This window comes from Eulemur rufifrons, chromosome 7, assembly GCF_041146395.1.
Source record: "Eulemur rufifrons isolate Redbay chromosome 7, OSU_ERuf_1, whole genome shotgun sequence".
NCBI lineage: Eukaryota > Metazoa > Chordata > Mammalia > Primates > Lemuridae > Eulemur > Eulemur rufifrons.
In genome coordinates this window covers 204,216,437-204,288,525 of record NC_090989.1, presented here as the reverse complement: position 1 = coordinate 204,288,525, position 72,089 = coordinate 204,216,437, and the positions used below count along the sequence as shown (strand labels likewise).

At 43.5% G+C, this 72,089-nt stretch overlaps 1 pseudogene; it reads left to right on the top strand.

Annotated features, from left to right (window-relative positions):
- Positions 1–31,668: 31,668 nt before the first annotated feature.
- LOC138387145 (large ribosomal subunit protein eL33 pseudogene) lies at positions 31,669–32,007 on the top strand (annotated as a pseudogene).
- Positions 32,008–72,089: the final 40,082 nt, after the last annotated feature.

Here is a 72,089-nt window from a genome sequence, read left to right as displayed (position 1 = left end):
AGCCTGGACCTTTGTGACAGCAGTGAGCTTGAGTCCCAGTTGGTCACAAATCCTTAATTTTAAAGAAGCTCCGACGCCCCAGGAGATACCCACACTGGTCAGTATGGGAACATGGCCTAGAATATCATTGCTGGCAATACTGTGTTGTGTGCAGAATGGGTCAAAGTACATAGAATAAGGCCTACTGCCTAGGAAAGAGAGAAAAGAGGGTTTTGTTTGTTTTGTGCTGATGCTGTTAGTTTAATTTTATCTAAGAAACTGACAGAGGAACGGAGGCCCCTTTGCGATTATCGGCCAAGTAAGCAGTGAGGTCTTCAGGGCTCCTCACCTTCTACATTGCTTGAGTAAAGTCCACATAGAAGGACTATATATAAGTTATAGGAGTTCCTCATTTATTTTGGAAATTAACCCCTTGTCAGAGATGGAATTTGCATATATTTTCTCCCATTCTCTAGGTTGCCTTTTTACTTTGTTGATCATTTTCTTCGCTGTGCAAAAGCTTTATAGGTTAATGCAATTCCACTTCTCTATTTCTCCTGTTGTGTGTGGGTTATTTTTAACATTAAAGAAGGTATAGAAATTCATTGAAAGTTTCTCAGGGATGAAAAGGAGGGGATAAACATTGCATCCCAACAAAAACTTCATTTTTGGATCTTCTCCTATCACCCCAAGATTCTACTTATATATAGTGGCCCCAAATATTTTTTTTTTGTTTTGTTTTCGAGACAGAGTCTTGCTTTGTTGCCTGGGCTAGAGTGAGTGCCGTGGCATCAGCCTAGTTCACAGCAACCTCAAACTCCTGGGCTTAAGCGAGCCTACTGCCTCAGCCTCCCGTGTAGCTGGGACTACAGGCATGTGCCACCATGCCCGGCTAATTTTTTTCTATATATATTTTAGTAAGATAATTTCTTTCTAGTTTTAGTAGAGACGGGGTCTCGCTGTTTCTCAGGCTGGTCTTGAACTGGTGACCTCGAGTGATCCACCCGCCTCGGCCTCCCAGAGCGCTAGGATTACAGGCGTGAGCCACCGCGCCTGGCCCCAAATATTTTTTTAAAAAATTGAAAACCTCTATCTTTCCTGTAACCACCTCTCTCCTCTCCCCCTCGGCCTCAGTTCTTGCCCTCTGCGTCCCTTTATCCCCTTATGTAGGAGTAATCTTGTCCTGTAATTGAGTTTTCCTGTCATTCTCAATGTTTGGGTGGAAGAGGGAGAGAAAGGCACAAGGAAGGGAGGACAAAGATTCATTGAGGAAGATTTATATGATAATATTTGAACAATATTTTAGAAAAAAGTTGCTTTTTTTTTTTTTTTTTTTTGAGAGAAGCTCTCGCTCTGTTGCTCAGGCTGGATGATAAGTCACCGCAACCTCCAGCTCCTGGCCTCAAGGGAATCCTCCCGCCTCAGCCTCCCAAAGTGCTGGGATTACAGGCACAAGCCACCACGCCCTGCCAAAAGTTACTTTCCACAATAACTTAAGGAGGCCCAAGCGAGACTCTTCTTGAAATTCACAAGCATGAACTTGAGCGCCCTGGTCCACTGCTCCTGGGTGTTCAAAGGAGGCCTGATTGAACAGGTTCCTGCCGCCCTGGAGTCCTCCAACAGGCCTCTCTGCACGTGGATCCGCGCGCCCTCCCCAGCTTCTTCCCCTAAGTGCTGCAAGCAGTCCAACAGGGCCACCATCAAATCTGTAATCCAGTAAAGCATTCTGCCCCGCGTGACAATACAACGGCAGCTCAGCGTAGTCAATGGCTAAAGATTTGAGATAGGAGCGCTTTGCGAAGCGGCCTAGGCGGGACCTCCCAAACTCTAGCCCAGGCGTGTTGGCCAGGGCCCGGAGCAGCAAAGCCTTCTGTCCCCAGGCAGCGCTGATCTCACTCCAGCCCACGGGGACGGCGGGGAGGCAGCCCAGCCTGAAGTTGCTGATGACGCCCAGGCCGCCCTCGCCCGGATCTCGAACAGGGCGCTGAAGACGTGGATTTCCTTCAGCCCGTGCAGCTGGGCCCGGGCGCGCGGCAGCCATTTCTCTAAGCTCCCCAGCTCATCAAGCAGCTCCAGCTGGTGCCACTTGAGTACACTGTAGTCCCTGTGGTGCTGCTGCTCCTGCTCTCCAGCTCCGCGGTCTCGGCCTGGGCTGCCTGGAGACCCGCCGCCGCCTTCGCCCGGTCCCTGTCCGCGTCCTCCAGCTCCCGGGCCGGCCTGGCCTCCTCCTGCTCCAGGCCCCGCAGCGCCGTCCACAGCGCGTCCCTCTCGTCCTCGCCCGCCAGCTCCCCGCTCTCCAGACAGTCAAGGTCAGTGAGAAAGAGCTCAGTGTCCAGCTGCTCTAAAAGCCTGTGCATACACTCCTCGCACAGGGGATGGTCCGTAACTTTTCGGCCTGAGAAGCTGTCAGAAATGTCCCCAGCGGCCTTCTGGATGGTACCGAGAGTTTGCATGGGGTCAGTTTTCCCAAGCAGGGTGAAATGGTTGGCGTTGTCCTTGGACATCCCACCATCTGCAGGAAGGAAGGGGTGTGCTGAAGGCGCTGTCCTGTAGCCTTTCCCTCTCTGTCCACTCCCAGGAGATAGCACTGTTCTCCGGGCTGTCTTCTGGCTCCCCCTGCGCTGAGGCCTCCTCGGTTTCTGCCATAGGGCTCAGTTTCAGGGGCGGGCTACAATGCTGGCGAAGGATGGGAATGGAAGACACAGTGGAGATCTCAACACCTGCTTTGAATCTAAGTTTCCTCCATCTCCCCCATTGTGTGTTCTTGTCATCCTCGTTGAACACTAGTTGTCTATAGATAAGCAGATTTATTTTGGGGCCTTCTATTGTGTTCCATTGGTCTATATGCCTGTGTTTATGCCAGGACCATGCTGTTTTATTTACTGTAGCTGTGTAATATATTTTGAAATCAGGCAGCATGATGCCTACAGCTTTGTTCTCTTTTTATTCAAGATTGCTTTGGCTATTCAGAGTCTTGTGTGGTTCCATACAAATTTTAAGATAGTTTTTTCTATTTCTGTAAAAAAAAAGAAAAAAGCCTTTGGGATTTTAATAGGAAATGCGTTGAATCTGTAGGTGGCTTTGGGTTGTTTAGACATTTTAACAATATTAATTCTTGCAATCTGTGAATACAGAATGCCTTTCCATTTGTTTGTGTTGGCTTTAATTTCTTTGATTAGTGTTTTATAGTTTTCAGTATATAGGCCTTTCATCTCCTTGGTTAGGTTTCTTCCTAAATATTGTTTTGTGTGTGTGCTATTGTAAGCCAGATTGCTTTCTTAATTTTGGGGGAGGATAGTTCATTATTGGTGTGCAGAAATGCATGCGCCACCATGCCCGGCTAATGTTTTCTATATATATTTTTAGCTGTCCCGCTAATTTCTTTCTATGTTTTTTAGATTTTTTTTTTCTTTCTTTTTTCTTTTTCAGTAGTGACGGGGTCTCGCTCTTGCTCAGGCTGGTCTCAAACTCCTGAGCTCAAACATTCCGCCCGTCTGGGCCTCCCATAGTTCTGCCTTGATAATTGTACACACAAATCATTTGAGCAACATGTGACAGATGCATGTGCAGTGACTGGAGGGAATATTGCTTTCGTGCACATCGTTCATTGCACTTTTGCACAGCTTATTGAACTGTGAGTTGCTACTGAGGGACAACACATTCAACATGTCTTAGCAGTAAACTATTTATTATGGACGTTTATATGTTTTCAGACTTCATGGGACCCTGAACAACTTTAATTCAAAAGACTTAGTTTAACCCTGTAAATAAATGAATTTGAAAAAAAACACTACTCTTTGTAAAGTATTTCCCACATGAAATCTTCCCTAATTGGTCCCATTTTGTTCTGATGATTAAACTTGTGTAAGCTGCACTATAAAAAAAATCCAGTAGAGTACTAGAGAATATCTACGACCACGTTCCAGCATTTTGTGATTCAGTGACATTTTAAGGGAGTAAAGTAAAAAAAATAGTAGATATAAATATATAATTATGGAGAATAGAAGGGAACTTCTGGTTGGAACAACTAGGCGTCCAGAGCCCTCATGTTAGCTTTGCTCCTGTTAGAGAAAGGACAGTGATGCTTTCATCCTGATGGATAATCTGAGAGACTTAACCAGTGACACATGCTATTAAAATGGAATTTAACAAGGCAAGGACAATGGGTTGCTTATGAGCAGCAAGAAATATGGAGTTTCACTGAGGTGCACCCTTTGGAAAGTGTGGGGTAGATAACAAGTGAGGCCTTTCATTATTCTAATATAAACGTTGACTAAATGTACACTTTCTTCAATTTGGATGTTAAGGTGTCCCTTTCCTGTAGTTTTATCGGGCTATGTGTCTATCTCAAGCATAGGTTCAGTAATATATTTTGTAAGATTCCAAACTATTTGAAGCAGTGCATCCCTTTTTAGCCCTATGATGAAGATATAAGCGGGCCCGCTCTCCTGAGTCTTGGAAAATGGACGTTTCTTAGAATTATCTTAAAAATGAATCCTTCTAAATAGTTCATCCATTTAGCTATGTTGGCTGAACATAGGACTCTGTCATACCCTGGAAACATCTATATCATCATTTGAGGGCATCACCACATTTTAAGAAACAAAATAATATTACTATTTAAGAAATTAGTACAATTTTACCAGGGGAAACATGGGAATATTGCCAGAAATCTGACTCTTTTTGTAAAATCTTTACATGATTGTTAGCTTGTTTCATTTAAAAATATTAATAAAACCCCACAAGCTTGACACAAGTTGTCATGCACAAAATAATGTGCTAATGGTCCCACACCCCCCGCCCCCGAGGCCAGTGTGAGTCCAGGTGCTTTTTTGCTGGTTTATTTCATTTTCTAGGGTCCATTTGCTGCAAATCTTTGTCGTGCTTCCAAATCTTGGTCAGCCATCTCAAGTTCAGGTCTTGTCCCCAGTGAAATAAATAAAGTGACACAGATACTATTGCACTAGTGATAACTAAAACCAGACAAATAAGATATTTTTCTCTCATTGGAGGTTGGCAGCATTTCATTTATGTTTAAAATTTGTGATTCTCTAAATTGTGGGTCAGAGCTAAAGCTAATGAAAACCCGTGGGGGAAAGAATTTTGCAGGTCTGCACATGGAATCTGTAATTCTTCTGTTCAGAGGCAATAGCATTACAAAAGAACCCCAATTCTTGAGCAATTCCCCAAGCAGAAAACCCTTTGGGGGCAATGTTGGCAATGTCTGAATGTCTCAGTTTTCAGGTTGGGGTACAGCTGATGTTGTCCCTCCCGTGTTGGCACTTTGCTAAGTGGATTCAGATCCACTACTAAGGAAGAATGCATGTGAGGGCTCTGTGGGATGCGTCTGTGGAGATTTCTGTGGGCAGTGGGCAGTCACTGTGCGTTGTCTCTTGGAGAGTGCTCTGTGAGAGGTGGCTCAGTGTCATGTGTCAGCAGGAGGTTCTGCAAGCTCTGGGTGACATGAGAGTGTGACTTCTCTGTGTGAAGTGTCTGTGAAATCTGCGTGAGGTCTGCATAGAAGGTCTCCATGGAGCGAGAGGAGGTCTCTGTGTGGCAGTGAGACATCTCTGTGTTGTCTGTCTGGGTGGTCCCTGTGGGGGGAGGTCTCTGAGGTCCGGGAGGCGCTGTGGGAGGCCCAGTGAGAGCGGCGGGAGGACTCTGTGAGGCAGTGGGGGTTTCTGTGAGGTCGGCAGTGGGGCTCTGTGGGGCGCGGGAGGCGGCGCGTGGCCCCGAGGTCTGTTCTGTGAGGGAGGGCGGTGTGGGGACTGTGCGAACCTCTGTGCCAGGCTTCTGCACAGGGTCTGGGGCAACACGAGGTGGTGTAGAGGGCTCCCTGCGAGGTCCCTGTACCATCACCTGGGAACTGGGTGGTCCTGTGGGAGATCCCACCTGGTATCTCTGTGCAGTCTCTGTGGGAGGTCTGTGTGGGAGGCTGTGAGCTTTGTGTGGGTCTGGGGGCTCTGTGTGATGGCCCCTCAGAACTGTGCACAAAGGCTCTGTGGGAGCGCTCTGGTGCTAGTCTCCAGGTCTCCTGGAAGGCAGGCTTCGGGGGGGGTCTCTGTGCGAAGGAGCAGCCTGGGTGGGGGTAGCGGCAGCAGCGGGATCTGTGCCTGCACATACCCCCACCCTTTCCAGCCCCTGTGTGTCCACATTCCTCTGCCCCCTTGTCCCCTGAAGTCCTCAGGGCAGGTGAGGCCCCGAGACTTGCTGTGGACCATGGCCAGCCCTAGCCCTCCAAGTTCCCTGCCCGGGGAGCTACCCCGGTGCCAAATGTCTGTAATGGTCATCAGACTGGGATCCTGCCTGACATCCGTTGGTCCTTTCTGAAATTCCAGAGGGATGGCAGGCACGCTGGTCACATATGCCATGGGAAAAGCTACCTTCTTGCATGAGGGCCTTTTGTCCCCTGGTCCTGCCCTCCACACTGGGGTTGCAGCCTGACCCCCTTGGCCAGTGAGGGCTCTGGGCATGGCGTGGCCACCACATAGGGGCCCCATGAGCTCTGCTGCCTTCCTGGCTCCCACCCCTCAGATTCTTCTTCTCTCTCGCCCCAGCCTTGTCCTCCATGTGCCACCCTCACATGGCTCCTGTGCACACAGTCGTGCCCGAGGGGAAGGCAGAGGCCAGGAGGGGGGCACTCCGGTCGCCAAGGCTGAGCCCAGAGGGGCCAGCAAGGCCCATCTCTACTCCAGCCTTCAGCAGGCAGAGAGGGGAGACTGTAGGCAGTGTTGTCTGGTCACCACCATGAGAGTCAGGGGGGCCAGATCTCTCTACACCTGCACCCAGGGCCAGCACACCCACCCCCAAAACTTCCCAGCCCATTTTGGGGGTGGAGGCTGCTTGGCTCCCACATTCCTGGAGCCCAAGGGGAATTTCTACCCTAAGAGGCCTCTGTAAACCCATCCCCCACCACTGCACAAAGTTCATAGCAGAGGGAAAACAGGAAAGATGGGGTGAGCCAGATCCCAGAGTCGGGTCCCCACAGGGTTTGCCCACCCTGACAGTCTTGAAGGCTCTGTAATGACCGAGCTGTGAAAACAAGGTGCAGTGAGGGACCCTGGGGTGAGGGTGGGTGTGCAAGGCCCTGTCAGCCTCTATGCCCATCCCTTCTAGAAGCCACACACAGGCAGAGCGGACAACGACCCCTTCCTTGTGCCCCAGCACCCCAGAGACAGAAGCCACCACGTCTGATGAGAAAACACCCAATTTATTTGGAAGGATTACACATCTCAGTAGAAGGAAGCCATTAGCATATTGGGCATGTGCTGACATAGGACAGAACTCGTTTTCTCTGCCTGAACTGGACTTCTGAGAAAAAAGTTTGCTGATCAGGAAAGGTGGGAGAAGTATGATCTGGTTGACCAGGCAAGACACCTCTAGGTAGGCAACAGCGCCTGGGGCAGTGGACAGGGTGGCTGGAGGCTCTTGCCACCCTTGGCTGATGCTGGCAGGGCCTGGCTGGGGGGCCCTGGTTGTTGTTCTTGTCTTGTACACACCTCTTCTTAACAGAAGAGCTATGGCCCATGGGGGTGGCTTGGTGACTGCAGGCAGGATCACTCATCACCCTCCTTTGCTCTGGGTGGGAGGGACGTCTGTGGTAGCTGCAATGCCTACCCCTTGTGGCCTGGAGTTCTTCTTTGTACCAATTTCCTTTTGAGGCAAGAAGTTCCTGGTTAGGTCCAATTTCCTCCTCCAGGATCTTTCCGACATTGGTCACAGGCTCCTGCACTTCATCCGTTTTGGTGTCCGTGAATGATCTGCCTGTGACTGGCCCCGAGCACTGGGCAGTGGCTGACACAGGCTTGCAGTTTTGCCGGGGCTCTTCCTGCCCTGTGTTTTTCTTGGGGAAAATCCACTGCAGAAACTGCCTCGTCTTGTTCCCAAAGCGGCTCCCTGTAGGAGCCTGTCCTTCATTTGGCAGGAGCTGGAAGGACTTTGTTCTTAGTGACTCTGCTAATACCCTATCCTGGGAAGGCTGGCTTATACCACTGGTTTGGGAGGTCCTTGGTCTTGCAGACCTTTGTTTGTGCCCCCCTGGTTTGGGCCTCAGACCGCGCTCTCTCTTGTTGGTAGGGCCAGACTGCTTGCTCTGACTCTCACATGGCCCCCTGGTGCCAGCACTGGACTTGCTGTGGGAGCCGGACAGAGTGGCCTGAAAAGCCCACATGTCTGCAGCCAGGAGAATGTCAGGGTCACAGTCTTCAAGGATGACACCAGTGGTGTGGTCTTGGAGGAGGACATCTGGGGCAGGGCCTTGAGGCTGGTTCTCTGGCTCCACCTCCACTGCAAACTCACACTCACTAACAATTGGTTCATTAGGGCATATCTCTTCTGGGACTTGGGTGACATAAATTATAGAGGGTTGGGGGCTTTTGCTGTTCCTCAGAGCCCCTGAGCTCAGGTTGACATTAAGGGTGTGGGAGTCTGCCCTCACACTGGCTCCCAAGGTGGCTTTCCAAGCAGGGGGCTTCTCTTCCTCAGCCTCCACTGGCTCCTTGGTCTCCTCGGCCCCTGTAGACCGGCACCCTATGGTAAGCTGCAGCATGGATTCGCTATGGGGGAGGTCTCCTGAGGCCACGCTCTTCTCCCCTGGCTCATTCTTGCCCATTGGTGGACTTGAACTCAGTTGTAGACTGTCTCTCCTGGCCCCCAGGACCATCTCACTGTGCCAGGTTCTGCATGTGAGGGGCTGAGAAAGCCATCTGCCCTCCTGTCCAGTGGAAGGAGCCTCTGAGTGCCCATGGTTGTCACCAGACTGGGTCCCTCTCAGGTCCATCTGGACATTCTCACCCACAGGTAAGGGGGCAGGGAGAGGACCAGTCAGGATGAGGACTGACTCTTCTGTTATCTCCTCTCCTGGACCTTCCCAAGGATCTTCTCCCAGGAAATTGACAAACTCAGCTGTGGAGTTGTCCCCAGATTCACAGGTGGCCCAGGAGGGAAAGGTGGAGAGTGGAAGGGGTGGGGGTTGAGCCTTTCTCAACATAAAGAGATTTTTCATCTTGAGGATCTTGAGGAGTAGGCCCCACCTGTGCCTCGCCCACAACCTTCTAACATGTGCTTCCAGCACATGCTTATTGCCTGGATCAAGGAGAAGTTCCCGTGAGGTGTCTTCGTAGGATTCCCAACCCTCTGAAGATGTGAGAGTTCTAGTTTCTATGTGCGTGTTTGAGTTTTCAGAAGGGGCCAAGGCTTGGTCAGTAGCAAGCCTGGAATGACGAACGCTTATAGGGATCCTGCCTTCCTTAATCTGCCCCAACTTCCTGCTCAAGTGGACTTTCAGGATGCCTTCTCCATGCTCCGTGTCTGGGCTCCCTGGTAAGTCATTTCTTGTGTCACTTGAGGGCTTCATCCAGTCGCTTTCTGACTCCTCGTCAGAGCTGGCCCCTGGGAGTACCACTAAGGAGCTGTGTGAATTCAAAGAAAGATCTGAATCGCAAGATAGATCTGAATCACTCCCCGGACAGTACCCCAGATCCAGGCTTGGGCATTTCCATATCTGAAATACTGCTGGGCCCTCGGACTCCATGTCCTGTATATCCTGGCTGCTTCCACCTGCAAAAGCTGAGGGCCCGGAGGACCTTTGCTCCTCCTTTGCCCGAATTGCCCCTGGAAATTTGCCCCGAGGCTGCACCCTGCCCAGAGACAGTGGGTTCCCAGAGGGCAGTGTGTCCCGGTGTTGTGTGAAGCTTGTTCGTGGATGTTGCTCCCACAGCTCAAGGTTGATAATATCTCCTGGGCCGCTGGAGACTGACTCGTGGGTCTGGGAGGCCCAGCTGTCGGGAGTGAGCTGGCTAAAGACTTCCTGAGATTTTTTCACTATAGTGGGTAAGGCCCTCCTGCTTTCTTCTTGCTTCTTCAGAAGGTGACATTCTAGTTGTTGAACAGCAGTTAGGATAGGAAATTGGGCCTCCGTATAGACTGTTGGGCAAGACACTCCACAGAAAGTTATCTGAGGCGAATAGTGTGGTGGGGTTGAGCGAGAGGGTGGGAGCCAGGCGTGGGGGTGGATCCCAGCCAGAGGTGGGGGCTGGCACTGGGGTGCGGCCATGTGGTGGGGCCAGGGCTGGGGCAGAAAGAGTTGTGGAGGTAGCTTAGTCTGAATTTGTACCATAAAGGAGTTAGAGAGTCCATTGAATAAAATAGAGGGAAACTCTAATGGGGGACCAGAGACCCTGACAGCAGCCACCAGGGACTCGCTGTGCAGAGAGGGGAGACCCCAAAAGAGCTGGCTGCATTTCTGCTGTAAATGGCCCCCCAGGGCCTTGGGATGGGATTGCTGCTGAGGACCTGGCAGCTGCTCTGGTCTGTCCGTTATGTTCCAGAAGCCGTGTGGGGTTGTGGTGTCCTGGTCTCTGCTCTGTGACTTTGCCATATTCCCCAGACAACCCCGGGAGTAGTCTGGGCTCACTTGTTTCAGAGATGACACCTCCTTTTCTTTCTCCTGCCTCTTACCCATTAGTGTCTCCAGCAGGTTCTGGTCATCAGGGTTGACGAAAGAGGGGCCATGAGCCTCCATCTGCCTGTGTGTGTGTGTGGCGGCTCCCCCGAAGGAAGCCTCCGGTGGGTGGTTGGAAAGATGACCCTGCTGGGATTTGCTCTCGGGTGAGGTGGAGAGGCTCCAGCCTCTGCCAGTTGTGGCAGCCACCTGCCACCCGGAGAGGGCTGAGACAGCACTGCTTGTGCGACCAAGGTCCGAGATCATTGAGACGGGAGGAGGCAACCAACGGTTGTTATTTCGTGGAGAACAGCTCTGTGGGACAGTGCCCAGTGGGGGTGCCATTGAATCACACGGAGGCTCAGCCAGGCTGGAGTCAGGAGGAGGCACAGGGCAGGCCACAGGAGCAGGGGACCGAGGTGTGGGAGGTGAAAACGCCTGTGGCTGGGGTGAACGGCGTTCTAGGGGCAGCAAAGGCTCTGGTGGCTGGGCGGCACTCAGGGATGAGACTGATCCAGCACAAACTGGGGTGGCTGTCGGACCTGGTGGCAGGGTGGAGGCCAGAGGTGGAGGGCTCTTGGCCAGGGGAGCTGGGGATGCCAACGGGGACGAGGTGGCAGGAGAAGCATCTTCCACATGCTCCCGACGTGGCTGATGGGCTCTGGCAGGGGCTGCTTTGCACACCTCCCTCGGGGGGTCTGGACATGAGAGCTGATGAAAGCCCCGCTTGTCAGGGAGCTTCACCTGGAAGCTACAGGAGACAGGAGGCACAAGCTATAGCAGGGGTGGGTGGGGCCAGGGGGCCAGGCAGGGTTGGGCACCTACACCCCACAGCCCCTCCTTTGCCCCCACAATGACATCACAAACTCTGCCTCTCCCCAGCCCCACGGCTCTAGTCACATCCCACCAGGTTCCCTGATCTTCCCCTCCCAAGTCAGTCCCAGGCCCGGGGGTGGCATCCCAGGCCCTGATAGGAAGGAGGACCAGGAGAGAAGGGGAGAATTCCTCACCACTGCAGAAGCAAAGTCAGATCCTGAGCCAACTCCAGTTCCCTCTGGCAGTCTCTATGAGCTGGAAATCAGGAGTTGAATTAGGTGGGTAGGAAGGGGCCTGTGGGTCTTACAGGATGCTGAGTGCCCCTCTAGGGCAGACTGTGTGGGGATAGACGCTGCAGCCCTTGCCTCAGTGTCCAAGGCCACGTGACACCGGGAATGGCAGCAAGAAGCGTGGTGGTCAGCGCTTTATCATGTATATAGTGCTCCCATGTCCATCCCCCAGGGTCCTCACATCCCCCTGTGAGCAAGAAGACAGGGGTCACCTCAAAGAGGAACCAGCCTTAGCCAGGCTGAGCAGCTGTCCACAGTTGGGCCTGGAGACCCCACCTCTGCATCCAGGCCCCTACTGGGCAGCACCCATTCCCCGCCCACCTGGCTTCATGCCCAGCCTGAGATCTGGGAAGAATCCTGGGTTCCGATTTCCTTCCCTGGACGCCCCCCACAGGCCTCTGCAGGTGACTTCCTCAGAGCATCTTTCAGAGACAGTGAGGCTAAGTCCTCGACCTGGGGGTTCCAGGTGGAGCAGCAGAACCTTACCTTTTAGAGGGTAGCTCTTCTTCCTGCTCCTGGGCCGCTTCCTCCTCTCCACCTGACGCTGAGAGACAGGAAAGATTGAGGGGCTGGGACCAGTCCTCACCCGCCTCTCCCCAGCTGCAGATGTTCCATGCTCACGGAGGACGTGACCTTCTGCACCGAATTAACGGAGTTTGCGTTTGTTTTTAGTTTGCTTTTACTCACTTTTAAAGTGAATGAAAAACATTTTGTTCTCCTGCTTTGAAGAACACAGGAGGGATTTTCTGCATTAATTACCACGGGTGTTTTCTGTCACTGTTCTTCTGCTCGAGAGACTCACCCTCTGAGCTGTCAGGCAGGATTCTGCTTCCCGAGGAGGCCAGAGGCTGCTCCAGCCCCTGATGGGAGGCTCTTAGTGGCTCAGCACAGCCCCCAGATCACCCCACACAGAGGAAAAGCCGGGTCCGGGCACCAGCCACAGGGAGGTGACTAAGCCCCAGGGCCGTCCTCCCATGGAGATCTCTCTCTCATAACCCCGCCCTGGCCCCCAAGGCCCCGAGTTAGTGCTGCCCCCTGTGCACCCACACTGGTGGTCTGAGAGCTTCCCATAGAAACCCTGTGCCGCTCTCCCCCAGCCTGCCCCGCCTGTGCCTAGAAGGGTGAGCCAATGTCCCACCCCGGGAGTCTCTCTATTTAATTTGAGTGTCTCTATTTAACTTTTCAGTGGAAATAACAATAGAAAGAAAAGAGAGAATCATTCTCTGCTGGGTCTGGGCTGAGGGTTCCTTACCTTCCTGATGCTTCTTTTCTGCTCAGTCGTCAGTGAGGATGGATCTCTCCCAAGGCAGGGGAGTAACAGGAGGAAGAGCCCCAGTCCACACAGGATGCCCAGGATGATATCCCTCATCCAGGAGGTGGAGCTGGGGTTTAGCCATGTGGCAGTATCGCTATTCAGAGGAAATGGATAATTCTCCATCTTCTGAATCGCACTGTCGCCCTAAAGCAACTGAGCCCTGGGTGTTGCCTTTGGGCCTTTTGACTAGGGCCCAGGCCTGCATCACAGAGCTGTGGCCCCTCATCACACAGGGCTCCTGAGCGTGGGATTGATGATGTGTGGAGGAGGCTGAACCACAGCCCCTCCCCCACTACCACCCTGCTCTGCAGATGCCTCCACCCCCTGGGCCTTCCAGATCCCTCCTTTGGACTCCACCCTCTCATCCAGTCAGATATAGACCTTGGTCAATTTTCTATTCCTTCCCCCTGGGACCAGATATTATCTGGTTCCTTTTATCCATCGGAGATCTTGGCTTGAGGTCCACCTATTTTATAGCCCTTGAAAATTTGAAGTTGACCGTGGAATTTTGGCGATGTCCCAGGGGTCCTTACTCTCAGAATCTCCTTTGTCCTCAACTCCAGCTTTCCCACGCAATGTTTTTGTCTTAGCATCCATGCAGGGACAGAACTTGCGTTTCTTTTACACTTATTTAGTTTTGTAAATTTTGGATAGTAACTTTTCTTTATTTCTGTCCCACTTTCAATCAGAGGGAACGACACACATAAAATTAAAATAATTATTCAAAATTCATAATTCTAATTACAAAAGAATTAGAGGTAGTTAAACCTTCAAATGGTATTTCTGTAAGTGCGTAGCATTTACAATTTTGGACTTAGTAAAGCTTAAACTGCACAAAGACTTTGGGACTGCTGTACAGGGATACCTCAGAGAGATTACGCGTGGGTTGATTCCAGACCACTGCAACAAAGCAAATCACACAAAACTTTTGGATTCCCAGTGTATATAATAGTTACATTTACACTATAATGTAGTCTATTTAGTGTGCAATAGTATTATGTCTAAGAGAACAATGTACATACCTTAACTTAAAAATACTTTATTGCTAAAAATTCTAACAATCATCTGAGCCTTCAGCGAGTCATAATCTTTTTGCTGGTGCAGGGTCTTGCCTCCATATGGATGGTGCTGACTGATCAGAGTGGTGGTTGCTGAAGGTTGGGAATGGTTGTGGCCATTTCTTAAAATAAGACGACAGTGGAGTTTGCTTCATTGATTGACTCTTCCCCTCAAGATTTCTCTGTAGCATGCAATGTTGTTTGATATCACTATAACCACAGTAGAACTTACAAAATTGAAGTAAATTCTCATGAGATTGCAGCAATTCAGTCACATCTTCATGGTCTACTTCTAATTCTCTTGCTAGTTCCACCACATCTGCAGTTACTTCTTCCACTGAAGTCTTGAACCCCTCAAAGTCATTCATGAGGGTTGGAATTAACGTCTTCCAAATTCCTGTTAACGTTGATATTTTGACCTCCTCCCATGAATTATGAATGTTCTTAGTGGCATCTAGAATGGCGAATTCTTTCCAGAGGTTTTCAATTTATTTTTGTTCAGATCCATCAATGGAATCACTATTTATGGCAGCTATAGCTTTATGAAATGTATTTCTTATATAATAAGTCTTGAAAGTCTAAAATGGTCCTTGCTCGATGCACTGCAGCATGGATGTTAGCAGGCATGGAAACAATATTAATCTCCTCGTGGTTCTCCATCAAAGCTCTTGGGTGAACAGGTGCATTGTCAATGACAAGTAATATTTTGAAAGGAATCTTTTTTTTCCCATGTTGATTCCTGGCATGACAGGGTCTAAGGCCCTTTATCCTCCTTCTCTTGACAGATTCTGGTAAATTCTTACTGAATTTACGAGAGCTGGAACTAAGCTGAAGGTCCTCAGCGTGGTCCTGCACAACACTGGGGCCAGGGACGCGCTCACTCCCCTCAAACTCACTAAGACAAGAAGTGACCTCATCAGACCACAGGCTTCTATCCAGGCAAGAGGGGCATAAGCTCAAGTCACTTTAGTTGAAAAGCTTTATTCCAAGTCTGCGTATTTTAAAACTAAAGTGTCAGGCTATATTTATTGCCATCTTGCTTGCTTAGAGGAGTGCTTTATTCCTCTCTGTTAAGGTAGTTTTAGGTTTTCTCTCTTCATCTTACATAGACTGTTCCTTCCAGTTCTGAGTTAGCTGAGAATTTCATTTCAATCCTCATCCCTGTCAGTGATAAGAGCTGAATAATTCAAATTCCTCTCTTTCCTATTCTCTGCCACACCCGTGGCTGATGACGGGCAGTGTGCCACGGGGATGAGGATGCGTGTGCAAGGTGCATGATGGGGTTGGAGCAATGACGGTGGCTGGGACAGGAGTGGGTTAGCCACTTCATCGTCATCTCCCTGTCCATTCTTTATGCATAAAACTAACCTTTTTTCAAAGGTTTGTAAATACTTCATGCAGTTACAAGTTGTGACTCAAGTCATGTCCCTTCTGATCACATTACCACCAAAAGCAGTCGTTGAGGGTCTTCAGATGGTAAGAACACCAAGAGTTGGCATATGTTGAATTCTCTAGCATGTATGTCAGAGGGGAGAAGCTGTGTGGAACCCAGAAGTGTGCCCGTGCAGCTTCAACTAGCACAGCAGAACACAACACAACAGGTGGCTTATTTGATTTTTTTTGCTGAAGTTGTGTAAAAATATCCAAGAACTAATAAATACCTGAGTTTAGAAAAGGAACAAGGAAAGAACTTTAGGCACCATAACTAAATAGGATTTATCCCAGATATACAAAGCTAGTTCAACACTTAAAAATCAATTCTTGTATTCCATCATATCAATGGCTACAGAAGAAAAACCATACGATCTTACCAATACATGCATAAATAGAATTTGACAAAAATCTAACAACCATTCATGATAAAAACTCACAGCAAACTAGCAATAGAGGGAAACTTCCCTAATTACATAAAAAAAATCTACAAAAAACCTACAATTAACATGATATTTAAACATGAGAAACTAGGTACTTTCCCACTAAGATTAGGAACCTGGCAAGGATGTCTTCTTTAACCACTCTTATTAACTTTGTGAAAATCCTTACTAATGTAATAAGACAAAAAAAGAAATACAAGGAATACAGATAGGAAAGCAAGCCGTAAATCTGTCTTTGTTCATAGGTGCCATGATTACATATACAGAACATCTCCAAGGGAGGGCTGAGCATGGTGGTTCACATATGTAATCCAACCACTTGGGAGGATGAGGCAGGAGGATCGCTTGAGGTCAGGAGTTTGAGACCAGCCTGAGCAAACAAATAAATAAATAAATAAAAAGGAAATCTCAAAATGAGCAAAAAACCTCTTAGAACTAATTCTATGTGTATAATAACCTTGTTATAAGTGATTGAAGCAAGTATGCAGAATACAAGGTTAATATACAAAAGTTAATTATTTTCCTATATATCAGCAATGAACAATTGTGATTTAAAATTAAAAACATAGTGCACCATTTACATTAGCACCAGAAAATGAAAGACTTAGGTATAAGTCTAACAAAATATGTACAAGAAGTATATGAGGAAAACTACAAAAATCTGATGGTGAGAGTCACCAAAGAAGATCTAAATAGAGTTATTGCATGTCATGGATAGTAACAGTCAATATTGTTATCAGTTCTTCCCACTTGATATATAAATTCAATGTAATAATTTTATCAAAATCCCAGCAAGGTGTGATATCCATACTTCATGGATATGGACAAGCTGATTCAAAATTTATAAGGAAAGGCAAAAGACCTAGAATAGTCAACATGATATGAAAGAGCAAAACCAGAAAACTGACACTAATTAGCTTCCAGACTTACACTGTAAAGCTGCAGTAATCAAGACAGTGTGGCATTGGTAACAGAATAGACAACTAGGTCAATGGAACAGAATAGAGAGCACAGAAATAGACGCATGCAGGTATAGTGAAAAGATCTTTGACATATGAGCAAAGGCAATTCAATGGAGAAAAGATAGTCTTTTAAACAAATGCTATTGGAACTACCAAACTATTGCATGCAAAAATTGAATCTAGATATTGATATTACACCTTTTATAAAAATTATCTCAAAACAGATCATGGGGCCGGGCGCGGTGGCTCACGCCTGTAATCCTAGCACTCTGGGAGGCCGAGGCAGGTGGATCGCTCGAGGTCAGGAGTTCGAGACCAGCCTGAGCAAGAGCGAGACCCCATCTCTACTAAAAATAGAAAGAAATTATCTGGACAACTAAAAAAATATATATAGAAAAAAAAAATTAGCCGGGCATGGTGGCGCATGCCTATAGTCCCAGCTACTCGGGAGGCTGAGGCAATAGGATCGCTTAAGTCCAGGAGTTTGAGGTTGCTGTGAGCTAGGTTGACGCCATGGCACTCACTCTAGCCCGGGCAACAGAGCGAGACTCTGTCTCAAAAAAAAAAAAAAAACCAGATCATGGATCTAAATTTGAAGTGCAAAACTAGAAAACTTCTAAGAGATAGATCACAGGAGAAAATTTAGGCGATTTGAGGTTTGACTATGAATTTTTAAATACAACATTAAAAGTATGACCCACAAAAGAAAAATTTGCTGAGTGGAACTTTATTACAATTAAGAACTTCTGCATAAATGACACTGTTAAAAGAATGAGAAGATGAGCCACAGACTGAGAGAAAATATTTGCCAAGGTATATCTGATAAAGGGCTTGTTCCAAAATATACAGAGAACTCTTAAAACTCTGCAATAAGAAAACAAACAATCCAATTAAAAAGTGGACAAAAGTCTGAACAGATACCTGACCAAAGAAGATATACAGATGGCAAATAAACATATGAAAAGATGTTCAACATCATACTTCATTAGGGAATTTCAAATTAAAACAACAATGGGATGCCATTATACAACTGTTAACATATTCAAAATCCAGAAGGCTGACAACACCAAATGCTGATGATGTTGTAGAGTATTAGGAACTCTCATTGATTGCTGGTGGAAAAGCAAAAATGGTACAGCCACTTTGGAAGGCAATTTGGCAGTTACTTACAAAACTAGACATAGTCCTATCATATGATCAAGTCTCAAAAAGACATGGAGGAACCTTAAATGCATATTTCTAAATGCAAGAAGCCAGTCTTAAAAGGCTAAATACATTATGATTGCAAATATTTGGCATTCTGGAAAAAGGGAAGCTATGGAGATAGTGAAAAGATCAGTGGTGACAAGTTGTTTGTGGGAAGGGAGGGAGGAGTAAGTAAGTAAAGGGTGGCAAAGTTCTAGGGCGGTGAAGCTATTCTGTATGATAGTGGTGGATATAAGACATTATGCATTTGTCAAAACCCACAGAACTGTACATCACCAGTAGTGAACCCTAATGTAGACTATGGGCTTTAGTTAATACTGTAGCAATATTGGCTTATCAATTATAACCAATGTAACATATTAATGCAAAATGTTAATAGAAAATAGGGGAAGCTGCATGGGGGAGAGTAGAGGAGATATATTGGAACTCTTTGTGCTTTCTGTTAAATTTTCCTGTAATCCCAAAACTGCTCTAAAATATAAACTGTATTAGTTAAGAAAAATTGAGATTCTCCTCCCCGCTACATGTGGCAAACTTGTTGGGGAGAGAAGAAGAAGGGGTAAAATGTTATTTCTGTCCCACACCTTTGCTTCTAATAATAATGAGCTGGAAAGTCCCTGTTAAAATGACAGGCTCTATATCCTGTGATGTTGCTGGGACCCCTCTCCCACAGCCTGGGCGTTAGGTCTGGGTGGCCACCTGTGTTCATTTCCAAGTGTCTCGTGTCTACAAACTCATCAACCCATGGGGGACTTAGATCACACACTGGTCTTGAGAATTCTTTGGCCCTACCACCCCTGGGGTTTCTCGCTGGTCCCTTGCTCCTCATCCCACCCTCCCTCTTCCCTTTTCTTCTTACTTTAAAAAAGTGTGTTCCAGTAAAGGGCAGTGGGTGGATTGCCTTGAGAACATTTATTTTCTAATGTAGGTTGAGCCTCAGTTTCTTCTCCACTTTCTTTAAAAACTGCAGAGTATTATGATGCTGATTTTTGAAATCAAATTTTCTTCTTCTTTTTTTTTTTTTTAGGCAAGCATGAAAATGAGGTTTATTGAAGAGAGAAAGATAGGATTATAGGGCAAGAGCAAGATATAGGTTTCCAGAGCATGGTACATACGCCGTAGATGACGGCCGGACTCATTGTCACAGCAGAACAGGCAAAAGAAAGGGCAAAGAGAGAGAGGTGAAATCAAATTTTGTATTAGTGATGAGAAAAGTAAACATGAACATTGATTGCTACAATCTTATCACAGACACCCTTGGTCGGTTCTCTTAAGAACGCCAAGAACTTGGAATTCCCCGCCTAATATTTTCTTGTTGAGATGAATAAAAAGTAAATGCATTAGATTCACCAGATCATCACTCATTCATTTTATTTATTCAATAAATATTTACCAAAGAGCTATCATATGGCAGAAATTGGGTCGGTTGTTGAGAATTCAGAGATGGAGACAGAGCTCTTGGCTAATGGAGTTCTGATTTCAGTGATGATTAAATTAAGGCAATTTCTTCAAAGATGTTTGTTTTCCCTCCCTCCAGCATCCTGGCTGAATCCGGGTGATTGTGTTCTTTTACAGTGGAGGTACACTGGATCCTTGTGATAGCATTATTCACTGAACGTGAATAATGGATTGGCTATTATCAATTCTGTAGAGCACAACCGACTATTAGCAAACTTGGAGCACAGTAAAGGAGGTCAGTTACTGGGATGTCAAGAGGACTTATCCATTAAGATTTCTCATAATAAGGTGATACAATACCACATGGAATGAAAACTATATTATCATGAGTCTATAATGTAACTTTTTATTGTTTGTAGCAGTAACTTAAAAACATAATACAGCACAGTGTAACCATGTAGGTGCTTCTGCTTGTCTGGCTTCTCCTTGCACTACCCCTCCGACTCTTTTAAACTGTGGGTGATCCACTGAGGGTCTCTCTCCTCTCTCCTTTCTGTCTTTGATTACACATGTACAGGAATCTGAAACGCCCATTCTGACTTCAGCTGCTGTTACTAGCTATTGTGTCTACCTATTTTGCTTTTCATGGCAATTTTCCTTATCTGAGATTATCTTGTTTGTGTATCTCGCTGATTTCCTGTCTCCCACACTAGAATGTAAACTCCTTTAGAACAAGGTTCATCTGTCTTGTTCATTGCTCTATCTCCAGTATATAATAGGTGCTCAAAAACTGTTGGTTTTGTGAGTGGAGGGAGGACTGAATGAATCAAGAAGGATTTGCTCTGAGGGATACAGATAGAAAATACAGACCTCATGTGAAGATGCTGACTTTCCAATTGAGGAGATGACATGTCCACATTTGAAAGTGTAGCCAGGGTGTGGTATGCAGGAGGACCGGCAGGTGACTTTTATGGATGATCAAGAGAAGGAGCCATCACTGGGGATGGGCCCAGTGAGGAACAGCTTCGTCAAGTTATATAACCCGCCTTTCACGGGGCTTCTCCCACGAAGCTTCCTGACAGCTGGGATCTATAAATGAACGATTATCTCTGCTTGAAAGGCCAGGTGAGACCACATGAAGAAATGCCGTTCATGACCCTGCTCTCCCAGGCTCTCCACGTACGCTCCAAGTTCTCAGTTCCTGCTCAAGGACTTTGACATTTGCTGCCCTTTGACCTGGAGCGTTTTTCCTTAGATGGAAAAGTTGACTCCTCACCTTCAAAGTCGCATCCTAAAGCACAGTCTCTAAGAATACATGTTATCTGAAAATTTCTTGTCTGTGATTTTAAAATATTTGTAATTAGAATGGAAGCTCCACAGAGCGCTGATCTTCTGTGTATTGTACCTTGCATTATTGCTGGTACCTAGCACAGTGCTGGAAATTGTGTTATGTTTTTAATAAATGAGCGAATAAATGACTTTGAAGAATAGACTTTGGGGAAAGTGGTGCAGGCAGGAGACTAATGAAGCCAAGATGAGGACATACCAGGAGAGGAGAAGGCAGAAGCCAAAGCTTAGCGGTAAGAAACACCCTGGTTAGGTGAACTATGAGGAGCAGCAAGGGGAGGGATGAAAGGTGAAGCTGGAGGGGTGAGCCAGGGTCGGGTTTCCAATGACTTTGTATGTCAAAGAGCTTGGGCTCTATCCTTTGGCAAATGGGAGCCCTGGGGAGACTTCGTGCAGGGGAGATATACAATCGTGTTCGTGCTTGGAAAGTCTTACCCGCGTGTCAGCTTAATCCAGTTCAGAAACATACTAAATCAATGACACTTTCAATATTAGTGTTACTACCACTGCCAATATTAAGGAGCTGGAGCCGAGACTAACATGCAAGCAATGTTAGAGGGACTCTTTCCATTGGCATAAGGTAATCTTAAATTTATTTTAGGTTTAAAAATTATACTAGTGAAGATACTTATAAAAATTCAAAATTATAGGAACACATCACTCCTTATAGCATTTCAGCAGTGGTTCCAAAACTTGGAAGCAAGTAAAATGTCCTTCAATAGGCAAATGGATAAACAAACTGTGGTACATGCATACATATTGTGGAATATTATTTAGCAATATAAAGAAACCAACTATCAAGCCATGAAAAGACATGGAAGAATCTTACATGTATATTGCTGAGTGCAAGACGTCAGCATGGAAAAGTAGTCGGAATCATACAATATGTATGCTGAGACTGTTTTTCCAGGTATACTATAAACTCCATGTAGGCAGAGTGTATTCCCAATATCTTGAATAATGTTATTCATATATTTAATAAATACTCATCATTATAAATATTGACAGATAAATATATAGAATAAACGTACTATAATCTCCCTTATGTCTAAATTATACCAATATAATTAGAGAGATTTTAACACTTTTGAGTAACACGATAGGAACAATCTATTAAATAAAATAGAAGAAAGCATCATATTTAAATGAAATAAAGAAACTGTCAAATCATTAAATCCAAGTCCTTTATTTTATAGGCCAAATACTACTGTTCTTATAGCTTTAGAAAATCTTCATCGCACATATGTGCTGGCTGTCACGTAATAAAAGAAGATATTACTTTCAAATTCAGTAAAATTTATTTCAATAGTCCATAAAATTTCAATATTATTAAGAAAACACAAAACGTTGAGACAGTACCAGAGCAACTGCATATGTACGTAGTCTGATTTCACATGCGCAGGAAGTTTGACTCTCATCCTCACCCAAATACTTTTCATCCTATGGCTGATGGGCTTTTTGTTTTACAATTGCAACCTCTGCTAGTGCTGGGCTTTCTGTTCAAGCTGGTTGACGAACCTCTTGATTAACCTCTCCGCTCCCACCGCCTCACAGAATCCCACCGAAATAACAGCAAATACGAACAAAAGGGAACACATTCACACAAACACTACGGGGTGGAGAGGCTTGGGTAGCATACAGAACATTTACACACAATTTCAGAAGAAAAATGACGCATGAGTTCATTTTGTTTTAAAATCCACAGCTCAGAGGCCTTGCGGGAAATGGCTGCAATATCTAGGGAGCTGTTTTTCCACAGTGATGAAGGAACTCTGGGCTCAGAGGGGCGAGTATCTGGAAGAACTTTTTTTTCTTTTATTTTTCCAGCATCCCTTCATATATTGGTGCATCTGTGAGCACAGTAACATGGGCCAGTGACATTTTTCATTTCTGTTGGCAGTGTCTTTGAGAGCAGATTGCAAGATTTTGAAGGCTTCTTTGAGTCTTCTGCTGATGTTTAGCTTAATTTTGACAAGTATATCTTACTACTGCAATGTGCTAATGATCAATGAGTGTGTCAGATAATGACATCTCTACTGCAGGAAATTATGGGGTAATGCAGACATAATGCCTGGTGTTATGACAAAAAGTGACTGATTTTGTCATCAAAATTGAAGTGTTCCTCTGGCTCAACTTGTTCTTTGCGCATCTTCCTTAAATGTGACAAGCAAGGATAGCAGAGATGCTGCCTTCAGGGCAAACTGTTGATTATTGATTAAACAGACCCCACTTGCATGGCCTAAAATCTTAAAACCTCTGGTGTAATATAACGCATAAAAGTGTTTCAGATTCGCCAGAGCTTAAGACGGCTCACTGAGATTGTTCTACTAGGCATGTTACGTGTGCTAGTCCATTTTGTGTTGCTATAAAGGAAATACCTGCGGCTGGGTAATTTATAAAGAAAACAGGTTTATTTGGCTTACACTTCTATAGACAGTACAAGAAGCATCACACCAGCATTTTCTTCCGGTGAGGGCTTCAGGGAGCTTCCAATCAAGGCAGAAGGTGAAGGGGGATCAGGCGTGTCACATGGGGAGGGAGGGAGCAAGAGAAAGGGGGAGATGCCAGGCTCTTTTAAACACCCAGTTCTGGCATGAACTAATGGAGGGAGAACTCATTCATTACCTAGGGAAGGGCACTAAGCCATTCATAAAGGATCCGCCCCCATGGCTCAAACACCTCCCACTTGGCCCAGCTCCACGGGGGATAAATTTCAACATGAGGTTTGGAGGGGACAAATATTTAAACATATGAATAGGAATCTTTCTCAATTTTACCTGTTTGTGAGCTGAATCAATGGTTTTACACCCCAGGTATAATATATATTGAATTTTATCAATATTTTTTCTTTTAGAAGTAAGGACTCCCTATGTTGCCCAGGCTGGAGTGCAGTGGGGCCTCAAGCAATCCTTCCACCTCAGCCTCCCGAGAAGCTGGGACTGCAGGTGTGCACCACTGTGCCTGGCCCAGATATTTTTGCAGCGTCCCTCTGCTTATTAGTCTAGTCCCTACATCTACACAAATTACATGGCCAACGAGAGTCTATTTCTCTTGTGTCTTCCAAAACTGTTTTACATTACCCCAAACAGATAACTTCCAGTGAATCTTCCTCATATGTAAAAATGAAGTTTTAAAAAATTGGTAAATAAAACTACTACTTTAAGAATTTTCCTTTATTTAAAAACAATAAATGGTTAGGAATTTATATACTAATGCAAACAGTTGCATTTATAGCCACAGTCCCTTGCTCATTTTTCATGAGGCTACTGTTAAAATCGTATATAAATAACATCCTGTTGCTCCTAGAAAGTGTTTACATTCCAGAAGCACTTTCTTATTTTTCCTTGGATATTCCCATGAATAAATTTGGAAAGCAACTGAAATCTGTCTGTCTTCACCTATAAGGAATATAAAATTCTTCCCACTAATTGGTCATCCCAGTGGCACACTTGTAAGTCTGTGGAAAGCACAAGAAGTTAATAGGAAATATTCCCTCCTTTTTCAATATCTTTAACTAGAAGAATTGGTAAGAATTAGTTGAACTGGTATTATTTTTCCCTTAATTGTTTGGTAGAATTCTCCACTAAAGCAATTTAGACCTAGAGTTTTCTTTGTGGGAAGGTTTTAAATTACAATTTGAATTTTTGTAACAGAAATGGGGCTATTCTATCTGTCTCTTTTTGAATGAGATTAGCTAATTGTGTCTTTGGAGGATTTTGTCCACTTAATCTAAGTTGTCAAATGTATGGGCACAATGTTGTTCATAATTATCATTTATTATCTTTCAAGCATCTGTTGAATCTGTCGTTATGTTACTTCTCTTATTCCCGATATAGTAGTTTTTATTCTCTCTCTTTTTATAATCAGCCTGAATGGAGGTTTATCAACATTATGGAACTTCTCAAATAACCAGAGTTTGGTTTGCTAATTTTCTGTAATTTTGAAATTTTTCTTCTTTTCTATTTTATTGGTTTTCACACTGATCTGTGCTTTTTTTTTTTTTTCTTCCCTCTGCTTACTTTTGATTTTATTTTCTAAGGTAGATTCTTAAGGTAGAGGCTGAGGTCATTGATTTGATTGGACCATGTTCTTTTCTAATATAAGCACCCAGTGCTACAAATTTTCTCTAAGTACCACATCAGGGAGATTCCACCAATTTTAGGTGTTGTGTTTTATTTTACACTCAATTCAAAATCCTTTCAAATTTTTTAGTTCCATTTTGATCCATGAGTTATTTAAAACTGTTTTAAGTAGTTTCCAAACATGAGGAAATTCTGTATTTCTTTCTGCAGAGAACATACACTGTAAGAATTGAATCATTTTAAGTTTATTGAGACTTGTTTTATGGACTAGAATAGTTAAATGTTCCATGCGCATTGCAGAGAATGTGTATTCTGCTGTTTTGGGTGTACTCTGTAAGTGTCACTTAACTCAAGTTAATCAAGTCTTCTATGTTTATATCGAATTGCTACCTACATGTCCCATCATATTGAGAAAAAAAGTGTTGAAATCTGTAACTGTGGATTTGTCTGTTTCTCCTTGCAATTATGTCAGTTTTATCTTGAGACACTTTGAAGCTCTGTCATTAGGTGCATAGACGTCTAGCAGTGCGCATCCGCTTGAGGATCTGGCCCTTTTATCCTTACGATGGACCCTCATTAGCCCTTGCAACATGCTTTGCTCTGAACTCTACTTGGTCTGATGTGAATAATATAGCCACTCCAGCTTTCTTTGAATTAGTGTCAGCATGATATTTTTTTTTCATTCCTTTTAATTGTGCCTTTGTATTTAATGTGGGTATGTTGTAGGTGGAACATAGTAAAATCTTGCTTTTTAATTCAATCTGACAATCTCTGGATTTTAATTGGAGTGTTTAGATCATTTACATTTACTACTATTATTGATATTGTGGGATTTAAATCTATTGTTTTACTATTTCTTTTCTATTGTTTTTTCTTTTCCTGCCTTCTGTCAGATTAGTTAAGTTTTTAAAAATGACTCCATTTAATCTCCTTTGTTGACTTATTGGCTATAACTCTTTGATTATTTAGTGGTTTTCATGGAGTTTATATTACAAATCTTTAACTTAGCTTAGTTTGCCTTCAAGTGACATTATACCACTTAAATTATATAGGCATACTTCATTTCATTGTGCTTTACTTACTTTGCAGATACCGCATTTTTTACAAATTGAAGATTTGTGGCAATCTTGCAACGAACAAGTCTATCAGCACCGTTTTTCCAAGAACCTGTGCTCACTTTGTGTCTCTGTGTCACATTTTGGGAATTCCCACAATATTTCAAACTTTTCATTATTATTGTATCTGTTATGGTGATCTGTGATCAGTGATCTTTGATATTACTACTGTAATTGTTTTGGGGTGCCACAAACTGCACCAATATAAGACAGCAAACTTAATCGATAAATGTTATATGTGTCCCGACTGTTGTACTAGCTTGCCTTTCTCTCATCTCTCCCCCTCCCCTCTAGCCTCCCTGTTTCCTGAGACACAGCAATATTGAAATTAGGCCAATTAATAACCCTACAAGGGCCGCTAACTGTTCAAGTGAAAGGAAGAGTCATATATTTCTCACTTTAAAGTGATTTAAATTTAAATCAAGTGATTTTGATTTAAATCAAAAGCTAGAAATGATTAAGCTTAGTGAGGAAGGTATGTTGCAAGCCCAAATGGGCTAAAAGCTATACCTCTTGCACCAAACAGTTAGCCAAGTTGTGAATGCAAAGAAAAAGTTCTTGAAGAAAATTAAAAATGCTGCTCCAGTGAACACATGAGTGATAAGAGAGTGAAATAGACTTATTGCTGCTATGGAGAAAGTTTGAGGGGTCTTGGTAGAAAAATCAAACCATAAAATAAGATAAAATAAAATAAAGCTACAACACTCCTTTAAGCCAAAGCCTATCCAGAGTCAGGCCCTGTCTTCAGTTCTATGAAGGCTGAGGAGTTAGGAAGGTGCAGAAGAAAAGTTGGAAGCTGTTAGAGGTTGGTTCATGAGGCTGAAGGAAAGAGGTCATATCCATAACATAAAAGCACCAGGTGAAGCAGCAAGTGCTAACGTAGAAGCTATTAATGCAAGTTACCCAGGAGATCTAGCTAAGATAATTGGTGAAGGTGGCTGCACTAAACAACAGATTTTCAATCAGCCTTCTGTTGGAAGAAGATGCCATGTAGGACTTTCAAAGCTAGAGAGGAGAAGTCAATGGCTGGCCTCAAAGTTTCAAAGGACAGACTGACTCTCTTGTTAGGGGCTAATGCTGCTGGTGACCTTAAATTGAAGCCAGTGCTCATTTACTATTATGAAAATCCTAGCATCCTTAAGAATTATGTCCACTGACAGATGGATGAATAAAGAAAATGTGGTACAATGAAATGTTATTCAGTCTTTAAAAAGAGGGCAATTCTATCGTTTGTGACAATATGGATGGACCTGGAGGACATCAAGCTAAGTGAAATAAACCAGGCAGAGAAAGAGAAATAGTGAATGATCTCTCTTATACATGAAATCTAAAAATAGCAAAGTCATAAAAGCTGAGAATAGATTAGTGGTCACCAGAGCCTGTGGGTAAGGGAAATGGGGAAATGTTTGAGAAAAGGTGCAAAATTTCGGTTAAATAGGATGAATAAGTTCTGGAGGTCTAAAGTGTACAACATAGTGATGATAGTTAATAATACTGTATTGTGTACTTGAAGTTTGGTAAGAGTAGATCTTAAATGTTCTCACCATGAAATTAAATAAAGTAAAATAAGATAAAAGATAAAAGAAATAGCTAACTAGGTGAGGTGATGAGCATGTTAGCAAGCTTGACAGGGGTAACAATTTCATACCACATAGGTATATCAGTACCTCACATTTTATACCTTAAATATTAAATATAGAAAATTTTTATTTGTCAGTTATATTTCAATAAAGCTGGGGAAAAAGATATAAAGAAAAGAAAACAAGGACAAGTAGAAGTTTATAGTCAAGGAGTAGGGTGTGGTTTAGTGGATAGAAAATTACTAAGGAAACATTAAGGCTAGGTGGATTCTTGCCAGATTCTTGTGCAACAGAATTCTTGCTGAGGGTAAGCCAGGGTGATAAGATGTCAAGGATGGGGGAATTTTGCATATACAACCCAGCAGATTTCTTGCTAAAGCTGGGCTAAACAGACCAATGATGGAGCCCAAGATCAGGGCCTTGAGGACTTAGAGGAACCTGACTAGAGTTAGTTCAAAGAGAGTGTTTGTCAGGGTCATTCCATAAATCTGAAATCTGTGTCTCTATTTGTTTTTTAAAGCACAGAGTAAACTTTTCTCAAATGCATTTCCTTTTACAACCAGTGAAGACCAATTTCTGGGAGGGCTCACTAGCAAATTATATTTGCTGACTTTGTACTGTGGTGAAATTGTGGTTGTATCTCCCCTTCTTCTGGTTGAATTTAATTTTCATTACCTTTAAAGACTATTTAAGTAGGTGAGCTCAGACTTTAGTTCAATAACATTTCCCTTTCCTGCTCTTTCTCATTCTCTCCTTTCTCACATTTACACCTGCACATCTTTCTCCAGTATCAAAGTTTGAATAAATTTTGATTTGCTAATAATAATATTTTATATTGCCATATGCCTCTCATTTTATGCTTTGGACAAACTTGAGAGACAGTGCAAGAAGCTCTTTGTAATATATAATATGAAGCATTAAGGAAAAATTTTAAAAATGTAATAGCTTAATTGAGGTATAATTGACACACAATAAACTGCTCATTTTTAAACATTGTACAATTTGATGAGTTTTGATATATACACACAACCATTAAGCCATTACCACAGTCAACATAAGGAACACGCAAGTTTTGATGTGCCTCCCTTAAAAGTCCCTCTCTCCCACCCTCCCCACTTCCACTGTCTATCAGAACAGGTCTGATGGTGCCCCAGGGCAGTCCCACCCTGCCTAGAAAACACCATAGAGAAAGACAGCGAACACACTTCCCACTCTGGAGTTCTACAAGAATTTAAAGGATATTAAGTGTACTATAAGTCGCTTAAACCAGTATTAAAATATAGGATTTTTTCCAGAAAAGGTGGTGCTAAAAATGCATGTAGATGAAAGCTTTTATGTGTTCAATTTTCAGCAACCTATGTGAGAAATTATTAGGTATGCCATGATACATGTACACTTTCATATTCCACAACTATGGTAACATCATTTTGGTGTTCATTTGCAATGGACTGAATGTTTGTATCCCTCCCCAAATTCATATGTTGAAATCTTAGTTTCCAAGGTGATGGGATTATGAAAAGGTGGGGCCTTGGGGAGTGATTAGGTCATGAGGGTGGGGCCCTCCAGGAATAGGATTAAGGCCCTTATGAAAGAGGCCTCGGAGAGCTGGCTTGCCCTTACCACAACACAGAGACACAGCAGGAAGGTGCATTCTATGAACCAGAAAACAGGCCCCCATCGGACACCGAATATACCAGTGCCTTGATCTTGGACTTCCCAGCTTCCAGAACTGTAAGAAATAAATTTCTGTTGTTTATAAGCCACCAAGGCCATGGTATTTTGTATTCACAGCCCAAATGGACTAAGACACCCTTCATTGTCAGTTCAATTCACCATGGAGTATGTGGGGCCTATATGTCCCTGGAGCTGGACAGGACACACAAGGGAATTGGTGTTGCCTGTCTTAAAAAGTTTGGAGTTTTGGTAGAAATGAGCTGAAAGGAGTAGAAAAGTAAGAAAAAAGTAAGCGATATCTGTTGAGCTCCCCCATGTGCCAGAAACTGCGAAAATGGTTTGCCCTCTTTATCCTATTTAAATCTCTCAGCAAGCCTATGAGGTAGGTAGGTTCTATTAGCCTATTTCCAGATGGGGAAATAGGCTCAGAGAGGTTGAGTATCTTGCTCAAGGTTATAGAAGTATCAGCGGCAAGGCTGAAAGTAGTAATGGGCCATTTCTACTCAGGGAGAATTAAGAGAGCTTGGGATCATTCCTTCTGTGACTCAGCATCACATTAGTCTTGAATTCAGACAAAATTTATCAAAGGCTCATAAGCCATATGTATTCAGATATATTCTAGACAGGAAAGATACTTTATTTCTCTTCCATGGGGATATATGTGTTGTTCATTTTATTTTTGAATTGAACTGAACATGAAAGCCAATTTTTGTTAAAAGAGAATCAAATAAAGTAAGCTAATTAGTTGTTTTTTAAAATTTCAAGCATTTAAAATACTTGAATACTTGTCATTTGTAATAATATGTATACAAAAGAGAAGTAGAAGATAATTCTATATTTTAAAAGTTTAGATTCTACATGGTGATTGTGGGACATGAGGTTGAAAACCATTAACTGGGCATATTATAGCTTTTCACATTTAATGATAATAGATTTGTTTGTATTAATGTTTTTCATGGTCAGACTAAAAAGGCTTAATTTTGAATAACTGTTTTTATCTTTAGCAAACATGTCTTACTTTTATTGGTCAACAGAGATATAAGAGCTCAATTTATTGCAGGGCACTTGAACATATCATGGATTGTTTAACTTGATTTTGAGGACTATATTGTGGATATTGTCTACGTTATATATACAAAGGAAGTAATGAACTAGTAGTAAGTACTAGTGTTAGATCCGGTTCCCCTCGGCCCCAGGAACAGAGAGGCAGAGTCATTGAGGCTGCAAAAAGGCAAAGGAGTTTATTGGCTAGCCCGAGCTAGGGTCCAAATTCCAGAGCACCAACGCAGTGGCCTCTCCACGAACTAGGACCCCGCCCTGGGGTAAAGGTTAAGCTTTTGTACTTTTCTGTATGCTAGTTTTCACACGACACGTTAGTCTGCACACGACACACTAGTCTGCACACGACACACTGGTCTGCACTTCATCCCCCTTTAGTTTATTTGTCCTTTTTTAGAAGTGGCTGATCGCGTTGGCTCCTGGTTTGTTGACTCTAAGCTTCGGGCTTTTCGTGCTGGCGCCAGTTGTAGTTAACGTCATCCAGGGGAAGAGGAGGGTCTCCGACGGGGGAGGGGGGCTGTTGTTGCATACCTTCTAGCTTTTGGTTACAAGCGATACTGGGAACACACGCCCTGCACAAGCCGTTCATGCACTGATCACGTCTTGCTCTTCTTATCTACTTAGTTGGTTGGAGGGCCCCTGGACTGTCCAGCCCTTTATCAGGAAGTAACTTGCGGTTACCTCCCCAGGGCTTTGTTTTTCTTTACTTTAGTGACGCCTGCCATGGCTCCACTTACGCTAAGCACCAAGCCAGCAAGCCATATATACAGAAGCAGAACTAGGCTGTTAGCTTCTCACATCCAGGAAGCCTAGCCTATCAGGGAGTTACCTTTGCTCTTATCCCTGTTTTTCATTCTGATTAACTATATTTATCAAACAACTAAAAGCAAGCATAGTCACAGAAGCAAATAGCATCAGTTAGAATCAAAGAGAGCACACATTTTCCTACTATCAATTCCTGTTCTTCACTAGAAATTACTTAGGAAACAATTTTGGAAGATCAGTTGTCATCTGGGGCCAAGAATTGAGTTCTAGTAAAATATAGAGGTAGATATTTTAAAAATGAGAAATCAAAATATATTTTGATTGTATATTTCTCATATTTTCATTTTATTCATAAACTTTTTTTGGAAAGTTGCCAAGAAAAAGGCATAACAGAATTTGCGCTTTGTTCAGCAGACCCCTTGGGCCAAACGGTCACACAGGGTGAACACAGAGACAAGCAAAGATGGCTCCAGCCATCGTCAAGGACCCAGACGTGGGAAAGAAGCGATGAAGACAGAGCTGACGCCTGCTGGGCGCCATCCTCCAGGGACTGGGCTTCTGGTCCTGCCGCCTCCTCCCTCCAGCCACCAGGGCTGGGGGAACAGCGGGCTGGGCTATGGCAAATGACCCCTGAAACCTGCGCTGTTTCCGAAGACAAAGACAAATACAGTTTGGATTCTTAAAACAATGAAAATGAATGCCTGTGGAGGTCTGCTGGGAACAGGACTTCTAAAAGGCAAATATGTCTGGAAGGCTGTGGTCGAAGGTCATTTTTGCGGGCTATAAGCGGGGTCTCGGGAACCAAAGAGAGCACACAGCTCTCATTAAAATTGAGGGTGTTTATGCCCGCGACCAAACTGAATTCTATTTGGGCAAGAGATGTGCTTAGGGACACAAAGCAAAGAACAACACAGTGACTCTTGCCGGGAAAGGTAACTGGGGCCCATGGAAACAGTGGCATGGTTCGTGCCAAATTCTGAAGCAACCTTCCTGCTAAGGCCCTTGGACACAGAATCCGTGTGATGCTGTACCCCTCAAGGATTTAAACTAATGAAAAGTAAATAAATAAAAGCGGATTTTTCCTCTTGTAAAAAATAAATAAATAAATAAATAAAAAATAAAGTGCCAGTCTAGCCATCAGGAAAACATTAAGATGAGACAGAGGAATAAGCACAATTTTTCTCATAAAATAAATGGATGTTAAATAATGAAATATACTAAGCGGTAAAACAATTAAAGCTTGGAGGTTTTAGGGTGTAAATTAAAAATGGAGAACAGTGTTATTTAAATCATATCAGAAGATGAAATATGAGCTGCAAGTCCAACTGCATTCTCCAGGAATCTGGGCAGATACCTGAGAGACAGGCTGTGATAAAGTACTACCCAGCCGGGGCTGGGGACTCCTCCTTGCACTCTGAGAATTCATAGATTACAGCAGTGTCTGGTTACAAACCTGACATTTGCTGCAACTGAATAAGGCAAGTGTTGGGCGAAATGAGCCACCTTTTCCTTCTGTCTTTCAGAAATAATTATTCTTAGTTAAAGCACTTGTTTCTTCCTCTTTTCATCTATTTTTCCATCTCAAGCTCAAGTGCCAAAGTATTTAGCTATTAAACATGTTACTGTTTTCTTAGTTTATTCTCTGTCCAGCCCAACATTTATGTTTAATTTTCCTAATTGGTTTTATGTTCCTCATTGTTTCCATCACTTACTGAGTTTTTGTGCTCCAAATGTATATCCTTTCATATTTTAATGGATGTAAATATGCTTTATAACTATTTAAAAGTCACTTTTTAAAGTAATTTATTGAGTGAAAATTCTCTCCTCAGCATTTTATTGGGGTCAGTGAGGACAGAGCTTTTTCCCTCGAAAGAGTTGCCAGGGAAACCTCCTCTGATTTCTTTATTAAAAGGAGGCCCCTTCCTATTTCTCTATTTCAATACCTTTCCTATTGACTTCAGATCTATCAGACATTAAAGTTACTTCCCACTTGTGTTTCTGAACCTGCATTCTGATGATCCCCACGGTAGGCTGTGGGCTTTGTGAACGCAGGGACGGCGTGTGTCTAATTCAATGCCATGTCATGTCCCTAAGGTAGAACTAGTAGAAGCACAAAAAAGATCTGTGAAAAAGTTAATGAATGCATCACTCAACGGATCAATCAGTGGGAAGACTGGCAGAAAAATAAAAAGATCTTGAGAGGAGATGACAGACCTTGTTTTTATTTTGAACGAGAAAATCTGTGTTTTCAAATTATCACAAATCTAATCAATAATGTTGACGAGGCTGTCTTCAAAATGGTGCTTGCAGAAAAAGTGAGAGAAAGGCAAAACAAGAAAAATGATGTGGATCCTTAGCATTCTGCACGTCTGCTAAGTGGCAGTTTAACCCCAAGGATACATTTCATTCTATTGTCAGTATGTGTACGTAACATATGTAAACACACAAACGATGTAATATTTATATATATATCTTTTAAAATCAACTACTGAGATACAATTTACATACAGGCACTCATGTTAAGTGTATAGCACAGTTATATGAATTTTGACCAATGTGTACATACAGTTGTGTGTCACTATCTCAATCAAGATATAGAACATTTCCATTACCCGGAAAAGTTTCCTCAGGCCCTTTTGTGGCCAATCCCCACCTCCCTGCAACCAGTGATTCTCTTTCAATGACTATAGTTTTCCTGTTTTCACATTTTATGTGAACAGAATCTTACAGTGTATACTTGGTAGTTGTTTTTTTTTCATTCAGCAAGACTTTTTAGATTCATCTATGTTGTACACATTACTCCTTCACCTTCTTTTTTGCTCAGTAGTATTCCTTTTATAGCTAGGTAGTAGTATGAGTATACTAAAATGTATCATCACTTGTTGATGGACGTTTGGGTTGTTTCCACTTTGGGATAACCATGAATAGAGTTGTTGCCACAAACATCCGTGTAAAAGTTTTGTGTGAGTATATGTTTTTGCTTTTCCTGAGTAACTGCCTACAAGTGAGATTTGGGGATCATATGCTAAATCAATGCCAAACTGTTTTCCAAAGCAGTGTATCATTTTACTTTTTTATCAGCAATATATGAGAATTCTAGTATAAGCAATGTATGAGAATTTCACATCCTTACCTACATTTGGTGCTATCGATCTTTTTAATTTTAGTCATTCTAGTGAGTTTGAAGTTATTCTCATTGTGGTTTTAATTTTTAATTTTTTGATGACTAATAATGCTGAGCGTCTTTTCATGTGCTTAATGATTGTTCCTGTATCTTTGGTGAAGTGTCTTATTACATATTTTCCCCAATCTTAATGATATTTTCTTTAAGTTGTAAGGGTTCCTTATATATCTATAGTGTTTGGATAAAAGCTAGGAGGAAAAGCAAGTTTGGCTGGATTGCAGCAAGCCAGGGGGAAAATGGTAGGAGTAAGGCCCAAAGAAACAGGGGTGGCGGGACACAGATCACACGGGATTTGAGGCACAGATAAGAACTTCAGATTCATAAGTAGATGGCAAATCACCAGATGATTTGAAGAGGTGTTGGCACAATCAGGCTTACATTTTATGCCACCAAAACCATTAGATCTCCCTTAATAATGTTGACTAAAAGCTATTTCTTTAGTATTTATTGTGTTTATATTTAGTGTGTATATTTTTAGTATTTGTCATCATGCTTAATAAACTTTTAAAGTCTCTCTTAGAAAAGTGTTTTCCAAAGTTTTGGGGATTCTCCCCGCCCGCCCCCCCCCCCACACACACAAAGAAAAATAACAAAAGCAAAGGCAAGTATTGGGAGTCCAATTATGACACATGTCCCTCTTGAGCATCATAACGCCTCTGACATGTTTCACCTAAGAAAAATGAATAAAGTTCAAACTTCTTGCTGTGCTTAACCCAGTTTCCCAAACTTCTTTGACTACAGAATCTGACAAAACAGTACTCGTGGTTGCGCAGTTTGAGAGATACGGCTCTACAAAACCACTGCACGGCATCGCCAAATGAGCATGGCCTGGAAACTGGACAAAGGTCCCAAAAAAGAGAGATTCATAGCAGAGTAAAGAGAATGAATAAATATATGAGGATGTATTTACTTTTTGCACTGTAGAAAATTTTCAGATTATGTTAGTTTTAAATAAGCAAGTTTGCTTTAATATAATAATTCTCATTGTAAGTCATTTTCTGATGAGACATTTGTTGTATCATGAAAAAAGTAGTAAAACTTTGTTACACTGGGATGGAGATGAATATTAAAGTCTCCATTCAAGACTCCTTCATGCAGGGAGAAGTGATCTTAAATTCCAGGATTCTATGAGATGAGTCAACTCTGTGAGGCGCAGTCTCTGCACCTTACCAGGCCTGCAGGGGCTGTGTGCCTTCATAGGAAACAGCCACCAGCTGTGATTGCTTCATTCCGAGGTCATTGTGGCCTCAAGCCAAGTCTTTTTGACACACTCAGTTCATTATAAAACTCAGGTGGACAATTGTTGTGGGCCAAATTGTGTCCCTTCAAATTTCATATGCTGAAGCCCTAAACCCCCGCTCCTCAGAATGCCTCAGGGCCTACACAGAAATAATTACGGTGAAGCGAGGTTATGTGACTGATTTCCTTATAAAACAGGGAGATTTAGAAACAGACACACGCAAACCAAGGGACAATCGTGTGAGGACACAGCAAGAAGGTGGCCATCTGCGAGTCAAGTGTGCTGACGCCTTGACCTCGGACTTCCAGCCTGCAGAACTGTGGGGAAATAAGTTTATGTTGTTTAAGCCCCTCAGAGTATGGTATTTTGTTATGGCAGCTCTAGTAAACTAATACAAATATTTCTAGGGACAAAAAGCCATGCGCTTTGTTATCCTAGTGGGATGATTTCAACATTTGTTGTCTACTTCTATCTTGAGATCCTAAAAGGCGGCAGTGAGAAACGTTCCTATGGAGCCTATGAAGCAGAGTTGATTACTAAAGGCAACGCCTCCCGCCGCATGCGATGCTGTGTCTTCTTCTGGACAGCAGAGGGCCTGGAGGGGACAGGACCACCTGCCCTCAGGAGAGCAGTTTCCTGGGTTGCCCTGAGCTGGGGACTGTGACCCCTGCAGCTGCACGCGGCCTGGGTAGCCCAAAGCAAGACTGTGAAGGCAAAATCTTACTAGCCAGGCCCAGATGCAACGTTTCCTCCCATCACTGCTCTTTTGTGAAAAATCTTCTAAATACATATTTTTGTCCCCAAATAAATACAGTGTTGGACACTTTCTGACTAGAAGGTTAGTAGGAAGTTTGCATTGTTAGTATCTCTGTTGGATGAGTTTTCATGGTTGCAAAGTCAAGTCAGTTCATCCCTCCAACACCTCCTTGGGCCAGTGTCCCCTGAGACGACGTTTGACCCACAATCTAAAGGAACTCATCACAAGGAAAATAGGTGCTGGAGTGTGATTTAACACCTGTACAACTAAAATTGGTCACATTTATATCCGGAGGAAAGCAGCCAGGCGCAGCACTGGCAGCCACTGTGAGTCCTCTGTGTCCTCTCTGTGGTCTCCTGTGGAATCTGGTCACCTCTCAGACTTCAAGCCCCTCCTGTGTGGAGCCCAGCGAGGTGCTGGCTAGTCTCAGTTCAGGGGATACTCTGCCCTCCTTCCGATTTCTTTGAAGTGCCTAGAATCTGCCCTCTCCACACAGGAACTGTTCCCACTCACTGCTGGTAAAGCAGGGCACACAAACTGTCAGTTGACTCCATTTCAGTGATCTGACTTGTAATTCTCAATTTGTTTCTCTTCCTAGGATTTTAGGGCTTTTTACCAACTTATGAAAATATCTTTAAAACAGTAAGGTGAGCCACAGATCTAAGATGCTAAGCTTTAACCTAGTAAGTTCTTAAGGTTGTTTTTTGTTTTCCTCCCAAGGAACCAACTCTTTGCTGTACAACAGTAGAGGTTTTAACATAAAATAAATACACAAAATGACAGAAAGTGACAAAAATATTGGTATCTTCTTAGCTAAGTTCTTAACATATTTCTGATGTATGTAAGGAAAGAAAAACTGTCAAATACTTAGACAAGTACTGATTTTTTTTTAAAAAATAACTGAGCCTAAATCCATAGATTTGTAATTTTTTAAAAAATAGGAAAAGCGCTAGCATTTCATGAAATAAAATCTTTTGAAATAAACTAATACAATGCTATAAAATTGGTAAATCAAGGCAACAAATGACCGGCCGAAATAACAGACCAATAAGTGGGGAGTTTATCTGACTCCAGGGACCACGTTCTATAAAATAAATTCATTGACATTGCAAATATGTATGCAAAGTGTTACCAGCATAAAATTGTAGCAGAAATAAAAAGGGCAGTGGTCTTGCTCATGGAGTTGAAGGGTAATACCTGAATTGAAGTTCAGCTTTTTGAGCTGAAGGGGTCATTGGAGAAAAACGACGGAGATTGTGAAACCAAGGGGAATGGGTGGTGGCAGATTCCAGCTTTTGGACAGAGAGGGGGAAGGAAGAGTGACAGATGTCATTACAGTGAAGGGGAGTGAAGGAGGGGAAGAAAATCTTAAAATTAGCTGCATTTCCACAGAAGCATCTGATCCAGGGGCCAGCTGAAGCACAAAAATACCGACGGCCAAAGTGTAGGGTCACACACATTTCTTATGAGGGACGTCAGCATTTTCTAAATCCTCATCTACTGTGCTTGGCACACCACTATTTTACAGCCTTCCGGACTTTAGTCAACATCATTTGCGTAACTGCAGTGTGAGTGGCTGTGGGGAGCAGGGCCTGAGGGAAGGGCACCAGGGCAAACCTGCCAGCAACCGAGAAGACTTGCGCCTGTTGGGAAAATGCAACAAGCCACAGGGCCACGGACACAATTATAAAGATTGATCGTGTTACAGGAATAGTTGTGAATCTGATGAGCCTCACAAAGTATGTGGAGGAGGCAATTATGAAGCCCCTTGGTTATCTGGATCCAGACGTGCTGTTCTTTGCCAACGGTGCAAGCTCGGCAGAAAGCCTAGCTGTGCAATCAGGAAAAGCCTCCAGAAATTTTTTTCTCTGGGATTTCTTTATGAAGTAATAGTGTATGAAATCGACAATTATAGTGCAGTCCAAGACGGGGAATCGCTCTTAGGAGTCGACATTGTAGAAAGACTACTTTTTTTGCTTATGTGGGAAAGATCTTTACCCCCTGGAGTATTAAGAAGTCATCACATAATTGCCGCCCTCCACACTGTGTTCTGTAGTGCCTCCTTTATCGAAGCAGTGTGAGACCTGTTTCAAACATAAATCTGTTCTAGATTCAAATTTGTAATATATCCTGAATGTCATTTAGAGAGTCTTTTGTCTGGAGATTAAAAACCAGTTTACTTCCAGCAAAATGTTTTGATGTAAAATATTCTGAAAACAAAGATCTGATTTTGTTGCTGTTTTCTCCCTTGCCTGTTAATAGTTATTGATATCCATTTCATCTGGGCACATGTAAGTGGTAAAAATGTTTATAATATTTACACTGGATGATTCTTATTAAAAATAAAATACAGATGGTAATAGAGTCTGGAAATGTTGACAATATCTTTTTGATAGATTGAACCCCCTTGATTATTTCTTCTGGGGTAAAGGCTCAAGCTTATTCTGTGAAATTAGACATACAAATCACCAGAGGCAATGCCTGGCAGATGAATGTATGACTGATGGCAGCATTACTTCAATGCACATTGTTCATTGCAATTTTCACAGATTATTGAACTATTAATTACTAGTGAGAAACAGCACATCCAACATGTCATACCAATAAACTATTTATTGTGGACATTTTCTGTAATTCAAAAGACTGAAGAATCATCATTTATTTTAACCTTGTTAAAATAGTCAACTTGGAAAAGATATTTTCCTGTAAGAAATTTCTAATTGATTGCATTTTATTCCAATCACAAAACTTCCCCACATAAGTTGTACTATTAAAAATACATATGATCTGATAAAATATTAGAGGACATCCATTATGATATTCCTTCATTTTATGACTCAAGGACAGTATAAGATAGAAAATTAATAGTTAAAAAAATATAAATTAAGGAGAATATAAAAAAGGAATTTCTTGTTGAAAGAAATAAGCTAAAAGAGCCCTGGTATCACCTCTGCTCTTCTGAGAGAAAGGAGTGTGATGCTTTCATCCCGCTAGATAATCTAGTGAAACACATTTAACAACTGTCATTAAAATAGATTTTACCAAAGTAAGGACAACAGTTTGCTTATGAGCAACCAGAAATATGTAGTCTCACCAAAGTGCATTCTTTGGAAAATGCTGGATATATAAGGAGTGAGGCCTTTCATTAGTCATTATTATTATATAAATGTTGATTAGATGTGTATGTTCTTCAATTCAGGTGTTAACATGTCCCTTCCTCAGTAATTTTGTTAGGCCATTTGTATATCTAAAGCATAGATTAAGTAATATATTTTGTAAGATTTTAAAACTATTTTAAGCAATGTGTCCTTGTTTAGCCCAGTAATGAATATAAAATGGATCCCTACAGCTTATTTTAGAAAATGTACATTCCATAGAATTATTTAAAAAATAAATCATTTAAAATAGCCCATCTGTTTCGGCTATGTTAGCTGAACATTAGGACTTTGTCATATGCTGGAAATGTGTAATAATGTCATTTGAAGGCGTTACCACATTTAAAGGAATAAAATGATATTTTTAAAAAGTATAATTTTGTCAGGTGATATAATGGGGATATTGCCGTGGATCTGGCCTATTCCAGTTGCACAGCGTCCTTTGCTGGTTTATTTCCATTTAGGGATCATTTGCCATTCATATTTTCAAAGTCTTATTCCCAATGAAATAAAAATTGTGACATAGATATTTGGCTGAATGATAAAAAAGAACAAACAAAATATTTTCTTTTATTGGAGGTTGGCAATGTTTTACTCATGTTTAAAATTCGTAAATCTCTAAACTGTGGGTCAGAGTTCAAGCTGATGAAAACTGTGGAAGAAAGAATTGTGCAGGTTGGTCTACATTTGGAATCCATAATGCTCTCGGTCAGAGGCAATGAAGTTACAAAAGAAAAACCAATGCGTGAGCATTTCCCCAAGCAGAGAATCCCCTTTGATGCAATGCTGACAATATCTGGGTGTCTCAGGGTTCTTGAGGGGACACAGGTTGTGATATCTCTCCTGTGCGCCAGTTCACTAAGTGGTTTCATAACCACAAAGAAGAACGTGTCGTGGTGTGGCTACTCAGGCGCCTGAAGAATGGATGTGAGGTCTCTCTGTGAACTCTCGGTGCCACATCTCTGGGGTATCTGCGTGAGGTCTCTGGTGAGGACCCTGTGTCAGTTCTGGGTGGGAGGTCTCTAAGCCAGGTTTTTGGTGAGAATTCTGCATGAGGTCTCTGTGGAATCTCAGTATGAGGTTTCTATGTGAGTTGTGTGTGGAAAGTCTCTATGAAGTCTCTGAAAGAGGTTTCTGTGAGGTTTCTGTGTTAGGCCTCTGAGGCAACATGAGGACTCTACGGGAGCACTGTATGGGGCAGTGGGAGATCTCTGTGTGTGGTCTCTGTGGGAGGTCTGTGTGGGAGGTATCTTTGGGAGGTCTCTGTGTGGGTCCCTGTGAGAGGTCTCTCTCTGGCCTCTGTGGGAAGTCTCTGTGCTGAGTTTCTGTGTAAGAGACTATGGGGCCACATGAAGTCCCTGTGGAAGGTCTCTGTGTGATTCTTTTAGCGTAATGGGTGCAATGACCATGGGAGACCATGTATGAAGGCCCCATGCAATCTCTGTGTGGATCTCTGTGTGGGGCCTGTGGGAAGTCTTTGTGTGAAAAGTCGGAGGGACTGTGTGAGTTTCTCTGGATGGCTGTGCAGCAACCTGAGGTCTCTGTGTGAGTCTCTGTGAATTCTCAATGCAAGGTCTCTGTGGGAGGACTCTGTGAGAGGTCTCTACAAGGGAGTGGGAGGTCTCTGTGTGTTATTTCTGTGAGATCTCTGTATAAGGTCCCTATCTGATGACTCTGTGTGAGGTCTCTGTCTAAGGTGTTCGTGGGGATCTAAGTGTGAGATCTCTGGGAGTTCTCTGTGTCAGAACTACTGAAAGTCTCTTTGTGGGACTGTGGGACTGAGGGAGAGGTCTCTTAGAGTGATCTCTGTGGAGTTCTCCGCAGGGGGTCTCTGTGTGAAGCTCTTTGGGTATCTCTGTTCAAGGTCCCTGTGGGGCAACATGAAGTATCTGAGAGCTCTGACGTTCCTGTGGGGGGATCTCTGCGGGGGGTTTCAGCGTGTCTATGTGTCAGTGAGAGGTCCCTGTGTGCTGTCTCTGTGTGAGATCTCTCTGAGTTTCTTGTGCAGGGGTGTCTCTGTGGGTGTCTTCATTGCTGGCCTTACTGCAGCTCATGAAAGACAGAGCAGTAGACGGGCTAAAGGCCCTGCTCCGTCCTCTTTTCTTGCTGGTCCGTCAGCATTGCCGATGTGTGGCATTTCTCCTGGCAGGAGCCCTGGAGTCCATGTCCAGCTCTTCTACATCCCAGAACTCACCTCTCGGTGTCCAGAGAGAGCCCAGCAGAAGCCAGGCATGGCCCCTCCTCAGAGTGCAGTGTCTTACTCTGTGACCTTCTCCTGAGCTCCTGAGAGACCAGAGCCTCTCTCTACTCCAGGTCTCAGCCCCTCCTGCCAGTCCTGGCTCCACTGTCACTGCTGGGCCCCCCTGGAGGCTGCCTCAGTTGTGCAGGCCCGAGAGACAAGCCCTGGCTCCAGCAGAAGCCTGCAGCACCAGCAGCAGAGTGCTGGAGACTGTGCCCACTCTGCCCTCCACCCCAGGGGCCAGCCTGGTCCCGTTGTCATGTAGAGTGGCAGCACCTCCTGGCACAGGGCTCTCCACTGCAGAAATGAAGCCCCTGGAACTGTGACTGCTGCATGGCCTGCATGTGGCATAGGGCATGGACAACTCTCTCTGGAGACATGGCTCCTCCTCTCCCTGCTTTGTGGGGCCCCAGAGAAGAGTAAACCTATGCTAAAAGCAGAGTGAGAGCAGAGCAGGGACCACTCCTTACTGCCCACTCCCAACCCATTTTGGACAGGTCACTTCCACGCCCCCTGTATGCTCAAATCCAGTCTGACTGTCTCTTCCCCTGCCAGCCTCTGGAGCCAGCAAGGCCTGGAAGCCAGGTGAGACTTGCTATGCGACCCTAGGCCAGCCTCCCAGCCCTTCTAAGTCTCCACTGCTGTCCTGGGAGGAGTCCTGGGGCCATGTGCACGTGTACAGATCACCAGACTTTGAGTGAGGCCCTAAATTCCCTAGTCTTGGCTTTTCTACCCATTGTCACTGCATCCTTTGTAGAATCCAAGAGACGAATGTGCGCAAGCTTATCAAACATAGTAAGAAATTCATCTTCCCTAATTTGCTTTGTGTCCCTTCTAGTCTAGCCCTCTGTGTCAGCAGTTTCTCTAAGTTTATGATCTAGGAGCTAGGGCAGGGTGGAACCCTGTTGTGGGACCAGGATGGGCCACTGGGCTCCTGAAGTCTCCTCTCCTCTAAGCCTGTCCATGGCAGTGGGATGGCAGGGACTGCCAGTTTGCTGCACCATTCATGGCATCCTTATGCTGCATGCCTCCTTCTTTGGCTCCAACCTTTTCAATTCTCTCGCATCCCACAGTAGGTCCACAGCGTCCAACCATCAGAAGGTTGCTGCACACACAGAGTGTGTTCACCCGGAGCTCCCTCTCTGGAGGTAAGACATCGGTGAGACAGATGAAGGCAGGTGGCCCACGAGTAGGGCCCTGCACTCATGTGGGGCAGTGGTGTTCATGACCCTCAGCAGCCTCCCCAGAGCGCCCCTACCTATGACCTACACATGCACAGAGCTGGAAGATCTGTCCCCGCTGTCACTCTGAGTGTGGGAAAGGAGGAGACAGGCAGTGGGATGGTGACTCTGTACTTTCCATGAAGGCTGAACTAAGAGAGCCCATCTCCATCCCAGCTTTTATCAGGGAGAAGGGGCTTTCCAGGGGCAGGCATTGTCTAATCCCCACACAGGGGTCCCAGGGCACTCAGCTATGCTAAAAGCAAGGTGAGGCCCAGCTCCCTCCCCTCCAAACTTCTATCATTTTGTGAGACCTGAGGCCATGACGCTGTGGCACTTCCCAGAGCCTGCATGGGAGGGTTCAGCCCTATGGAGCCTCCATAAACCTGGGCCCTACAGCTGCATGACATTTGAGGCAGAGAGAAAGCAGTGGAAAGGCGGGTTGAATCAGCTCCCGGGTGGGCTCTTCATGGATTTTTCTCATCTTGTTTTTGGAGTGGTTTTGGTTGGCTGGTTAGTGTAACAGTGGTATTATGGATACATAAGGGTCAATGAAGGAAATCAGGATGAAAGCGGGTTCACAGCGCCACTGTCAGCTTCCCTCCAGGCCCCATCCCTTCTAGAAGCCAAAGCCCACACAAAGCATGGCACAGACAGAAGCCATTACCCTCTTACAAGGAAAACACACACTGGAGAACATTATTATGTATTTTGGATGTATTAACATGAGAAAAAGTAATTTTCCTCTACATAGATTGATTTTTTCTCTTGAAGACATGTTTTTGTACTAGGAAGGACTAGAGAAGAATTTTCTTATTGGCCCGAAAAGACACATCCTCGAAGAAGACAGTGCTTTGGGCAGTGGTGATAATGGCTGGATGCACCAGGTGGACGTGGCCCGTGGTGGCAGGGACTGGCTGGGGACACAGGCAGCCTGTGGTGGCAGGGACTGGCTAGGGACACAGGTGGCCTGTGCTGGGAGGGACTGGCTGGGGACCCAGCCTTCCTGGAGAGCACGAGTTGGGGATGCTTCAGGCCACACGGCTCATTGCCAAGTCGGACATGTTTCAAAGACTGTTCATTGACTGGCCTTTCCCTGATGGGGTGACTCCGGGCCTTGTGGGTGGCTGGTTGACAGCTGGCTGCATGGCTCTGCATTCTGCTCAGCCCTGGGTGGCAGGCTGGCCTGTAGTAGCCGGGACACTGACAGACAGGAGTGTGGAGCTCCTGTTTGCACTGGTTTATGTTCAAGGCATGAAGCTTGTGGTGAAGCATTATTTTCTCCTGTAGCCTCTGTCCGACCGCTGCAGTGTTGCTGTCCACACATGATCTGTTTCTCTGTGTTCCTTGCCTCTGGGCAGTGGTTGAGGCCGGCTTGCGTTTTGTCTTGGGACTAATCCATTGAAGAAATTGTCTGAGGATTTTTCCTAAGTGGTTTTCTGGAGGAGCCTGTTTCTTTGTTGGCAAGGGCTGGTGTCGTTCACCCTGAAGGGTGTCCTCTGTTCTCCTGACCCGGGTGATCTGGGAGGTTCCCAATTCTCCACACCTTTCTTTGTGCTTGTCTGACCTGAGCTTCCTACCGCTCTCAATCTTGTAAGCAAGGGCAAACAAATCCCCTTGAGGCTTGGATGAGTCCTGATATTTGGGGATCTTGTGAAGGGCATCTTCTGTTCCCCTGACCGGGGTAAATTGGGAGGTTCCCCATTCTTCACACCTTTCTTTGTGCTTTTCTGAATTGAGCTTCCTACTGCTCTCACTCTTGTAAGCAAGAGCAAGAAACTCGCTTTCAGTCTTGCATGAGTCCTGACAGTTGGGGATCTTGTGAAGGGCATCTTCTGTTCCCCTGACCGGGGTAAATTGGGAGGTTCCCAATTCTTCACACGTTTCTTTGTGCATTTCTGAATTGAGCTTCCTACTGCTCTCACTCTTGTAAGCAAGGGCAAGAAACTTGCTTTCAGTCTTGCATGAGTCCTGATATTTGGGGATCTTGTGAAGGTCATCTTCTGTTCCCCTGACCGGGGTGACCTGGCAGGTTCCCAATTGTTCACACCTTTCTTTGTGCTTTTCTGAATTGAGCTTCCTACTGCTCTCACTCTTGTAAGCAAGGGCAAGCAACTCGCTTTCAGTCTTACATGAGTCCTGACATTTGGGGATCTTGTGAAGGGCATCTTCTGTTCCCCTGACCGGGGTAAATTGGGAGGTTCCCAATTCTTCACACCTTTCTTTGTGCTTTTCTGAATTGAGCTTCCTACTGCTCTCACTCTTGTAAGCAAGGGCAAACAACTCACTTTCAGTCTTGCATGAGTCCTGATATTTGGGGATCTTGTGAAGGTCATCTTCTGTTCCCCTGACCGGGGTGACCTGGCAGGTTCCCAATTCTTCACATCTTTCTTTGTGCTTTTCTGAATTGAGCTTCCTACTTCTCTCACTCTTGTAAGCAAGGGCAAGCAACTGGCTTTCAGTCTTGCATGAGTCCTGATATTTGGGGATCTTGTGAAGGGCATCTTCTGTTCCCCTGACCGGGGTAAATTGGGAGGTTCCCAATTCTTCACACCTTTCTTTGTGCTTTTCTGAATTGAGCTTCCTACTGCTCTCACTCTTGTAAGCAAGGGCAAACAACTCGCTTTCAGTCTTGCATGAGTCCTGACATTTGGGGATCTTGTGAAGGTCATCTTCTGTTCCCCTGACCGGGGTAAATTGGGAGGTTCCCCATTCTTCACACCTTTCTTTGTGCTTTTCTGAATTGAGCTTCCTACTGCTCTCACTCTTGTAAGCAAGGACAAGCAACTGGCTTTCAGTCTTGCATGAGTCCTGATATTTGGGGATCTTGTGAATGTCATCTTCTGTTTCCCTGACTGGGGTGACCTGGCAGGTTCCCAATTCTTCACATCTTTCTTTGTGCTTTTCTGAGTTTAGTTTTCTACTGCTCTCACTCTTGTAAGTAAGGGCAACCAACTCGCTTTCAGTCTTGCATGAGTCCTGATATTTGGAGATCTTGTGAAGGTCATCTTCTGTTCCTCTGACTGGGGTGAGCTGGGAGGTTCCCAATTTTTCAAATCTTTCTTTGTGCTTTTCTGAGTTGAGCTTCCTACTGCTCTCATTCTTGTAAGCAAGGGAAACCCTCTCACTTTCAGTCTTGAATGAGTCATAGTATTTGGGGATCTTGTGAAGGGTGTCTATGGTTGCCCTGACAGGGGTAAATTGGGAGGTTCCCAATTTTTCAAATCTTTCTTTGTGCTTTTCTGAGTTGAGCTTCCTATTGCTCTCACTCTTGTAAACAAGGGTAAACAACTCGCTTTCAGTCTTGCTTGAGTCCTGATATTTGGGGATCTTGTGAAGGGCGTCTTCAGTTCCCCTGATTGAGGTAAATTGGGAGGTTCCCAATTCATTAAATCTTTCTTTGTGCTTTTCTGAGTTGAGCTTCCTACTGCTCTCACTCTTGTAAGCAAGGGAAAACCTCTCGCTTTCAGTCTTCCATGAGTCATAATATTTGGGGATCTTGTGAAGGGTGTCTATGGTTGCCCTGAGCGGGGTAAATTGGGAGGTTCCCAATTTTTCAAATCTTTCTTTGTGCTTTTCTGAGTTGAGCTTCCTATTGCTCTCATTCTTGTAAACAAGGGTAAACAACTCACTTTCAGTCTTGCTTGAGTCCTGATATTTGGGGATCTTGTGAAGGGCGGCTTCAGTTCCCCTGACCGAGGTACATTGGGAGGTTCCCAATTTTTCAAATCTTTCTTTGTGCTTTTCTGAGTTGAGCTTCCTACCGCTCTCACTCTTATAAGCAATGGCAAACATCTCCTTTGGAGTCTTGCATGAGTCCTGATATTTGGGGATCTTGTGAAGGGCGGCTTCAGTTCCCCTCACCGAGGTAAATTGGGAGGTTCCCAATTTTTCAAATCTTTCTTTGTGCTTTTCTGAGTTGAGCTTTCTACCGCTCTCACTCTTATAAGCAAGGGCAAACATCTCCTTTTGAGTCTTGCATGAGTCCTGATATTTGGGTATCTTGGGCTCCTGCAGCCCCAGGCTGCTCCCTCTGGCTGCCATGAGGTCACCTAGCACCTGGAAAGCTGGCCTGTCCCCAACAGGTACACTCTGGAGGTAGCTCTGGGGCACCTGAGAAGCCAAACTGTTTGCATCAGGGAGTAGATCAGTGACACTGTCTGGAAGGAGTACAGCAGCACGACAGACCTGAGGCTGATTGGCTGCTGACTTTGCTGCCACTCTGGGCTCAAATTCACTACCCAGAAAGCAGAGCTCTTCTGGATCTGGGGCAATAGACATTGTAGGGGGTGGAGGGCTTCTACTGGCTCCTGGAGCCTCTAAACCACTCACATGCTCATTTGTGGCTTGGAGGCTTGCCTGCATACTGGATCCCAAGGTGACTCTACGTTGTGTCACAGCTGCCCTGGTCTCCTCAGCCCTGGAAGACCGAGATCCTAAGTTCCTGCTCTGTTGGGTTCTGCCCATGAGGCTGTATGTGAGGGGTTTAGAAGGCCGCCTGCCCTCCTGTCCAGGCAGAGGGGCTGCTGAGGGCCCACGGTCATTATTAGATGGGGCCCTTTGAATGGTTTTCTGGATTTTCTTATGTGCAGAGGAAGCAGCAAGATGACTGGTCAGTGTGGAGAATGATTCTTCTCTTGTCCCCTTCTTTCTCAGACCTGCCTGACGTTGTTCTCCCAGGAATTTGGCCTCAGATTCATAATTGGCTGAAGAGTGAAAGGCACTCTGTGGAAGGGGTGAGGATTGAGCCTTTTTCAACTTAAGGACATTTATGGGCTTGAGGACCTTGAGGGGTATGCCCCACCTGTGCTTCACCCAAAACTTTGTAACATGCATTCCAAGATCCTGTTGCACGCGTGGACTGAGGAAGGAAAGATCCTGGGAAGTGTTTACATAGGTTTCTAAGCTTTTCGAGACTGCTAAATTTCTGGTTTCCACGTGGGTGTCAGACACGGAAAAACCACGGCCAACATCATGCCAGGATCGACCCACACTCCTGGAGGTCAAATTCTCGCTCAACTGCCTTGCCGTCTTGCCCAAATGGGTGTTCAGGATGTTTTCTAGAGGATTCTTATACACACTCGTCAGTAAATTATTTTCTGAGTCACTCCGTGAGGGCCTCATCAAGTCCCTTTCTGACTCTTCAGAGTTCACCTTCAGAACCTTCACTTGGGGGCATGTCATGCCCCTGGACAGATGGTTTGGTGCTTTCCCCAGAACTTGCCCCAGCTTTGTGCCTGGGGCCTTCCCTAGCTGGAATGTCACCTTGTGTACATCCTTGCTGCTTCCACTGGTGGACAAAAAAGACTTTAAGGGTGCATGTTTTCCCTTTGCCTGACACGTCTCTGGTAATTTTTCCTGAGGCTGTATCAGTTCCAGAGATTCTTGGGTTCTTCCCAGGTCACAGTGGTGTTGAATGAGCCACTTTTGAATGTGTTGCTCCAGTTGCTTCCGGAGCTCAGGGTTGATTGGAAAATTCTCCAGAAGAATGGAAGTCGAACATTCCTGGGAAAGGCTAGGAGAGGAAGGACTAAAGACTTCCTGAGATCTTCGGACCTCAGAGGGTAAAGTCCACCCACTCTCTAGTTGTTTACTAGAGGCCGATTCGGGGTGCTGAGTTTCCGCTGGGATGAGAGATTGTGGCTTATAGTGGGATGTAGGGAAAGATACTCCATAGTCCTTAATGTAGGGTGCAGAAGAAGGTAGGAGGATTGGGAAAGAGGTCTGGAGTTGGGCCTGGGCCTGAGCCAGAGGTGGAGGCTGGAGTTGGGGTGGAGATGGAATCAAGGGTTGGGTTTGGAGCTCGAGATGGGACAGGGGCTGGGCCTGGGAAAGCAGTGGAGACATTTTAGCCTGCGTTTGAACTGGGTAGAGATTTGCAATTCCATTGAATAAGAAGAAGGGAGGCTGTAGTGCAGAAGAGCTCTCAGAGATCCAGGCAGTGGCCACTAGGGATTCACTGTGCAGAGAGGGAAGACCCCAGAAAAGCTGGCTATATTTCTGCTGAAAATGGTCCTTCAAGATGCTGGGATGTGAGAGGTTCTGAGGACCTGGCAGCCGTTCTCGTTTGTCCTCCATGCTCCATAAGGGTTGGGAGGTGGTGGTGTCCTGCTCAGCATTCAGTGACTTTAACGTATTCCCCAAGGAATTCAAGTGGTATTCTGGGCTCATTTGTTCTGGAAATGACGCATCTTTTTCTTTTTCTTCCCAAATGTTGATCTTGACTCTGTTTGTGACTTGTATCTCCAGGAGCTTCTCGTTATCAGAGCTGGGCAAAAAGGGGCTACCAGCCTCCATCTGCCTGTTTGTGGGGTCTCTCCAGAGCGAGGTCTCTGGTGGGTGGCAGGAAAGGTGCCCTTGCTGAGATTTGCCCTCTGACAAGGTGGAGAGGCTGCAGGCTTTGGCAGGTGCCTGCCACCAGGAGATGGCTGAAATGGGACAGCTGGAGCGACCAAGGCTTGTGGTGGCCAGGATGGGAGAAGCTGACAAACACCTGGGTGGACCCAGGCTCCGTAGGAGGGTGCCCAATGGAAGTATCATGGAGTCATAGTGAGAAAAGGTCAGACTGGAGTCCGGCACCGGAGGAGCAGAGAAGCCTTTGGGAGGCTGACAGAGGGCCGCAGGGTGAGGGGGCCGTGGTGGAGGAAGGGAGAGTGCAAGGGGCCTGGGTGAAGGGCCAAAAAGGGAGAGCAGAGGCTGTGGTGGTTCGGAGGCACTCAGGGATGAGTGTGAACAAGCAGTACCTGAGGAGGTTGCCAGGCCTGGTGACAGGGTGGAGGCCAGAGGCAGAGGGCACTTGATCAGAAGAGGCGGGGAAGCCAACGGGGGCGCGGCCGGAGCAGCGTCCTCCACGCGCTCAGGGGAAGCCAACGGGGGCTTGGCCGGACCAGTGTCCTCCACGCGCTGTGGGGGAGCGAACCTGGGCGCGGCGGGAGCAGTATCTTCCACACACTCCTGTGGCTGGGGGACTCTAGCAGATGCGCTTTTGTGCACCTTACCGTGGGTGTCAGGGACTCTTTCCAGGTGGCTGCAGGAGACAGGAGGTACAAGCTACAGCCCAGGAGCAGACAGGGTGGGGGTGGGGGGATGAGGGAGGTAGGGGAAGGGGGAGGGGCAAGGGTGGGGCTCTAGGGGAGGGGCGGGGGCACACGCCGGCCACGCCCTTCCACGAGGGCACCTGCTGACCTCACAATCCTCTCTCCCACCCCCAGGTCCCCTGGGGTAACACCCTAGTCTGGTAGGAAGGATAGCGGAGAAGGGAAAAGTTCTTTACCTCTGTAGAAGGGAAATCATGTCCTGAGCCTCCTTCACATCCCTCAGGCTGTCTCTACAAACTGGAAATTAGGAGCCCGTTAAGGTGGGGAAGGAAGGGGCCTGTGGATTTTACTAGACGCTGAGGGGATGTCCCTCTAGGGCAGACCGTGGGGGATGAAATTTACAACGTGCACATCGATCACTGCCCAGGTCCTCACACCTGCCCTGTGGGGAGATGGGGAGGAGGACAGGGGCCGGCTCCACAAGGACTAGGCTTAGCAAAGTTAAACAGCTTGTCCACAGGTGGGCCTGGAGCCATCCCCACCACCACATGGAGGCGGTTATGGGCCCACTGCCCCCCACACCACCGTTACTGGGCAGCCCCATTCCCGGACCCTGGCTTCATTCCCAGCGCAGAATGTGAGCGTACCCGGGTTCAGATGTCCTGCCCCAGCCTCCCTCTCTGGGCTAAGACATGGGGCTGGTCCCTCAGGGAAAGGTGAGATCAAATCCCCGGGGGTTTGGGGTGGAGCAGCAGAGCCTCACCTTTCAGTACAGAGCTCTGCTTCCTGCTCCTGGGCCGCTTCCTTTTCTCCACCTGAAGCTGAGAGACAGGAAAGATTGAGGGGCTGGGACCAGTCCTCACCTGCCTTTCCCTAGCTGCAGATGTTCCGTGATCACGGAGGACGTGACCTTCTCCACCGAATTAATGGAGCTTTGCTTTTGTTTTTACTCATTTTTAAAGTGAATGAAAAATATTTAGTTCTCATGCTTTGAAGAACACAGGAGGGATTTTCTGCATGAAATTACCACGGGTGTCTTCTGTCACTGTTCCTCTGCTCGAGAAACTCACCCTCTGAGCTGTCAGGCAGGATTCTGCTTCCCGAGGAGGCCAGAGGCTGCTCCAGCCCGATGGGAGGCTCTCAGGGGCTCAGCACAGCCCCCAGATCACCCCACACAGAGGAAAAGCCAGGTCCAGGCACCAGCCACAGGGAGGTAACTAGGGCCCAGGGCCGTCCTCCCAGGGAGATCTCTCTCTCCTAACCCCGCCCTGGCCCCTGAGGCCCCGCGTTAGTGCCGCCCCCTGTGCACCCACACTGGTGGTCTGAGAGCTTCCCATAGAAACCCTGTGCCGCTCTCCCCCAGCCTGCCCCGCCTGTGCCTAGAAGGGTGAGCCAATGTCCCATCCTGGGAGTCTCTCTATTTAATTTGGAAATGTGGAAATAACAATAGAAAGAAAAGAGAGAATCATTCTCTGCTGGGTCTGGGCTGAGGGTTCCTTACCTTCCTGATGCTGCTTTTCTGCCCAGTCGGCGGTGAGGATGGATCTCTCCCAAGGCAGGGGAGTAACAGGAGGAAGAGCCCCAGTCCACACAGGATGCCCAGGATGATATCCCTCATCCAGGAGGTGGAGCTGGGGTTTAGCCATGTGGCACTATCGCTATTCAGAGGAAATGGATAATTCTCCATGATCTGAATCGCACTGTCGCCTTAAAGCAACTGAGCCCTGGGCGTTGCCTTTGGGCCTTTTGACTAGGGCTCAGGCCTGCATCACAGAGCTGTGGCCCCTCATCACACAGGGCTCCTGAGCGTGGGGTTGATGATGTGGAGAGGAGGCTGAACCACAGCCCCCCCACCACCACCCTGCTCTGCAGATGCCTCCACCCCCTGGGCCTTCCAGATCCCTTCTTTGGACTCCACCCTCTCATCCTGTCAGATATAGACCTTGATCAATTTTCTATTCCTTCCCCTGGGACCAGATATTATCTGGTTCCTTTTATCCATCGGAGATCTTGGCTTGAGGTCCACCTATTTTATAGCCCTTGAAAATCTGAAGTTGACCCTGGAATTTTGGCTATGTCCCAGGGGTTCTTACTCTCAGAATCTCCTTTGTCCTCAACTCCAGCTTTCCCACACAATGTTTTTGTCTTAACGTCGATACAGGGACAGAACTTAAGTTTCTTTTACACTTATTTAGTTTTGTAAATTTTTAATAGTAAGTTTTTTATTTCTGTCCCACTTTCAATCAGAGGGACCTACAGACATAAAATTAAAATAATTATTTAAAATTCACAATTCTAATTATGAATGAATTAAAGGTAGTTAAACCAAATGATATTTCTGTAAGTGTGTAGCGTTTATAATTTTGGACCTAGCAAAGCTTAAACTACACAGAGACTTTGGGACTGGTATACAGGTGTACCTTGGAGATATTTTGGGGTTGGTTCCAGACCGCTTGCAAGAAAGCAAATATGGCAACCAAAGCAAATCACACAAATTTTTTGGTTTTCCCATATAAGTTATGTTTATACGATACTGTAGTCTTTTAAATGTGCAATAGCATTAATATTATATCTAAAACAACAATGGACATACCTTAAGTTCAGAATACTTTATTGCTAAAAAATGCTAATAATCATCTGAGCCTTCGGCGAGTTGGAATCTTTTTGCTGCTGAAGGGTCTTGCCTCCATGGGATGGTGCTGACTGATCAGGGTGGTGGTTGCTGAAGGTTGGGAATGGCTGTGGCCATTTCTTAAAATAAGACTACAATGAAGTTTGCTTCATTCATTGACCCTTCCTCTCAAGATTTCTCTGTGGCATGCAATGTTGTTTGATAGCATTATACCCACAGTAGAACTTCTTTCAAAATTGCAGTCAGTCCTCTCAAACTCTGTCACTGCTTTATCAGGTAGTTTATACAATATTCTAAATAATATGTTGTCGTTTCAACAATGTTCACAGCATTTTCACTAAGAATAGATTCCATCTCAACAAACCACCTTTGGCCAGGTCAGGTGGCTCATGCCTGTAATCCTAGTGCTCTGGGAAGCTGAGGCGAGAGGATAGCTTGAGCTCAGGAGTTTGAGACCAGTCTGAGGAAGAGCAAACCCCATCTCTACTAAAAATACAAAACTTAGCCGGGTGTTGTGGTGCACGCTTGTAGTTCCAGCTACTCAGGAGGCTGAGGGAGGAGGATTACTTGAGCCCAGGAGTTTGAGGTTGCAGTGAGCTATGATGATGATGCCACTGCACTCTAGGTGGGGCAACAGAGTAAGACTCTTTCTCAAAAAAAAGAAAAAAAGAAAAGAAAAGAAAAGCGGCCAGGCGCGGTGGCTCACGCCTGTAATCCTAGCACTCTGGGAGGCCGAGGCGGGTGGATGGCTCGAGGTCAGGAGTTCGAGACCAGCCTGAGCAAGAGCGAGACCCCGTCTCTACTAAAAATAGAAAGAAATTATATGGACAACTAAAAATATATAGAGAAAAAATTAGCCAGGCATGGTGGTGCATGTCTGTAGTCCCAGCCACTCCGGAGGCTGAGGCAGTAGGATCGCTTAAGCCCAGGAGTTTGAGGTTGCTGTGAGCTAGGCTGACGTGCACGGCACTCACTCTAGCCCGGGCAACAAAGTGAGACTCTGTCTCAAAAAAAAAAAAAAAAAGAAAAGAAAAGAAAAGAAAGAAACCAATTTCTTTGCTCATTCATAAGAAGCAACTCCTCATCTGTTTAAGTTTTATCGTGAGATTGCAGCAATCTTAAATTTTAGTGTGGTTGCATTATAAATCTGTTCCTTAATGGGTAGTTCTTTTATGACTGGTTTAAGTATCCTGACATACCACAAAGTCAAGAAAATGTTTGTTCTATATGCTCACTCTTCTAAATGCTTTATAGCTTACTTTGCACATGTCATGGAATTGATACTGGCATATGGTTTGAGAAAGGATTTCAGTTTTTTTCCGATATGGATACCCAATTGTCCCAGTACTATTTATTAATTTAAAAGATTGTCTTTTTCTCTCATTGTTCTTCAGCACCACTTTTCTGTTGTATCGTGTCTATATATGCATCGGTCTGTTTCTGTGTTCTCTATTCTTTTACCTCAATCTCTCTCTCTTATTTTATCTTACCACCAATACTGTAGGCTTAATTTGCTTTAAAATAAGTGTTACTATCACATCTTAATTTCACTTTTTGACTTTTAGTCCTTCACATTTGTAAATTGCAAAATCAGCTTGTCAACTTCCAGGAAAAAAAACAATGTGTTCAAACTTTGATGGAATACCATTAGAAATATATGTCTTTCGCTCAGGCATTTTGAATGCAAAGAAAAAGAAAAATATATATATACATCTACCTGAGATACTGACATATCTTTACCACTGAATCTTCCAATCCGGGAACATGACATTCATTATTTGCTTAGTACTTCTTCAATAGATCTAATTAAAGATTTATAAGTTCACCTAAAAAGATTGTACACAAATTGTTACATCTATTCCTAGGTACTTGTAACTTTTCATTCTATTGTGATTAATATCTCTTTTATTTAATTTTATAAATTGCTAGTATGTGGAAATGCAGATTTTAATTTGTTCATTTTGTATCCAGCAAATATGCTAAAATGTCTTATCAATGCTAATAGTTTAACTAAAGATTATTTTGGATTTGCTACATATATCATCTTATTTCCTAAAAGGATAGACTATTGTTTCATCCTTTTAATCACTAAAATTTTATTTATTTCCATATTGCTTAGGCTACTGTAAAAATTTTAAATGGCACAAGTAATAGTGGGTTATTTTGATCCTAATTACAAAGGGAAAGATTTCAATGTAGTACCAGTGAGGATTGTGTTTGCCACAGCTTTTTTACAGAAGGAGTTCTCAAGCTAACAGTTGTTCTTTATTCCTAGTTTGCTAAGATTTTTGTCAACATAAATGGATATTGAGTCTAGTAAATTATTTTTCTGCATCTTTTGAGATGATCATATGATTTTTATCCTTTACGCTGTTAATGTGGTGAATTTCATTGATTGATTCTTCTAATCTTTTACCAACCTTGCATTTCGAGGATAAACTTATCTTGATTATGATATAGTATCTCTTTAAAATATAATATTGGATTTGTTTTACTGACATTTTCTTTTGAATTTTTGTGCCTATGTTCATCATGGACATTGGCCTATAATTTTCCTTTCTCTTAATGTCAAGTTTTAGTATAAATTTATGCTAGCCTCATAAAATATGTGGGACATATGAAATATGTCCACTTCTTTCTATTCTCTGGAAGTTGTATAAGATTTGGAATTACTTTTTCATTAATTATTTAGCAGAACATACCAGTGAAGCCAAATGCTCCTAGAGTTTTCTTTTGGCAAAAAATGGGTTTATTGGGGTATACCTTATGATAAAATCCACCCTTTATAAGTGTATAGTTCAATGGATTTTGACAAATGCATACAGTCATTTACCACCACCGTGAAATATACAACATTTCCGTCAACCTCAGAAGTTCTCTCATGGCCCTTTGTGTTCAATACCCTCTCCTTAGCCCCGGACCCAGGAAACCACTGATTTGCTTTCTGTTTTTATAGTTTTTCCTTTTCAAGGACATCCTATGAGTGGAATCTCAGAGTATGTGGCCTTTAGGATGGGCTTCTTTTACTTAGCGTGAAACTTCTGAGATGTGCCCATGCTTTGCATGTGTTAGGATCTTGTTTCTTGTTACTGCTGAATAGGATTCCGCTGTGTCGATAAACCACACTTTGTTTATCCACTCACTGGCTGATGGACATTTGGGTTCCCAGCTTCTGGGTGTTATCGGGTAAAATTCACATAAATATTCATGCACAAGCCTTTATGTGGATATTGTGGCCACCCTGCAGAGGCAAATTTGCCAAGTTTGGTTTGGATGCTGAGGGTGAGGATGCCACCCGTCCACCAAAAGGGGATGAGAAGATTCGTTCCTCACATAATGCAACTTTCCATGGGGAGCAGGGTGGCTGCCGAGCAGGCCCAAACATGTCCTAAAAGGAGACTGGCTTGGAGTTTTCATGGTGGTGAGGAATGGGGGCCAGGCAGGGGCAGGGGCTTTGAACCTTTCACTGCCACCAGAGGAAGGGAGTACTGGGCTTACATCTTATCAGCTTGCCCAGGAGCGTGGCAGAAGGGGAAGGGACCCGTGAGGCTCAAAAGTTGTCAGCAGCAAACATCCAAAAAATGGAGCTAGGTTCTTTTTTACAGTGCACATATATGTTTATTCCTCTTGTGTGAATACGTAAGAATGGGATTGCTGGTTTGTATGGTAAGAGCATGTCTAACTTGTAAGGTACAGCCAAACTGTTTTCCGAAGTGGCTGTGCTATTCTACATTCCCACCAGCCAGAGTCCCAGTTGCCCCACGTCCTTGCCAGCATTTGGTTTTTTTGTTTTTTCCTTTAAAACTTTACCTGTACTAGTACTGGTGGTTTTAATTTACATTTCTCCAGTGACTAATGATCCAGAGCATTTTTCATGTCTTTATTTGCCATCCACACACCTTCTCTGCTAATTTGGGGGGAAACTCTGAACTCTGTATTTAGTTTTATTTTTAATCATTTTAGGACTATTCGGTTTTCCTATTCCTTCTGGTAGATAATCCTTTTCTAGAAATTTTTTTCCATGTCATCCAAATTCAAAATGTATTGGCATAAAATTATTCATAATATTCTCTGATTTTTTTTCTTAATTACTGTGGATTTTTAATAATGTCCTCTTGGATGTTCCTAATGTTGGCTTTTTGTGCTGTCTCTTTTTTTTATGTTCATTCGTCTTCCTAAGGAGTTGTTAGTTTTATTAGTCTTTTCAAAAAAACACCTTTTAACCTTATTATTTGTTTAATTTTTATTAACTTATCCCTTTTATTATTTCATTTCAATTTTTAAATTTATTTTCTTGTTATTTTTTCTAAATTTTGAGATGGATGGAGGCTTATTAATTTTCAGCGTTTTCTTTTAATTTTCTTTTCTGATATAACTACCTAAAGGTTATGAAATTTCACCTAATAATGGCTGAGCTGCATTCCACAGGTTTTGATTCATAATATTTTTTCATTTGGTTAAAAAATAACAGAGTTCTCTTTCAATATATTCTTTGATGTGTGATTATTTTGTAGTATATGTCTTAATTTCAACACATGGGAATTTGATGTTTTCGTCATTTATTTCTAAATTATTTTATTGTGTTCAGAGAACATATTCTGTATAATATTAATTTGTTAACATTATTGAGACTTGATTTCCCAGTATATTTCATTTTTCGTAAATGTTCTCTGTGTTCTTGCAAAGAACATGCATTCTGTAGTTGTAGGTAGAATGTCTATGTTGGGATAAAAATTTTGTGCACTTGCTTAGATTCTCTATGACTCCTGCTCCTTTCTCTTTTGGTCACTGACCCATCTGAGATTAATTTCCCCCCTGGTACTTGGATAAAATACAATAGCACATCACTTTACAAAAAAAGAAAATGGCAGTCAACCCCCAAATTAAAGTATATTCTGAAAGCTAGAGAACCATAGGGCAGCCAGAGAGCAGACTGCTGAAAGTCTGGCTGCGAATCTGATTATAAGGGTGGCAGAGCTGCAAAGGAGACCAACTGTACAGACTCAGCAGTCTCTATGTGAAAGGGAGGCCCAGACAGGGAAAGAGTGAGACCCTGAGATTGGAGATTGGGACCTCTGAGTGGACAATCTGAGAATTTGACCTTCCCCAGTCCAGGTTTCCCTGAGGCCTCCTGATGGCAGGATCAGCTCCTCCCTGTTGCCCGGGGAAATTAGCCTCACATGAGGTGGGTGATGTTTGTTTTTTGCAGGACCTACCATTTGTCCCTCATTGCCACCAGGCTAATAGCCAAAGTCAAGTACCAGTGGAGCCTGGATGGGGAAATAGAAACCTGCCCTGGGAAGAAATGCTTATGTAACAAAAGAATTATAGGACCTAACTAATAATAGGACTTGGGGTGCATGTGTAAATGTGGATCTTGGGGGTGTCAAATAGAAAAAAAGGTAGAATTTAAGACTGGAGAGGAGATAATTTATTGATTGGAGCATCCACCTTTGATTCAGGATTGTTACTTGGGATAGAACACCTGAGGCCATTCCAGCACTCTAAGGACCAGTAGGGTGGACGGGCAGTCAAGAGGCTTTAGGGATCTGAGTTGGTTAAGATGTTCCCTAGGGGTGAAATAAATGGAGAGCCAATTAGGATATTAATTTGTTTTTGTAAATAGAAATAAACCCAGAGAATTGGTTAACTAAATGACTTCCACCTCTATAGAAATTTAAGGCCCTTTACCCAGTTCGCAGATCTAAATTTACAGACCCAGAGAACACCGATCTGATGGAAAGGAAGGCTAGTTCCCCTTGAGTAAGATCCTACAACTCCATCACAAATATATGCAGTAAATATCCCCCCCATCCTTTCTCCAGGGAACCTCTGGCCATTTGCCGGCAACCATGCAATGGGAAGGTCTAGTGCATATCAGGACATTTCTTCTCAGGTAAAGGACGAGGTGCTGCACCTCAAACATCTCGGCAGTTGAAAGAGTATTTTGTGGGCCTCTTTAGAATTTGGAGGGAACAGATACCAAACATGGGAATCCTGCCACTTGGCCCTGGGGGATTTGGGGCACAGTCTCTAGGCATAAGGCCTGCACAGGTCGGTGGGCATCTCCATTTACAAGGAGCGTTCAAGCTCAGAAGGTGGCACAGGCAGGGTCAGGGATGGGTGTGGGCCCCTCCCGGGTGCTGGGCCAAGGAGGCTCCTGTGCCACGCTCAGGGCAGCACCCACGCAGGCCAGCTGGGGTGCCCTGACCGCTGCGCTCACAGGATCCTGCGACGGCCCATAGGTTGCTGGGTAAGGAGGATGGCTGGGCTGAGGCCCCACTGTGGGCAGCCCATGGAGTTGTCTCAGCTGCTTTCCCTGGAGGGAATGTTCTGGAAAGTAGGGGCAGAGTGGAGAGCAGCCACCTTTGAAATTGCCTCCCTCTGTGCTACACTCTTACGGGGTTTGAATGAATGGGAACTTTTATCCCTGCTAAATTTATGATTAATAATTGGCGTCCTCAGCATCGAAACTCATTTTATGACAACAGTAATGTCCGTCAGGCACTTCACTAGCTTGTGAAATATTCCCCTGAGATGCGCACCTGCAAATTGGCAAGCTCTCGGGCTTCTGGGGCAGCCCCAGGGGGAAGGTGCCCTTTGCTCTGAATAGCGGTGGTCAGAGGCATGTGAGACCAGGAGCCTGGACCTTTGTGACAGCAGTGAGCTTGAGTCCCAGTTGGTCACAAATCCTTAATTTTAAAGAAGCTCCGACGCCCCAGGAGATACCCACACTGGTCAGTATGGGAACATGGCCTAGAATATCATTGCTGGCAATACTGTGTTGTGTGCAGAATGGGTCAAAGTACATAGAATAAGGCCTACTGCCTAGGAAAGAGAGAAAAGAGGGTTTTGTTTGTTTTGTGCTGATGCTGTTAGTTTAATTTTATCTAAGAAACTGACAGAGGAACGGAGGCCCCTTTGCGATTATCGGCCAAGTAAGCAGTGAGGTCTTCAGGGCTCCTCACCTTCTACATTGCTTGAGTAAAGTCCACATAGAAGGACTATATATAAGTTATAGGAGTTCCTCATTTATTTTGGAAATTAACCCCTTGTCAGAGATGGAATTTGCATATATTTTCTCCCATTCTCTAGGTTGCCTTTTTACTTTGTTGATCATTTTCTTCGCTGTGCAAAAGCTTTATAGGTTAATGCAATTCCACTTCTCTATTTCTCCTGTTGTGTGTGGGTTATTTTTAACATTAAAGAAGGTATAGAAATTCATTGAAAGTTTCTCAGGGATGAAAAGGAGGGGATAAACATTGCATCCCAACAAAAACTTCATTTTTGGATCTTTTCCTATCACCCCAAGATTCTACTTATATATAGTGGCCCCAAATATTTTTTAATAAAAAAAATTGAAAACCTCTATCTTTCCCGTAACCACCTCTCTCCTCTCCCCCTCTGCCTCAGTTCTTGCCCTCTGCGTCCCTTTATTCCCTTATGTAGGAGTAATCTTGTCCTGTAATTGAGTTTTCCTGTCATTCTCAATGTTTGGGTGGAAGAGGGAGAGAAAGGCACAAGGAAGGGAGGACAAAGATGCATTGAGGAAGATTGATATGATAATATTTGAACAATATTTTAGAAAAAAAGTTGCTTTTTTTTTTTTTTTTTTTTTTGAGAGAAGCTATCACTCTGTTGCTCAGACTGGATCATAAGTCACCGCAACCTCCAGCTCCTGGCCTCAAGGGAATCCTCCCAAAGTGCTGGGATTACAGGCACAAGCCACCACGCCCCGCCAAAAGTTACTTTCCACGATAACTTAAGCAGGCCCAAGCAAAACTCTTCTTGAAATTCACAAGCATGAACTTGAGCGCCCTGGTCCACTGCTCCTGGGTGTTCAAAGGAGGCCTGATTGAACAGGTTCCTGCCCCCTGGAGTCCTCCAACAGGCCTCTCTGCATGTGGATCTGCGCGCGCTCCCCAGCTTCTTCCGCGAAGTGCTGCATGTAGTCCAGCAGGGCCACCATCAAATCTGTCATCCAATAAAGCATTCTGCCCCGCGTGACAATACAACGGCAGCTCAGCGTAGTCAAGGGCTAAAGATTTGAGATAGGAGCGCTTTGCGAAGCGGCCTAGGCGGGACCTCCCAAACTCCAGCCCAGGCGTGTTCGCCAGGGCCCGGAGCAGCAAAGCCTTCTGTCCCCAGGCAGCGCTGATCTCACTCCAGCCCACGGGGACGGCGGGGAGGCAGCCCAGCCTGAAGTTGCTGATGACGCCCAGGCCGCCCTCGGCCCGATCTCGAACATGGCGCTGAAGACGTGGATTTCCTTCAGCCCGTGCAGCTGGGCCCAGGCGCGCGGCAGCCATTTCTCTAAGCTCCCCAGCTCATCAAGCAGCTCCAGCTGGTGCCACTTGAGTACACTGTAGTCCCTGTGGTGCTGCTGCTTCTGCTCCTCCAGCTCCGCGGTCTCGGCCTGGGCTGCCTGGAGACCCGCCGCCGCCTTCGCCCGGTCCCTGTCCGCGTCCTCCAGCTCCCGGGCCGGCCTGGCCTCCTCCTGCTCCAGGCCCCGCAGCGCTGTCCGCAGCGCGTCCCTCTCGTCCTCGCCCGCCAGCTCCCCGCTCTCCAGACAGTCAAGGTCAGTGAGAAAGAGCTCAGTGTCCAGCTGCTCTAAAAGCCTGTGCATACACTCCTCGCACAGGGGGTGGTCCGTAACTTTTCGGCCAGAGAGGCTGTCAGAAATGTCCCCAGCGGCCTTCTGGATGGTACCGAGAGTTCGCATGGGGTCAGTTTTCCCAAGCAGGGTGAAATGGTTGACGTTGTCCTTGGACATCCCACCATCTGCAGGAAGGAAGGGGTGTGCTGGAGGCGCTGTCCTGTAGCCTTTCCCTCTCTGTCCACTCCCAGGAGATAGCACTGTTCTCCGGGCTGTCTTCTGGCTCCCCCTGCGCTGGGGCCTCCTCGGTTTCTGCCATAGGGCTCAGTTTCAGGGGCGGGCTACAATGCTGGCGAAGGATGGGAATGGAAGACACGGTGGAGATCTCAACTCCTGCCTTGAATCTAAGTTTCCTCCATCTCCCCCATTGTGTGTTCTTGTCATCCTTGTTGAACACCAGTTGTCTATAGATAAGCAGATTTATTTTGGGGCCTTCTATTGTGTTCCATTGGTCTATATGCCTGTTTTTATGCCAGGACCATGCTGTTTTAATTACTGTAGCTGTGTAATATATTTTGAAATCAGGCAGCATGATGCCTACAGCTTTGTTCTCTTTTTATTCAAGATTGCTTTGGCTATTCAGAGTCTTGTGTGGTTCCATACAAATTTTAAGATAGTTTTTTCTATTTCTGTAAAAAAAAAAAAAAAAAAAAGTCTTTGGGATTTTAATAGGAAATGCGTTGAATCTGTAGGTGGCTTTGGGTTGTTTAGACATTTTAACAATATTAATTCTTGCAATCTGTGAATACAGAATGCCTTTCCATTTGTTTGTGTTGGCTTTAATTTCTTTGATTAGTGTTTTATAGTTTTCAGTATATAGGCATTTCATCTCCTTGGTTAGGTTTCTTCCTAAATATTGTTTTGTGTGTGTGCTATCGTAAGCCAGATTGCTTTCTTAATTTTGGGGGAGGATAGTTCATTGTTGGTGTGTAGAAATGCAACTGATTTTTTTTTTTTTTTTTTTGAGACAGAGTCTCACTCTGTTGCCCGGGCTAGAGTGCCGTGGCGTCAGGCTCGCTCACAGCAACCTCAAACTCCAGGGCTCAAGTAATCCTACTACCTCAGCCTCCTGAGTAGCTGGGACTATAGGCATGTGCCATCATGCCCGGCTAATTTTTTGTATATAGATTTTTAGCTGTCCCGCTAATTTTTTTCTAAGTCTTTTTTTTTTTTTCTTTCAGTAGAGACAGGGTCTCGCTCTTGCTCAGGCTGGTCTTGAACTCCTGAGCTCAAGCCATCCTCCTGCCTCGGCCTCCCAGAGTGCTAGGATTACACTTGGCATGAGCCACCATGCCCAGCCTGCAACTGATTTTTAAATATTGGTTTTGTATACTTCAAAGTTGCTGAATTTGTTTATTGGTTCTAACAGTCTTTTTGTGAAGGTCTTAGGGTTTTCTATGTATAAGATCTTGTCATCTGCAAATAGAGACAGTTTTACTTCTTTTCCAATTCTGATGTGTTTTATTTCTTCTTATTGCCCAATTGCTCTGGCTAGGTTCTAACACTATGTTGACAGAAATGGTGAGAGAGGACATCCTTGATTTGTTTCAGATCCTAGAGGAAACGTTTTCAGTTTTTCATCATTGAATGTGGTTAGCTGTGGGCACTTTATGTGGTTAGCTGTGGGAACTTTATTGTGCTGAGTTCCTCTATTCCTAGGTTGTTGAGTGTTTTAATGAAAAAATGATGTTGAATTTTGTCAAATGCTTTTTCTGTATCTATTAAGATGACCATGTACTTTTTGTCAATTCCATTAATGTGGTGTATCACATTGCTTGATTTGGGTATGTTTAACTATCCTGGCATCCCAGAGATAAATCCCACTTTTTTGTGGTGTATGGTCCTTTTAATGTGCTGTTGAATTCAGTTTGCTAATATTTTGTTGAGGGATTTGAATCTATATTCATTTGAGATACTGGCCTATAGGTTTGTTCTTGTGGTGACTTTTTCTGGCTTTGGTGTCATGGATATGATGGCTTTCTAAAAGGAGTTTGGAAATGTTCCTTTTTTATTTTTTGGAAGAATTTAAGAAGGATTAGTATTAATTCTTATTTAAATGTTGAGTAAAATTCACCTATGTAGACATTTAGTTCTAAGCTTTTCTTTGGAGGTTTTATTTTATTGATCCAATCTCTTTGTTATTAATCTATTCAAGCTTTCAATTTTGTCTTATTCAGTCTAGGTAGGTTGTGTGTTTCTGTTCATCTGTTCATTCTGTTCATACATTTCATCTAAGTTGTTGAATTTGTTAATATATTATTATTGACAATAGTCTCATATGATCTTCTTTTATTTCAGTGCCATTTGTTTTAATGCTTCCTCATTCATTTCTGATATTGAGTCTTTTCTATTTTGTCTTAGTCTAACTAAGTGCTTGCCAATTCTCTTTATCTTTTCTAAAAAACCAATTCTTAGTTTTGCCAATTTTTTTCTATTGTTTTCCTAATCTCTATTTTTTCTGCTCTGATTTATATTATTATCTTCCTCCTAATAACTTCAGGTTTAATTTTTCTTTTTCCTTTTTTGTTCCTTGAAGTGTAAATTTCAGTTGATTACTTAGGATCTTTCTTCTTTTTTGATGTAGGCAATTATCATTATAAACTTCTCTCTCAGTACTGCTTTTGCTGAATCTCACAAGTTTTGGTATGTATTATTTTCCTTTTGTTTGTCTGAAGATAGTTTGTAAATTTTCTTTTAATTTTTTCTTTGACCCAGTGGTTGCTTAAGAGTGTGTTGTTTAATTTCCATGCATTTGTGATTTTTCCTGATTTCCTTTTGTTATTGTTTTCTACTTTTATTCCAGCTTTGTCTTTCCTTGTGGCTTAATGAATGTTTAAGTGATATATGCTTTGATTCTTTTCTCTTTATGTTTGTATATCTAGTATAGGCTTTCTTCTTTGTGATTACTGTGAGTCTTGCATCAAAATCTTATAGTTATAATAGTCTATTTGAAGCTGATAAATACTTAACCTCAGTGTCATACAAAAGCTACACAGTTTTACTCCCTTCCCCTTACTTTATATTATTGATGTCAGAGTTTCTTTCTTTTTATATTGTGTATTCATGAACAAGTTTGGGGGGGTTTAGTTATTCTTAATACTTGTTTCTTTTAACTGTTATAGCGTTAAAAGTGATTTATGCATAACCATTAAAGTATTATGATATTCTGTGTTTGTCCACATATTTATCTTTTTTTTTTTTTTTTTTTGAGACAGGGTCTCACTCTGTTGCCCGGGCTAGAGTGATGTGGCGTCAGCCTAGCTCACAGCAACCTCAAACTCCTGAGCTCAAGCAATCCTCCTGCCTCAGCCTCCCGAGTAGCTGGGACTACAGGCATGCGCCACTATGCCTGGCTAATTTTTTCTATATATATTTTTAGTTGTCCATATAATTCCTTTCTATCTTTTTAGTAGAGACAGGGTCTTGCTCTTGCTCAGGCTAGTCTCGAACTCCTGAGCTCAAATAATCCTCCCTTCTCGGCCTCCTAGACTGCTAGGATTACAGGCATGAGCCACCGTGCCCAGCCCACATATTTATCTTTATCAGTGAAATTTGTACCTTAATAAGCTTTTGTGTTGTTATTTAATACCTTTTTTAAAATTTCAACTAGAAGACCTCCCTTCAGCACTTTTTGGAAAGCAGGTCTAGTGGTAACCAATTCCCTAAGTGTTTGTTTATCTGGCACAGATTTTATCACTCCTTTATTTTTGAAGGATTATTTTGACAGGTATAGTATCCTTGGTTTACAGAATAAATTCAGTATTTGAATTTATTATCTCACTCTCTCCTGGCTTGCAAGGTTTGTGCTGAGAGACCCATAGATAGTTTTATGAAAGTTCTCTTGTATATGGCAAGTTGCTTTTCTCTTGCTGCTTTCAAAATTTCTCTTTGTCTTGGACTTTTGACAAATTAGTTATAGTGGGTCTTGGTGTAGCCCTATTCAGGTTTCACGTATGTAGATGGTTTTCGGTTTCATGAATCTGGATGTCCATTTCCAACTCCAGTTTTGGGAAGTTTTCAGTCATTATTTCCTTAAATGACTCTCTGCCTCTTTATTCTTCCCTTTGTTGTCTGGAAATGTCATAATAGGTATTGGTGTCATGTGGTTTCACTTGATGGTGTCCCATATTCACCTAGGCATTCTTTAGTTTTATTCTTTGATTCTCTGTGCTTCTTTGATTGGATAATTTCAAATGACTTGTCTTTAAATTCACTAAGTGTTCCTTTTGTTTGACTGAGTCTGCTGTTGAAGATCTATATTGAAATTTTCAATTCAGTCATTATATTTTTCAGCTCTAGGATATCTGTTTTTAGTAGTTTATTTTTTACTGTTGAACATCCAATTTTGTTCATGTATTGTTTTCCTGATTTTGTTTGGTTTCGTGTCTGTGATCTCTCGAAGTTCACTGAGCTTATTTAAAATAAGTATTTTGAATTCTTGCTGAGGCAGCTTACAGTTCTTCAATTCAGAGTGGAAGTTTATGAGTTTCTTTGGTGGTCTTAAGTTTCCTTTATTCTTCCTGACCTTTGTATCCTTTCATTGGTGTCTCATATTTCAGAAAATAGTCACTTATTCCAGTGTTTAAAAATTGGCTTCAGCAGGGAAAAGCCTTCACCACTTAGTCCAGCCTTTGTTCTGTGAAAGTCAGATGGCAGCGTCTGTGGGTGGGTGGGGCATGCTGCTGGTGCTCTGCTCTTTGGTGGAGCTGCTGTTCGGGCTCCTCAGCAGGGTAGGATTTGTGGCTGGGCTCTGCAGTTTTTCCAAGGGATGCTGGCTGGACCCTCTGGCGGGATGGGGCCACTTATTGGACTCTGCAGTTGGATGGGGCCATTTGGAGGAGCTCCATGGTCAAGAAAGGTTGGTTATTGTTTCCTCCATCTAACAAGGCCCTTAGAGAGGGTCTTTATTTGGTGAGACCACTGATGAAGGTGTGGGGCTACTGCTAAGATCTGCACACCAGTCACTGTGAGCCCCTGTCCCTTTTCCCTATCTCTAGCTGTCCCCAGGTGGTTGGGAAAGTTGAACATCAGCCTCTGTCTTGCTTTCCCCTACTTGATAAATCAAGGGCCAAAGGGGTTGTGTCATCTGGGGAGACAGAAAACACAGGAAAAGTAAAACCATGGTTACGCTTTTTGATGCAGCTTTTGTGCTCCATTTGTGTTCTGCTACCGCTCACCTCAGCTCCCCGATTCTCACAAAGGTGCTCCCATCTATGGGTACTCACTCAGTTGGTGTTTCTGTGAGGGAACTAGGGCTGGGGACCTCCTCCACCACCATATTACTGATGGCACTCTCTCCTTCTCTTTAGAAGGACATGTTTTCTAGATATGGAATTCTAGGCTTTGAAGGAGAATTTCAGAACTTTATGTAGTTCAGCCTACTCTATTCTTGCTTGCATAGTCCTTGATGAGAACTCTTCGTACCTTTGCTTCTGTGTGTGTAAGGTTTCATTTTCCTTTAAGACTTTGTTTGTCTTTAGTTTCCTGCAGTATGACTAAGATACCCTAAGTGTGTTGTTTTTATTTATCCTACTTTGTGTTCATATTATCGGACCATATCCCTCAGTGAGTGGCAGGGAATATAAGAAAAATGAACAGTTAACAAAGAGTATATGAAGAGATAATGTGGAAGGCCTGGAGGACAGGTCAGAGGACTGACAAACAGTACAGCCCCTAACTTGATCCAATATGCACTTTTCACCACGTTTCCTATCGTGCTATACAGTGCTCTGTGTATGAGTGTGTATTACACGTATATGATGTCAATAATGCAAAATATCTTTAAAGCGAGCTGCATTGATGAAATCCACTGAGATCCCTATGTCTTATTTGTTTTCAGTAACTTGGTAATATTTTACTCTCCCTCTGTTAAAAGGAGTCTCAAATCTAGTGTCACCAGAAAGCCCAACAAAGCAGATGCTTAGGCAATGTTCTCCTACTGGAACAGATTAATGAATCAACTAGCCACTGGGATTCTGACAGTGACAGCCCCAACATGAGGGAGACAAAGCCTTTCAAATAAAATGGTCAAAAAGAGCTGCTTGCCCCTGCGTTTTTGTGTGAGAATCTTGCCCTCTGCCTTGGAGAGTGTCTCTGTATAGTCAGAGAAAGACTGGAAACAAAGGCCGTTAGTTTTCTTACTTTGCCACTCAGTGTCTATTTTTTTTCCTGTGGCAACAATTCTTAAATTTTGCTTTAGGGGAAGCAGCTCTAGTTCCCTGGGCTACAGATGAAGATGACTCCACGCCAGAATTTCCCAGCTGCCTTGGCCAGTGAGAGGTTCAGAGATGCCCAAAGCCAGCACACACAGATCAAGGAGACAACCCCAGACTTGGGCTGGAGCAGAGCCATGTGCAGGAAGAAGTTAAGTCTGTCCATGCTGAGCTCAGATGTGGAACTAACACAGAGGAGGCAGAACTAGGAGATGGACCATGACCCTAGGCCAGGATTTTTTTAGTTGTATGACCAACTGATGCTCTTTTTCATTTAAGCCTGTTTGGACTGGGTTTTCTGCCACCTGCAACAGACAGTCCGAACAGATTTAAGTAGTTAAAGATATGCCGGGTTGATCCCAGTACATGCAGACAGACATGCATATACACGTATACACATAATTTAAGGTACAGATAAGTACAATTGTCTTTTGTGCTCTACTATCTTTCAGGGCAGGTTAGGGGTCAACAAAATTAGTTAAAAAGTAAAAGTAGTGGTCTTGACTGGCACAAGGTGAAAAGTAGTGGTCCTACCTTCCATAAGAAGGAAGTCAAGAAAAATGAAAATGGAAAGTGGACCTCGACAGAATCTGTGATGACACCAGTGTTTGAGAAGGCCAAATGACTAAGTGAAAGTGATGGTCTGCCACAAGTGAACGATGACAGCAGTTTACGTGAAATAGATCAGGATGAACATTCCCTGTGAAGGAATGTTAACAGTGATTACTTTTTCTGGAATAGAATAGTGTAGTCTGCCGAAGCTAGAGAATACTCAGCTACATCAGTGCTGCTGAATGATTGATTAAGATGAGGACAAGTGACTTACACAAGGAGCAGTTTCAGTAAATGGTCACCATGGAACCCTGACTGTAGTGGATGAGCGTAGAGAACTCTGGAGAGAACTTCTACTGGGAAGGGCAATAGAGCAACGGGTGATAACTGAAGAAGAATGTGGGGTTCAAGGAGTTTTTTTTTTTAACTTAAAAGAGAAGCTTTTAGAGTATGTTTGTATCATGTTGAGAGTGGTTCAGTAGAGAAAGAAGTGTTTATGAAATTTAATGTTGTTTACATGTCTAAGCATTAGAAAACTTAATGCGTTATCTTCTGAAGATTTAAATTGTCTTTATTTATTTATTAATTTTTGGCCTGGATAGAGAATTTATTTATTTATTTTCTTTTTAAAAAAAATTTATTTCAGGATATCATGAGGGTACAAATGTTTTGGTTACATTTTATGTCTTTGCCTCACCCAAGCGCGGATTAGAGGCATGTCCTTACCCTCTACAATGCTCACCGCGTTCATTAGTTGTGAGTTTACCCCCCACCAAACTCCTAACCCCTGGAGAATATTACTACCATGTGAGCACCATAGCGTTAAACTAATTGTCTTTAAAACCTCTATTCTTGTGTAGTCTTCGGGTAGGAGGTTCATTCAGAATTGGTTCAGAAATGGAATATTCTAATGTAATTGGACATGCTAATGATGACCTAAAAGTGAAGCTATCATACATAAATTTTTAAAACATTATGCACTGATAAACATGCAGACACTTAGGCCATAGTGAATAGAGTTTAAACATTCCTTGGTGATTGTGCATATATTGGTAATACCGTATCTTTGCCAGTAGTATCATGAATAGATATGATCTGGTAAGGTCCTCTAAACTATCAGGTGTATCAGCTTAATAGTTGTTCAGATTCTGGGCTGAAGGGAAGGATTTTGTTGATATATAACAGAAAAGCAAACTTGACAGTCTATCACGGATTATTATGTTTGGATTATAATGTTTTAAAGTAAAAAAAAAAAAAAGCCATGTTTTTCTGTACCAACACTGTCATTGACATGTATTATGTGCTCAATAAATATTTGTTAAATGAAGGAATCAACAGTTGAATAGATAAATTTCTTTAGAAAACTATTCACTGTAGTAATTATACTTAACTGTATTAAAAGTAGTTTCCCCAAATTTCCTAGGTATAAACTGTATTTATTTTAAAAAATATTTACAAGGTGCAGAAATTATTATCATTATATCCAGAAATGGGATGATAATATCAATTCATCTGTTATCATTATCACTTAAAAGCATCTGAAAATAAATACTGTTTTCACAGCATATGTTGAACCACATGCTTTGGAGCCAGGATTCTTGGGTTTGAATGCTGGGTCTGCTACTAACTAGCTGTGTGGGCTTGCCAAGGTACTTGGCCTTTCTATGCCTAATTTCTTCCTTCATAAACTATTTAACATGTTACCTACCTCACCAAATTGTTTGAGGATTAAAATCAGTTTAACACACTTGGAATAACGTGTGTGCTTAGAATAATCACTTAGAATAATGCATATTATTTGCATAGTAAGTCCTGATAAAGCTAACTAATATCATCGGTAAATAGGGTTTCTTCCATATAAGGATGTAAGTAGTACTTTCCAGGTATGTTTTGGTGCCAGTAAAAGCTTGTTTTTATTGAAACGGACAATCACACACACAAAAATCCTGGTATATTTCTACAAGATGATACAAGTAACATTATGTTTTTCCTGTTGCTTTGACTGTCAGAAAGTTTGATCTAAATTTAATTATTATATTATTAATAGTACATTTTCTTTGTCCCTTAATGATATTCTTTCTGTTTATAGTTTAATCCCTGTTGTGGTGAATTACTGTATTTTATATTACCTGAAAAAAATAATACCTGTAAACTTTATGAGTAAAGGAAACAAAATTATAATAATAGAGATTTTATATAAAAACAGTTTTAGATATTCTTGCTGTTTTACAAATTTACCATATGCCTGAAAGGAATTCTTTATTTTTTTTAGGTCTGCAAAGAATACATCGAAGAAAAAGAACAAGATATTGTCAAAATAAATTATCAAAAGTATTACTGTTCAAAAAGTTATAAAAGGTAAAGTAGAAAAATAGAGAATGTGTTGTCGTAAAGACATTTACTTTGAAAAAGGGATTAAGAAGCAGTAGCTGTTGACAAAGGTATCCGTTCTTTGAGGAAGTACCTGTGTTTGCGCTCATATAAAAAGATGGCACTTTATTCAGTATATGCTATAAATATTTGGGGGCATGTTGAAACAGTATTATTTATTTGATAGGTCAAAGAAGAAGAAATGTATTATATGGATGACCTTCGTGACTTTATTGAGTCAGTTAAACCAGCCTCAGAGGATGCTGGGATTCCTTCCACCAATTATGATAAATGTCTATTGCAAATTGAGCAACGGGGGAAGGATTGTGAAGGTAAGATCACTGCATAAATATAAGGCCTGTTTATGTATCCTACAGTAACGTCTGCACACATTGCTTAGCATGGCACCATAGAGCACTGATGTGTTATACTGATGTTCATCTCAGAAAGATGCTTTATGTTAAAATAGAATGAGGACTAGTGTATGTGGTACCCTCTCAGCCAAAGAGCTAGGATAATTGCACTCTGCTACTCTAGTGTGAAGGGCACTCCCAGTGTTTTTGTGACCCTGCTTCTCTCCTACACCTTTACCCAAGGTCAGGTTACGGTTATCCCCCACTTGGAATACCGCAAGGACCCTAGAACTGTTTTTGCTGTTACCCTCTCTGCCAAAATCATGGTCTCCTAAGCAACCATGATTATATATTTTAATAATTTGAGATGTCATCATGATACTCCCTTGCTTAAAACCCAGCTATCACTTCTCATTGCTATAAGGTTAAAGATCTCAGTCCTCTAGTGTTATCTGGCATCATTCCATATCCTTCTTTGTCTCTGTGTCCCAGCCACAGGCTTCAGTGTCTGCTCCTGCAATAAGTAGCTCTAGTGAGGTATAACTGATCTACGACAAACTGCACATATATAAAATGTACAATTTGATAAGTTTGCCATAGGTCTCTCTACACATACGAAACCGTCACCATCGTCAAGATAATTAACATATCCATCCCCCACAATAGTCTTCTCATACCCCTTTAAGAAACTGGTATATTGTTTTTCCAAAGTCTTTGTACCATTTTCCATTCCCATCAGAGGTACATGACAGTTCCATTTGTTCTGTATCATCCATCACTAACTCTTAGTATTGGCACTTACAATTTAAGTTTCTTATATGTAGCCATTCTGATGGGTATGTGTATTGTGCATACCATTGTGGTTTTTAATGAGCATCACTCTGATGAACAGTAATGTTGAGCATTTTCCCACAGGCTTATTTGCCATCTGTATATCTTCTTTGGTGAACTGTCTTTTCACATCTTTTGCCATTTAAAAATTTAGGTTGTTTGTTTTCTTATTGGTTGAGTTGTAAAAGTTCTTTACATAGTCTATATACTATTCCTTTATTAGCTGTGTATTTCACGAGGACTTTTTCCCAGTTGTGACTTGACTTTTCATTCTCTTAATATTGTCTTTTAGACAGCAGAAGTTTTTAATTTTGATGAAGTCCAAATTTTCTGTTTATTCTAGTTTGGATTTTTCTTTTTGTGTCATATCTATTAATAAGAAATCTTTGCCTAGCACAAGGTTACAAAGATTTTTCTCCTATGCTTTCATCTAGAAGTCATACAGTTTTAGATCTTACATATATATCCATGATCCATTTTGAGTTGATTTTTATATATGGTGGCAAGGATGTTTTCAAGTTCATTTTCTAGATATGGATATCCAGTTGTTCCATTACCATATGTTGAAATGTCTACCTTTTCTCCACTGCATTGCCATCTTGCCTTTGTCAAAAATAAGTTGTGTATATTTGTGTGGGTATATTTTTGGACTCTCAATTTTTTTCAGTTGATTTACACATGGTCTTCCAA